The sequence below is a fragment of the Toxorhynchites rutilus genome, chromosome 1 (assembly GCF_029784135.1).
Source record: "Toxorhynchites rutilus septentrionalis strain SRP chromosome 1, ASM2978413v1, whole genome shotgun sequence".
Taxonomy (NCBI): domain Eukaryota; kingdom Metazoa; phylum Arthropoda; class Insecta; order Diptera; family Culicidae; genus Toxorhynchites; species Toxorhynchites rutilus.
In genome coordinates, this window is record NC_073744.1 from 48981376 (window position 1) to 49053464 (window position 72089).

General features: G+C 39.4%; 1 protein-coding gene and 1 pseudogene across 1 annotated transcript; both read left to right on the plus strand.

The window, feature by feature from the left end:
* The first annotated feature begins 19462 nt into the window (after window positions 1-19462).
* Window positions 19463-21335, plus strand: LOC129769242 (alpha-amylase 2-like). The gene is made up of 2 exons (XM_055771359.1): window positions 19463-21077; window positions 21135-21335. The coding sequence occupies exons 1-2, from the start codon at window positions 19599-19601 to the stop codon at window positions 21144-21146; spliced, it is 1491 nt and encodes a 496-aa protein (XP_055627334.1). The 5' UTR covers window positions 19463-19598; the 3' UTR covers window positions 21147-21335.
* A 9979-nt stretch (window positions 21336-31314) lies between these two features.
* LOC129763748 (U4 spliceosomal RNA) lies at window positions 31315-31394 on the plus strand (annotated as a pseudogene).
* The last annotated feature ends 40695 nt before the right edge of the window (window positions 31395-72089 follow it).

Genomic DNA, 72089 nt, shown 5'->3' on the forward strand with positions numbered 1-72089 from the left:
CAGCGAAAAGAGGAGAAACGAAATGCGGACACGAGAAGTTGTCTGGACAAACGGGCTGGCTTGGATGATAGAGGAAAATAGAGAGTAGTTAGAGTTGAGTTTTCTTTAAAATTGTATTTTTTCGGTTTATCGGGTTAGTATGGTATCGTAATCGTTGGGGCCCTTGCTGTCCTTCGTGGTCGTCGTCGCGCTGCTGATCACCGTTGATGCTGGAAGGAAGGAGGTGTTTTCCTGGATTCTCCGAAATCTCGATCGCCCGAAAAGCTTCGCGTGAGAACGTGGTGGTAGGTGGCCGGTGTTTTTCAGCAGGGCACCCAAGGATGGTGGGTCCGCTTGACGAAATCAGTAGGAGGTCCTCTCTCTCTCTCTCTCTCTCTCTCTCTCTCTCTCTCTCTCTACTTCTTTTACTTCACTCTACCACTCACTTTTCACTTTCACGACACTTTTGTTTTCTTAATGTTCAACTTTCCACAGCTTGTCCTTTACTCTCTTTACAATTGACTTTCTCTAACTTTTCCGTTTGTTTTTCGTTTCCTGCCTCCGGGCTAGGTGTCCGAGTCAACCCAATCTCTCCTTCTAAGTCACCTCCTTCCCTTTCCTCTCGCTCATTTCCTGCTTCCCTTTCCTTCTTCCATTTCCTCCCGGAAGGACATCTGTCAATCCTGACAGATTTTTTTTTCGCCTGATGTCAAACCACGTCGGCCTGATGTCGGGTTAGTCGGTTTACATCGATTTTTTGTCAAGGTATTTACATTTAACAACAATTAGATCAGTCACAACAAAACAAAATTTTACTTACACACTAAACAGATATTATTTGACACAGACAACATATTGTGACCGATGACTTAAAAAATGATCGGTAACACAATTTATGACATTAAATGAGACATAACAGAAAATGTCATGACTCGCATTTCTATAATATACATAGTACAGCAATATAAGATTAATATGTACCCAGCCTGTCATCGGTCGGAGCCTGCCATACGATTAATCGTAATGTTGTACAAGATGCCTGCTCTAGATTGAAGAAATCTACGAATGCTGGACCCGACAGCATTCCATCTATCGTACTGAAGATGTGTTCCAGTAGCCTCTCGCTACCGTTGAGTATTTTGTTCCACCGCTCCATCCTGAGTGGGACTTTCCCGACTGCTTGGAAAAATTCTTTTGTTATCCCTGTCTTCAAAAAAGGCTCTAGGAAGGATGTAACTAATTATAGCGGAATCGCGTGCCTTTGTGCCATCTCCAAGCTATTCGAAATCATCGTATTGGATTTTATCACCCATGCTTGCAACAATTACATCGTCGAGGAACAACATGGTTTCGTGTCTAAACGGTCGACTTCCACGAATCTTCTTCTGTACACATCATACATCGCTCGTTCACTTGAACTGCGACAGCAAATCGATGCGGTATTATCTCACTGATCGTATTATGTCGGTGAAAATTGGAGACACTATATCTTCTCCTTTTCGTGTAACGTCTGGTGTTCCGCAAGGGCATATGCACCTCGGCCCATATATTTTTCTGCTATACCTTAATAACATTAATTTTCGTCTGAAGTGCCTGAAGCTCTCCTACGCCGATGACTTCAAGTTGTTTTTCCGTGTGAATTCCATTGGAGATGCGGAGTTTCTGCAAGAGCAGCTGAATATTTTTGCTGAATGGTGCGCAACGAATAGAATGATTTTAAATCCATCCAAATGTTCGGTTATTTCGTTTTCTCGAAAGCGCATATTGATATGCTTTGAATATAGACTGCACGGTGAAATTTTGAAACGTGTGGACATTATTAAAGACCTTGGAGTTATGTTAGACTCTAAACTAACCTTTTGTGATCATATAGCTTACATCACTTCTAAAGCATCCAAAGTCCTCGGCTTTATTTTCGGTGTCGCGAAGCAATTCACAGATGTACATTGCATCAAGGCCCTATATTGTGCATTGGTTCGATCCGTTCTAGAATATGCTTGCGTTGTATGGTCACCATATTACCAAAATGGTGTACAACGTATTGAGTCGATTCAGCGAAAATTTGTAATCTGCCATGGAATGACCCATTTAATCTGCCCAGCTACGAGGATCGCTGTAGTCTCATAGGATTGGATTCATTGGGCTCTCGAAGGAATGTTACCAAAGCGCTTTTTGTATCTGATATTATTTTATCAAATATCGATTGCCCCGAATTGCTATACTTAATTAATTTTAACATTAGTCGTCGCAATTTGCGTACCCGTAACTACTTGTACCTTCCACCATCTCAAACAAATTACGGCTACAATGAACCCGTAACCAGTATGTGTCGTGTGTTCAATCTTTGTAGTTCGTCTTTTGATTATCACCTTTCCCGTTCGTCCCTCAAAGCGCTCTATTCTGCTATTCTTAAGTAGTTATAATTGTTATAGGTTTAATATTTAGTTCTATAGTTTTATTATTAGTTTTATTATTTAATAATTAATTCTCGGTCATTAGGGCAAACATGTTAAGCCTGTTGATGTTTGTAAAATAAAATAAAATAAACAATATTAGCGAGCGAAACAAAAGACAAATTAGCTTTCCGCATGCTTTGCCACATCAGGTGGCATATTATCACGTATTTGCTGAAGAACTTCTCAAGCATCATTAGCCGTGTGGATAGCGTGGTCGGGTGAATTAGTTTTGCATTTCAGCCGGCCTAGGTTCGATCCCCATTGACGTCGAATGGACTTTTTTTTGGCACAATCCCAAATGAAATGAGAAAAGAAAACAGAAAGAGATGTCTGCACGCATACATACAAACCATTTTTAAGCTTTCAATATAGCTCATTATTTGCGCATTTGACTCAACAGCACACTTAATGGCATCATTTCTGCCAAAGATGACATGTTTTCTGCCAACGCTAGTTTGGGTGTACCCTTTTCTTCTGTTTATTCAAGTATACAGAAGAAGACCAAGAGTCATCGTGTATAATTTTCAAACACAAGTCTAAATAGTTGAGATCTACATAAATATTATAAATCTATGACTACAGAAAGATATTATAAAGGGTGTGTCACATCCAATTGCATCACGGAAAAACGCTGTAGAAATTTAATTTTTAGGAATTATATCTTCTGCTTTCGCTTATAATCAGATAAGAGTGTATAGATCACGTTGGCCATGCTTCACTGTCAATTTTTCGTAAATTTGTAAAAATGTCGTCGAACGAAAAAGAGCGTCGTGAATTAATCCTGCGCACTCATTTCGAGAATCCGGAGTTGTCACATCGGGACATCGGTAAGATGCTGGGAATCGTCCAATCCACGGTCAGCAGAGTACTAAAACGATACTTCGAGAACCTAACCATCGACCGGAAGGTGAAGAACGGCAAAAATGGATGCTCCGTCAGTGAAAAAGATCACAAGCGCGTAGTTAAGCAGTTTAGACGTGATCCGAGAAGTTCGGTCCGGGATGTCGCCAATTAGCTGAATTTGTCAAGTTCATTCGTCCAGCGGACCAAGCAGCGGGAGGGCCTGCGTACATACGAGGTTCAGAAGGCTCCCAACAGCGACGAAAGGCAAAACATGGTGGGGAAGACGCGAGCCCGGAAGCTGTACACCGAAATGCTGACGAAGCCGCATTGCCTGGTAATGGAAGACGAAACCTACGTCAAAGCGGACTTTCGTCAGCTGCCGGGCCTGTTGTTCTTCTCCGCAGAGGACAAATTCAGCGTTCCGGAGGAGATTCTCAAGCAGAAACTATCCAAGTTTGCCAAAAAGTACATGGTGTGGCAAGCGCTCCCCTCGCGGAAAGCGGAGCGCCCCCTTCGTGATGACCGGCACGGTAAACGGGCAGATTCACCTTAAGGAGTGCCTACAGAAGCGCTTACTACCACTATTGAAGCAGCACGAGGGCCCGACCATCTTCTGGCCCTATAGAGAAATATTGGGCGATAATGAAGCAGGCCCTCCGGAAGAACCCAAAAGTTGTCAAATCGAAGGCGGACTTCAAGAGAAAATGGATTTCTGTTCAAAAAAAAACTACAACCTGACGTTGTACAGAACATTATGGACGGGGTAAAGAGGAAGGTGCGAGCATACGGGCTTGGGCTCGATGTATGAATAAAAAGAAAATGCCAAAAGTTGTTTAATAGTTTTTATTTTACTGTCTAAAATTTTCAAAAGGATCGGTCTACTGAGCGAATTTCTACAGCGTTTTTTCCGTGATGCAATTTGATGTGACACACCCTTTAGGTAAAAATAGCATTTTCTTATTCGTCTCCACGATGTCCGGAACACTGTTTGTAATAACTTTATAGCCCGGTGATGTATATTGAGTATTCTATGGTCATGAGTGCTCTCTTGGGAAAATTGTGTAGCTGCTGTAGTGAATTGATCTCATTGGGTGCTCAAGTTCTGCTTATGTATAGGAAAGGGAAAGGAAAATGGACACGCGCATTCGAGGAAGTGAAGCGGGTTTCTTAAGGCGGGTTTACATTAGGGAGATCTATAGCTATAGATGGATTTATTCACGTGAAAATAGGTGTAAACGGGTGAGAATAAATATGATACACTTATTCTAGGTATATATAACTAGAATAAATTCAGCATATGTAAACGCTTGTGAATTTCTCACTGGTGAGAAATCACTAAAGTTGGATGCAGTTCTACTTCAGGTGAATAAATTCACCGAAAATATGAATGTATTCATTATAGAAGTTCACGCTAGTGTAAACGGTTGATGCGATTTCTCTAAATCTCATCATTATTTTCACATGAATATATCAGTAGTCTAAACACATCCTTAGGAAGATATATATATATAGATAGCATAATATTACGATCGCGACTACTCAAACTATCATAATCTAATATGCGCGAGTATACCCTTTCGAAATTCTAAATAAGGAGCCAGTTAAATTGATTAATTGCATTTTTACATAACCGAACAACATGCTCGATATTAAAATATCCTGGACCACAATTACATAAATTTTTAGTAGTAAGACCCACACGATAAAAACGTGAATTGAGCACAAATTGATTGGACAACATACACTATAATAACTGATAAATGCCTATTATCGATAAATTGAGAATAATTCATTATACGCATCAACTCACATTGTGAACTAACGCCCGAATTTAGGCAAAAATATTGCACGTTCGTCGGGGAGGGAAGCGAGTGGTTAGTGCAATCGAAAAAAAACATATCCATTTTAATCGTAAAATTATTAACTTATTTTTTACCATGTTCACTGTTCATGTTTTGAGCAAGAAAAATGCTGAATAAATTTCCTGTCTTTTCCTGGAATATAACACAACATATGACGCAATAAAGATTTTATGCAACATGCGTTTGAAAACTCCTCATGAGTCGTTACATTTTTCGTAGATTGACCCCCCTATATAGAAATCAAAGCTATAGTCCTATGTCAAAAACAAATGGTACTCACGTATTGACAACACCGTACCGCAATTTTTATTATGAATTTACTTTTTTGGTAATGAAATTTATTATGAGGTCAATATTATATAAAGGGGGGCGAAGTCCTCATCTAACGAGGATGAGGGACCGAGGCGGCCCCGAACCACCGAGGTATTGCATCACCTCGACCGCCGACACGCGTGTCGGAAGCGGTGGTCTCTCGCAAGCAAAGCTGTGTTCAACCGATTGCCTGGTTAGTTTGAAACATAGGATCCTTTAGTTAGGTCCGACCGAGCGTTAGCGAGCGTCGTACGGCATACGCTTGCCCGGTGTATTATGTTTGCCCGGTTGATTTTTGTTTTGAAATATATCATTCATATTTCAATGTAAACATTAAAGAAGCTTCTCTGTCGGGTTGTGTTCAACTGATTTTTGTTTATTATCAGAGAATATGAATCCTTTGAAAATTATTTCTTTCCTTCTTATTCGGAATTATTAACCAATCGGGTAAACTTTTTTATGTTTCTCTAACATATTTCAATATCTCATTCTATAAATCTTCTACGTAATCCAAATGACTGGAAAATGTTTAAAACCGGATTTGAAAGTTCCTCATTTATACAAAATTGGTAATTTAATTTTAAAAAAAGTGAAACTATATATATTTTGCACAACTTCGAAAAATATAGTACGTAATGCTATTTTCTCTCGTTTTTTGCTATTCCCACGAAATATACTAGTTTCTGGATGTCAATTAATGTACGAGGTATGGTTATTAAATAACGAGACTAGTTACGAAAAAGTGTTATATTTTAAAAATTACGGTACAACGGTACGCTTCCCTTCAATATACTCCTCTTGGCTCCTCACACACCTTTCCATACGTTCTTTCCATTGTTCGAAGCAGTGCTGAAACACTTCTTTTGTGATGGCGTTCAAAAGCCGCGTCGCTTTTTCCTTCGCCTTTTCTACGTACTGAAATCGGGTATCTTTCAACACGGATTTGATCTTGGGGAGCAGAAAAACGTCGCATGGGCGAGTACGGATCTGGCGAGTACGGGGCTTGTTCGAGCACTGGAATGCTTTTATCAGCTAAAATTTGCTTCAACGACAGCGCGTTATGGGCAGGTGCGTTGTTGTTCGTGTTTTTCGTCACACATGATTTCCGACGCGCACTACAAACCACGTTCCATTCAAACCACTGCTGCTCGCAAACTACTATAGTGACAAAAACGTGTTTTCGTACGTTTATAGCAGACACTTCAAGCTACCGAACGCACTGATCGTTTCCCCCCCCCCCTCTCTAGGGTGCCCTCCAGGTGCGCAGTCTCGTTATTTAATAGCCATACCTCGTATTAATGTGGTCATTCTAAAAACGCTTGTCAGAATTATATATAAAAATACCATCTAATCAAATATAGCTGTAAATAGTACATTCGAGTAAATGTTGCATTCGGGTAAATGTTGCATTCGGGCAAATGTTCATTTGGGTATCTGTTGCATTTGGGTATTTTTTATTCGGGTATTCGGGTGATTGGAATTGAGGTGAATGTGACACAATCGACGATGACATCCTAACTATTTCGAATGCGTCTCATACGGAAAGGCTCGAGTTTTGCTTCATCATTCTAAGTACTACCTCCCGCTTCGATGAGGAGTCATCTCGAAAAACTTTGACGTATGACAACGGCTTTTATTTCTATACTGGGGTGTAAGTTAAGAGTTTCGAGAACGAGAACGTTACGCCGGAGCAACAAGATTTTGAGCATTAATACCTCCTGAACAACTGGACGAAAGCTATCTTCGTTCATTATAAAAGCGCTGATGAGTGTTGCCACAAAAGCCTGTTTGTGCTCAAAAAACGACATTGGTGCGCCGGGTTCATTAAAGATTAAAGATAAAGGCCAAAAGGGGATCCATCGGAAGAAGGCGACCTAGAAAACATCAGCATCGAAAAGGCTTGAGGCATTGAAGACTGCCGCTACACACAAACACATACAAACGCGCGCGCAACTCTTTTCATTTGAAGGTCATCGAGTCAGCATTGATTGCCGGCGGGCGTCATGCGTCAAGGAGAAGAAACCGAAAAGATGTCATCGTTGCAATGATCCGCTGGCACCGGGGAGAAGAAAACAGCTACCACTGCCGAAAAAATCAAAGTTACTACTGTGAAGAAGGTGAGCAACAAGAAGAAAGCTCCTGATACTGTCGGTATGGCTGTAGCACAGAAAAAGCCAACTTAATCATCGAAAACCGTTAAACGGAAGCCAAAACCACCGATGTCACAGAAAGAGTAGAGCGGTTCTGAGCACAGCACGAGGGATTTTGTTTTCAACAAATCAAACTCAGTTCTTCTTAGAACATTGAATTACTTTGAAGTGAAAGAGTTTATTTTGTTTTCTGTTTATAATATATTACTGCGATCAAATACATTTTGTTTTTTGGATGGGATCTGGCGTAGTGGTCTATACCTCTCACGCTAAAGGTTCAATTCTCACTCCCGAAGTCACGAACCAGCCAAAGTGTTGAAAGTCACTATAATACAGAAAAAAAAAACAAAATATTTTGTTTTGTAATTTTTTCTATCAAATACAATCAACGTAAGATAACGTCTTTCGGCAATTTATTAGGGGTACAATAAATCTTGGGAAAGACAATTCCTGCTCTGTGCTCAACGGCAAACGATGTCTACTTAACAATTTCTCAAAAGGGAGTGTTGTGAGGAAGGATGAATGAACGAAACATTTATGTAGATTGATTGGGTGCGACAGATTTTTCGTTACGTATTGTCTAAAGGAAATGATGTACAAATTAAATCGCCCTATGCAATATATTGGCTTCTGGAAAAAGTAATGCATTTTTTTCGTAGTAGCTGGCTGATCATATAATCAATCATACAATTTCGTTTTTATGCTTGTTGTAAAGGTGACATTTCACACTAAAAAAAAGTTCTTTTGCTATTTTCTGTTTGTTTCATTCAGTTGTGAGTTACAGGGTGTTTATAATGGGGGTCAATAAAGAGAAAATTCGGTACATTTTACACTTTTTCTTTCATAAAGGCTAAAATGCTGAAACTGTGAATGGTGTTCATGGTGCAGATACTGAAACAGCTAAATACGTGCAATTTAATTCTTTTATCGTAATTTATTTTTTTAAGTTTCAATTTTTTTAATCAAAAATTTTTGTGTGCAATACACTAAATTCGGACCATAACTGTCAACAACTGGACCGTTTGGAGCTAGCGATTGATCTTAAACGTCCGGAATTGGTCAACAAAATTCAACAATAACACTTTCCATTAATATGTTAAGTTTCATTCTCATAACGAGTTGGTTCACGTAACACCACTTATACAGTAACATGTCGACCCCTAGAAAACCAAGTGGTCGACCACTTTGACAATCCCTGCTCTAAAGCAACCAAGTTGGCAAGTGTGCACAACATTCCAATTCGAACAAAGTGATAACTTTATGTGATCTCCGCAAAGCACGCGTACAAAAACCAAGACAGAACTCCGCCAGTGAAGGAACAAAATAATTAGAGGTTTTTGGAACACAAAAAATAAATTGGAGGCATGCGCACTACCGCTCCAATTAAGGTTCCTTACGTTGGTTATCATTCGCGAAACGTAAGCACCACACATCATGATTTCCACTAATAAGACATCCGGATCCCAGGAGGAACCCAGTTGTTTTAATAGAATATCTCAAATTAATTACAGAAATTACCCCATACCATTCTGTCTTTCGATGCAGTTTTACGTGAGAGAAAAATTGAGGCATGTTCGACGCGAACATGCGTTCCTAAACCTCCGCTCTTCTATCCCGTGATGTGCCACCCAGACTGCCAGTGAACCTGTTCTCTGGGGATCTGACTGCCACCACGTTTGGGCTCGTTCCGTTTTGGACTGCAGGTGAAGATGTTGGAAATGATAGTGAACATATCTGTACGTAATTTAATAACTAATTTATTTAATTAGAATTAGTTGCGTAATGATTTACTGTTTCGTTCGTGTGGGGATAGTAATTTCGGTAGTGGGTCGTGTACGTTTGTGGGTAATTGCTGGTCCGTTTCATATATATTTACACTAGTGATTTATCACATGCTCTAGGGCATAGATGTACCATAGTGAACGTTTTTGCAACATTGTTAAGATCTATTTATATAGCTCGAACCGAATGAGGGTCATTTGCATTTAAAATGATACGCATGTTTCATTCAGGCATTCTTCAAGCCCAGCGCCAGACACCAGATTAATGCATCCCATAGCTGAGCATTGGTTGCAGGTACTCAATGGTGCCAATGAAATTGCACAGTGTTATTACAGGCCACATGCGATCAATTAGAAAATTTATTTCCTTCGTTAGATGTTACAATATATTTCAAAGTTTTATTGTCGCTCGTGGCGTTTCCCGAGACGCGGAGAACGCTGTAATCAGTGCTCACTACCGGCTGCACAAGGCAAGTGCACAACGGACCGCCGCAACTGATCTTTGTTCGCTGATTGAAGATGTCTCACGCTCGAATCCTATAGGATTACTGAGGGAGGATTAGCTCTAATAGAAAAACCTAGACGGGAAACGGTGCCCCTTGATGCGGATCTTTTATACTCATGCTGAATTACTCAATTCCAGAGCGAGATAAGCAGATAAGCGGGATGGAGCGCAGTATAGTATAGTGCATTTATTATTCAATGTTCAATTTTGCAGTTTGTTATGGGTTTCTGTTAGAACGGATGAACAAAAAAATATGAGAGGTTGTGTCCAAGACATGATCACATTGTTGACTTAGAACTACGCAGTTATTTTTTTTAGTCGCTTGTTAAAAATTCCGGATATTATTTTAGAATACTGCGAAATTATAGAAATAACTGTTTAGTAGAAAGGTTTGTTCGGAATAGTTTTTTTATTGTAGAACCAGTTGACGATAATTGATAGATGATTCGTTCTTGTCCTCGTAGAACAATACACAAGCTGAACGCATGTCGCGCTTTGTTTCATGACAATGCAATAAAAATTTACCTCGAACTGAAAGGAAACAACAACAATGGCAATACTTGCAAGTATCAAGTATCATGCTACATGTTATTTAGTATTGTCTCAGTGAAATCGCACCTCCAGAAATCGTTCGTACAATGAAAACCAACCAGCACCAAACAAGCGTTCAACATAGCAAGCATACAGAGCCATACATTGGCGGTTTGAAGTGACTAAGAATATAAATACATTTACTTCCTTGGTGAATGAATGAACTAAATAAATTTTGTCTGTTAATCTGAATGACCTCGAGAAGAGAGGCATTACTTCATTATGATCAAGATTAGCGCAAATGCCATCCTTGTTGAAGGCAGTTTTGCGATTGGCACGCGAACCCAAATAACTCACAACATTCCAGCACGACATTCACTATGGTTTAGCTCGATATTCCTCGAACAAGTATGTAGCGCACAACCTTAACGCCTGCTTCGCCACAGCGTCAGTTCGATGCATTGATGCAATGTCAAATGCACCAACGAAGCCCTTATGATGACGGAGAACAAGCGATGTTAAATGCATCGAATAAAGAAAATGTCTGAATATTTGCCTCAGTAGGGATCCATTATTCATACCCTAGCGCAAATATTTCTCTTCCGCTACTTCCCTCTTTGTTTATATTTATTATCGCAGCTGCATAATTTGCACCACCAAAAAATCGTCCATCATAGCATCAAAATATTAGGCGATTGTTGCATCGCGACGGGGCCAATGCGCACGGGAGTAGATGCAAATGGGGTTTCTGCGTAGCGAAAATGCTATTTGTACATACGGGTTATGAAGCACGCACGTACGCACACAAAGCCATATACCGGGCCCTACAGAACTTTTCGAGTTGTTTGGTTCACTTGTTGCATATCATCAGAGAATTATTTTGTTTTGGTTTGCGTCCCTGATATTTTCCTTTGGGAAACATTTCAGAAACGCTTAAATATATGCAATTTTCAACACATGGTCGTTTGTTTTGATAAGTATTTCTTTAACGGTGCTGCCAGAATAGTCTATACAAGGTAAGTGTCCAATCCAGATTTGGATTGACATGAGGTGAAAGGTAAAGAAAACACTAGCACACAACAAGCGAGAATTTAGGGCCACAGGGCCACAATAAAGCTATTGACGCCGCTACCATAAGAATTCATGTGTGACTTACGGAATTCCATAGATTGCAGTTATAGAAAAACATGAAAAGAATCATTTTCTAATAATTAAATTTCTTGTAAAGCAAATTGTTCCATGATGTCGTTTTTATTACACATCCATGCATGCATTACGCCTGTTAAGCTTCATTCGTTGAGGGATTATCAGTTTTCTCTAAAACATAACCATTTTAACACTTTTGGAAACATAGATATTTATAATTTTCATAGCAGATGTCTCAAAAAAAGATTTGGCATCCTTTCTATAGTGCTTTGTGAAACATTTCAAATTCGTTTCAAAATATTTCAGCACCGCCACTGACATTCGAGCAGAGTAACGAATCGAGCTGTTTTCCTCGATCTCTATAATTTCAGATTTTACTCGGTGTGATAGTGATAGTGATTGTATCGAATTCTCGGTTGGATTTCTATAATAGGGCCCATCGATGGCTTGAAGCAACTAACTATACACACATTTCTCTCCGTTTTGCGTTCTTCTCAACAGAAGCCCTTTCTGTTAATATTGCTGGTTTCGATTAGCGTAGCTATCATCTTCGGTGAAGAGAGTTGAGAGTGCTACTGGCATGCGAAATCAAATTACAAACAAAATTCCTGAACAATTGTTTTCTAAGTTAGCCGATGATTGCCTAGTTTGATGATTCCCCACACAATTGTTTAGTTCAGAACCTCAAAGGAATGGCATCAGTTTGATTGCAACGCCAGAGACATCAGCGTCTAAGTAACTTGGTTGCGCCCACAGCTCAAACTGAAACAAAGACATGTGATGACGCAAAACAAGAAATACCAAGCGATGTTCATTGCTTCGTTTCTAGAACGATGCTGAAAGTTTGCCTTAGCTAGATCCAATATTTATGCTCCAGGCAAATATTCCCCTGCGTTCTTCTTCTTCTTTTCTTTATTCACGTTACACGTTGCTCGTTATTGACGGTATGGGTAGGGAAACACACAAATGGACAAAACAAATCTATGGGAAAATGGAAATCCTTCTAGTTTTCATCAATCCAAACCGTTTACACACCAGGGGATATAGCATAAAAAACAAATCTTAGGGATTTTCTGATTCGTTTGGTATTCGTCAAAATTCGTTCGCGGCAAAAATAGTTATTAACGTTAACTTTATTTCATAAAAACTTGACCTGTTTTCTGATTTGACACCCTTAATGAAAGATGTAGTTCTACGTCAAAAAATCTAGAGAAACGAAAACTGCGATTTATTCACCTTATAAGTTTATGAAGGGTGTTTCACATCAAATTGCATCACGGAAAAAACGCTGTAGAAATTTAATTTTTAGGAATTATATCTTCAGCTTTCGCTTATAATCAGATAAGAGTGTATAGATCACGTTGGCCATGCTTCACTGTCAATTTTTCGTAAATTTGTAAAAAATGTCGTCGAACGAAAAAGAGCGTCGTGAATTAATCCTGCGCACTCATTTCGTGAATCCGGAGTTGTCACATCGGGACATCGGTAAGATGCTGGGAATCGTCCAATCCACGGTCAGCAGAGTACTAAAACGATACTTCGAGAACCTAACCATCGACCGGAAGGTGAAGAACGGCAAAAATGGATGCTCCGTCAGTGAAAAAGATCACAAGCGCGTAGTTAAGCAGTTTAGACGTGATCCGAGAAGTTCGGTCCGGGATGTCGCCAATAAGCTGAATTTGTCAAGTTCATTCGTCCAGCGGACCAAGCAGCGGGAGGACCTGCGTACATACAAGGTTCAGAAGGCTCCTAACCGCGACGAAAGGCAAAACATGGTGGGGAAGACGCGAGCCCGGAAGCTGTGCACCGAAATGCTGACGAAGCCGCATTGCCTGGTAATGGACGACGAAACCTACGTCAAAGCGGACTTTCGTCAGCTGCCGGGCCTGTTGTTCTTCTCCGCAGAGGACAAATTCAGCGTTCCGGATGAGATTCGCAAGCAGAAACTATCCAAGTTTGCCAAAAAGTACATGGTGTGGCAAGCGATCTGCTCTTGCGGAAAGCGGAGCGTTCCCTTCTTGATGACCGGCACGGTAAACGGGCAGGTTTACCTTAAGGAGTGCCTACAGAAGCGCTTACTACCACTATTGAAGCAGCACGAGGGCCCGACCATCTTCTGGCCGGATCTTGCTTCGTGCCACTATTCAATAGACGTGTTGTAGTGGTACGAAGCCAACGGGGTCACCTTCGGAAATGAACCCGCCCAACGCGCCGGAGCTTCGCCCAATAGAGAAATATTGGGATGGGGTAAAGAGGAAGGTGCGAGCATACGGGCTTGGGCTCGAAGTATGAATAAAAAGAAAATGCCAAAAGTTGTTTAATAGTTTTTATTTTACTGTCTACAATTTTCAAAAGGATCGGTCTACTGGGCGAATTTCTACAGCGTTTTTTCCGTGATGCAATTTGATGTGACACACCCTTTAGAATCAGAGTAGACATTTGTTGGCAGAAAAAGCTCATTGGTGAATAACGTGGCATTATCGGGGCAAGGACATCGCGCGCAACTGAAATTTCGAATTATGGCTCTTCCCGAATGGAACCCGGAGTTGCTATCGAGAGACACGGGAGAAATGACAGAGCTTTCGCAAACCTATGCCAATAAGTTGAAGATGAAGACTGGTTTGAGAAGTTTCAAGATACAAGTTCTACAATTTTTTTTGAATATGGGAAATACGTATTCATGGGAAATAACTAACAATATTTTCAATCATGCTTGTTTCAAATTCCGAACATCATTTTTGTCGCCGACTCAAATCCCGAACACTTTTGTCTCAAATCTTAGCTGTTGCAAGGGCTGTTGCAGCTTGTTCCCAAAGGGGAGGAATGTTAGTTTGTCTGCCATACCAACGAAACACAAATTTCTGCATAACTCGAGAATTAATCAAGCAAATGAAACCAAATTCCACATATGGAGGTTTTAGGGAGCAATAAATGTTTTTATCGTGGTTAGACATTCCTTTCTAAAGAGAAGGAGGAGAGGGTGCTGTACACCACGAGAACTAATCAAACAAATAGAATCATACTTAGCATATTTATATAGAGGTTTTAGGGATCTTAGATTTATATAGAGGTTTTAGGGATCGATAAACGTTTCTATGGCAGTTCGACACTTTTCACCCTCTCTAAAGGGGGAGTACCATACAAATGAAGCATAAATGTCTGTATAACTCAAGAATTTATCAAGGAAATGGAGCCAAATTTGGGGTACGAGAAATGTTTCTATGATGGTATGGCACCCATTCGAAAAATATAATGCCTATGTGTTCTACAATTACATATTGACAAATCCATTTGATGTTTGCGGTAACGAAGTTGATCTTCGTTCGAAAGTGGAAATGGATTTCAATGTGATAAAACGCACTCCTATATCGTCTTCTATCTATATAAATATAAACGGATCGCCGAATGTGTTGACAAGAGAAAAACTCAAGAAAAGAAATGTCCGATTTAGGGCTGTCTTCATTCTATCATATTTTCTGTGTCAAATATTTGTTCCATGTAACGGAGAAACATGTCATTTGCAAGTGGATGAAAAGTCTTGCACGAAAATTGTGTATGAAAATAATCTGATGTTATAATGTCGAAGGGGGTCTTCGTAGCCACTTGGTTACGCGTTCGCTTACCAAGCGATCGATCGTGAGTTCAAACTCAGGGCCCTCAATTGACCATTTTTGTGTTGTTGTAGAATAACTACATCCACGCAACCATCATCAGCGATGGAAATCGGTCCACGGTGGAACAAAGATCGATTCATCCATACAACTGCTTTGCTCTGCAAGAAACATCGGGCTGCTGTTCTATAAATAACCCAACAATGATCAATATCAACTGTCTCCGCTGTCCGGTCTGCTGAACAATGGAAGAACAGAAAGAATACCCTTACGCCTAAATGGCAACTACTGTGTAATTTACCATAATGTAATGGAACAGAAAACTTAACGCCTAAATGGCTACTACAAACTACTGTGTAATTTACAATTTATAGAAACATAAACATATGTACATGTACACGATTAAAAACCCGGCTCTGTTACAGCTAAAATGCAAATGAGCCTTATAAATAAATAAATGGGATGAAAAAAAAGACGGGTGGGTAATGTCGGTGACATAACCGGAGTGACGTAGGACTATACAACGGGGACAGCTTTTGCTAAATATATATTTTAAATATATTGTTTTATTTTCTTCTCCTACGTGAATACCTACCTATCTACCTGAAAAATGGATTAGTTTACTGTTTACTCTTTATGAACATGTTGGGGGTTCTGAAAAGAACCTTTGGTGTTGTGTTTTTGCGTTTTTTTTACAAACTTGATTCTTGATTTTTTTCTGAAGGCTTTGTACTTATTAAATGTTCAACGTCGGGCATCTTTCGGCGTATACACATATCGTACAATCAAAATGATGGCTGTGATAGGGAATGCATAGGTGGTCATCAGCTCGTTCACTATCATATATTTCACTATTGAGCACATTACCGTACCTTAAGCTGTGGTTTCGGAGACGAATGAATTGTAAGATTTGTAGTCTCCGCAAACAAAGTAAATAAAAATGAAAAAGAACTGAGGTTTTGGAGACGAACTCTACGATCTGTCGAGAAATAAACGAGCTATAAGCGTTCTGAAAAACCAACAGTAAATACAGGGACGGATGACCTTCGGATTAAAGCCCTTTAAAATAAGAACAGAGCAGCAGGAAATACATAGCTCATCGTGTTGCTCCTTAGTTATTTCTCTATGCAATGCATATGTAACGTCACAGCTTTCACAGTTGGAAAATTTCTTCCCATCCAGCTTGTGACATATTGTACAGTAAATTACATTCAATGGCACGTCGCATTACCACCACTCAGTGTCGGATTGGAGGTAATTTCAATGTGGGGTCATAATTTGGACCCCGAACTCTATGTTTACAAAAATGTCCGACTAAATATGTCGCATTACAGGTCCGTCCAATTAGCTAAATGTCGAGATAAGTGTAAATTACTGTACTTTCAATCTAAATAGAAGCAATTTAAGAATTGGGAGAAAATCAATAAGCTCAGAACAACTGCCAAATTCACATACTCATCATATCCTGGCAAACAAATTATGAAAAAATCAATTTTTGTTTTATTATTATTTTGAATATTGTTTTAGAAAGCATTGAACTGTATTTCCTAAACTCTTTTTTGGAAGGTTTAATGGCCCTGAAAAGCGCCTTGTTTTATGGAATGGTTCCAATTTAGAAAACTTAGTACTCGTAGTTTTGAAAAAAAACCATTTCGAACGCCCTCGATGCCGCCTAGTTCTGGATTTGCCACCAAGGCAGTTTGTATAAAGAACAAACTTTTTTCTTCTGCTACCTGCTGCCGTTTTGCGATTGCGTTTGCCGCTCACCACTCGCTGCAACTGCCTGTTGTCTGGATGTGTTCTGTTCTGAATGCGGGCTTTCTTATCGTCGCGAGCAGCTTTACCAGCCAACTCGATCACTTCGGCGGCCGAAACTATATAACGCCGGCTAGGTGGACTGGTGCACTGGTACTAACGCGCTCGGCCTAGCTACCCTTGCGGGGAACTCCAGATCAACACGGTTCGAGCGGGATTTTGCCTTTCCCTTCACTTTTCCTCCTTTACCATGTCCAGACATGGCTGCTTGGGTTGGTTTGTTGATGTGTTGTGATGCGAACCGATGTGGTGTACGGTTTGGATGAGAATGATCGTTACGGCAGCGGAGCGGGGATTTTTAAGCTGACTGGCTGGCTCGAGAATTACTCATGTGTGAGACTGCGACCAATGTTTCGTTCATTTTTTTTGACGTAGGACTACGTCTAACCGGAAGATATAGGGGGTGAAATGAAAATCTAGGCACTGAACAAGTTGGAAAAAATGCATGATTTGGAACGCTTAAAACTCGAGCATTTCTCAGTAGATCGCAAAGGTTTTTGCATCAATTGATAGGAAATATATCTACGCATCTATCATAACGAATAACATTTCATTTTTCTTGAGATAAATAATTCATAATTTCATAATTTCAAAAAAGAGTTTACGAAATACAGTTCAATACATTCTAAAATAATATCCAAAATAATAATAAAACACAAATTGATTTTTTTATAATTTGTTTGCCAGGATATGATGAGTATGTGAATTTGGCAGTTGTTCTGAGCTTATTGATGGTTGGGGACTTTCCCGATTATTCAATTTTCACCAATTCCTAAATTGCTTCTAGATTGAAAGTACAGTCATTTATATTTAGCTCGACATTGAGCTAATTGGATGGATCTGTAATGTGTCATTTTTGTAAACATAGAGTTCGGGGTCCAAATTATGACTTCACATTGAAAGTCGACACTGTACCACTGTCATCGGAAATGTTCAATTACAGGTTTAAATCGCCTCAAATGCGACACTGAGTGTTTCTCCGGCACATCGCATTAAATGTAATTTACTGAACAACATGTCACAAGCTGGATGGGAAGAAATTTTCCAACTGTGAAAGCTGTGGCGAGTGGCAAACGCAATAGCTAAACAGGAAGGTTTAACCGAACAAGATGGGGATATCGAGTGATTAAACAGTAAACTAATCCATTTTTCAGGTAGATAGGTAGGTATTCACGTAGGAGAAGAAAATAAAACAATATATTTAAAATATATATTTAACAAAAGCTGTCCCCTTTGTATAGTCCTACGTCACTCCGGTTATGTCCCCGACATTACCCACCCGTCTTTTTCTTTTTCCTTTCCAATCGTGTTTCATTCTACTTCGCTGCTGCTCTGGTTGCCCGTTTTGGTCGGTACGATTTGAGGAGCACAAAATGGACCAATCAAAAATGGGCACATAGTGCATTTTGACAATGCTTGATATTTCACAATTATTCAATTATTTATCTCAAGAAAAATGATATGTTATTCGTTATGATAGATGCGTAGATATATTTCCTATCAATTGATGCAAAAACCTTTGCGATCTATTGAGAAATGCTCGAGTTATAAGCGTTCCAAATCTTGCATTTTTTCCTACTTGTTCAGTGCCTAGATTTCCATTTCACCCCCTATATCTTCCGGTTAGACGTAGTCCTACGTCAAAAATATAATGTCGAATTGTGGTAGAAATACTGAAATTTTATAGTAATAAATTATTTTAAAGGGTAGATTAGAAGAATCAATGAACAGTTCGACGATTGGACCCATGAACTTGTGCTTAGTAAGAAAACGTGTATGTGATAACGGAAAATAAATTTTGGGTGGGACGAAGTTTGCCTGGTCAGCCAGTAGAGTGAATAACAATGGACGCTAGACGCAGTGGTTCACACCCAACAAAAGAAAAAAAAATACCACAACGAACTGCAACATAATTTTCTCGTATTGTAGACCTTTTCCGAAAAACGGTATGAAACATTGATCTGAAAAACGTTTTCAACCGTGGTATTGGTTGAGAAACTTAAGTTACTTAAAATTCCCAATTGGTGTGGAAAACTCATATTTCTTCCAATCCAAACGGAATACAAACATTTCGAATCAAAAATACATGTTGTTCAAATCTGCATTTTAGGACGATTTCATTTGGAATTGCACTATGGACCCACTGCAATGTGCTATTCCAATTAAGACAACGGTTGCCCTGGATCCCCTTTCGTTCAAATAGTCATTCTAAATTAAAATTTTCCCTGTTCGTCTTCAACCACAGCCATCGCATCACATCAATATTATTTCAACTGTTCAGACGGTATACGACAACGACCTTGAAAGGTCAGATACACTCTCGATCAAAACTGTAGGAAGCTGCGGCGCAGTTGATATGCGCTTTGTTTATCACTTTCTCGATAGTATTTGCACTGCAAATGGGCCGAGACATATCCCAAGAGTAACAACAACCACGCCCACACACTGCGTCCGAGAAGACTGATAATAAACGGAAAGCTTTGCGAGTTGTTGAGTATTGAACCTCGATTCGAGCAGTCGATGAAAAACAGTGGCACGACGCGCAGGAACATAACCAAACGCGTTGATCACGAATAGCAGCGCATATTATTTTTGTCAGTTTCAAAAATGATTGGCACTTTTGCTATTTTCGTTGCGGCACTGATGACTGTTGTGACTGGTCAGTTCAACACGAATCAGTGGACCGATCGCAGTGGAATTGTTCATTTGTTCGAGTGGAAGTGGAATGATATTGCCGAGGAATGTGAACAATTTCTGGCGCCTAAAGGCTACGCCGGAGTTCAAGTTTCTCCACCGACGGAAAATTCTATTGTGACTGACCCACGGCGACCATGGTGGGAACGATACCAACCGATCTCGTACAAATTGCAAACGAGATCGGGGTCGGAGCAGGAATTTGGCAATTTGGTGCGTCGGTGTAACAAGGTGGGAGTTAGAATCTATGTTGATCTGGTTATCAATCATATGGCTGCCGTGACGACGAACGGAGGCACCGGCGGTTCGACGGGCAATGCAGGAGCTATGACCTTCCCTGGTGTTCCGTACGAAACGAAGGATTTCCACGAACCGTGTACGATCAACGATTATAACAACGCCCAGGAGGTACGCAACTGTCAACTTGTCGGACTACCAGACCTCAATCAGCGGCAACAGTGGGTTCGAGAGAGAATCGTCGATCTTATGGATAAATTTATAGATCACGGAATAGCAGGATTCCGTGTGGATGCTGTGAAGCATATGTGGCCCGAGGACTTGAAAGTTATATACAACAGTATAAAGAACCTCAACACAACACACGGGTTTAAGCCTGGTTCGAGAGCATTCATTACACAGGAAGTAATCGATATGGGAGGGGAGGGAATTTCCAAATATGAGTATACCGATCTGGGAACGGTAACAGAATTTCGCTTTTCAGCTGAAATAGGTCGAGCATTTCGTGGTGGTAACAAACTGAAATGGATGCGGAATTGGGGTCCCGATTGGGGATTTCTCCCGTCCAACCTGTCTATGGTCTTCGTCGACAATCACGATAACCAACGTGGACATGGACCGGGCGGAACTGACGTACTCACTTACAAAAGCTCCCGAAATTATAAAATGGCAACAGCCTTTATGCTCGCGCATCCTTATGGCAATCCCCGTCTAATGAGTTCGTTTGCATTCGACCACTCAGATCAAGGGCCACCACAGGACGCTAAGGGGAATATAATTTCCCCTAAATTTAACAAGGATGGATCCTGCTCGAATGGATGGGTTTGCGAGCATCGGTGGCGACAGATCTATAATATGATTGGTTTCCGAAATGCCGTTGCAGGAACTGATCTGAACAGTTGGTGGGATAATGGTAATCAACAAATCGCATTCTGCCGTGGGAGAAAAGGATTTGTTGCGTTCAATCTGGAGACTAGCGATTTGGATCAAGAACTGTTGACATGTTTACCGGCTGGAACGTACTGTGACGTAATATCTGGTAGTTTGCGCGGTGGGTCTTGTACTGGCAAACGCATCGTGGTTAAATCGACTGGCTATGCAAACATCCAAATTCCGGCTCAGGGTGCGGATGGCGTTCTAGCGATACATGTCAATGTAAGTTAACAATTAATTTGTTCGAAACAATTCTTTACATTTTCATATTTGTTCCAGGCCAAACTATAATCGTTTGAGGATTGTGAGGTTTGACTTCAAGAGAAAGAATGGCGCATAGTTCACATACTTTATGCAGACAGATCAGTCATTCGTCAGCATAACATGCATCATGAACCCGTTCCAAAATAACGTGTTACTGATACCTGTATATTAGAAGAAGAAAATTTTAATAAAAATAATATAACAGGCTCGACTCAAGTTTTGCTAGCAAGATTCATGAAAGAAAATGTCACACTTCCAATATTACATTTGATTTGTATTTGATTCGTGTTTCACTATTATGTCAGCATCTTTGGGTTCTTATACATACAACTAATAACTGATGAAGAGAATCGTCGAAAGCCATCAGCGCCTTCCGTTTATTTTCCCCTCCTCATTTTACGCTTAAACTGCGCTGCCAGCTCGCACCAGATTTCCTCATTCGTATATTCCGCTTGAAGTGTGATCGAACTCAAGAACATGCAACAGTAAGGCTAAATCATACTTCCATGAGAGATTTATCTAAATACGTTGTATCTAAAAAAAATGTAGTGCATGTTCATATTCCAAAATTCTGGATACTCTTCCATATCCGCGTGTGTATGTGTGTGAAATCAACATTAGGCATGAATGTCCGCTTCTTGTGTTATACTTGCTAACTCGCTCGCGATTGTGGCTCGATTCCAATTCATTTTCGTTTTCGTAGGATTTAAACTTCTTCAGTTCACTCGCCACTAGCCCCGACAAGGGCCCTTGTGGAAAAAAAAACTCTACTCCATCCTCCCCCTTCATCTGTCTGTGAAGGGCAATCCACTCCCGCTCGACGCTCGCCGGCAACGATGTTTCGTCAATGATCACCAAACGAGAAGTGCATACCAATCCGTATCATCAGAATTCGCTCACTGTGAAAATAGATATTTACGTATAGTTGATTCACTTGGCACATTACGATGTTGCAATAATTCACCTCCTCTATGTTTGGCTGTTGGCTTCAAACACTCTTTTGTTAGATTTACGTCAGTTCGTCGCCATTTTCGTGTGATACCATTTTACTCAAATAGCGTAATGTTAATATCATCTGATCAATTTACCTTCTTCCAGAAATCATTTGTCCAATAAATGTGATCATCTTGATTGTTGTGGTTTCTTGGGTGCCACTCGGCCCATAAACCTTGTTTATGAAGTCGATTTCGCACTATTTGAGGTACCACATGGATGATAAATTTCAGTCTCTATTTGTTTTGAAATTTTAGATGCTGATAAACCTCGATTTTGATCTGCTTTTGATACGACAGTCCTGATATTTTGAGAAGTTGTCTTTGATGGACGTCCTGATCGCGTTGCAGATATTATTTTTTTTTTGAACTCTTCCAGCCCTCATATAATTGCTTAGCCGGACGATGCCAGCAATTTGACGGTAGCTTTTGTTGGAGGCATGGTATTCTATTGACATAGGACTACGTCTAACCGGAAGATATAGGGAGTAAAATGAAAATCTAGGCTCCGAAAATGTGGGAAAAATGAAAGGTTTCGAATGCTTATAACTTTGAATGCTTATAATTCACAATGAATAACATTTAAATTTTCTTGAGATAAACTAATAATTGTGAAATGTCAAGCATTGTCCAAACGCACTAAGTTCCTCGTTTTGATAGGTCCAATTTGTGCTCGTCAAATGGTTACGACCAAAAGGAGTCCCACGTCTCCTCGGTAATGTGACCGACATTATCCTCCCGTCTTTTCATTAAACGGTTTTATTTAGCTTGCCATGTAACATGTATGTTTGTATGTTTGCATGTTTGTAACATGTTTGCCTGTAGCGCTGGACCACATTAATAGAAATTTGACCTCTCTTTCCGTTGAGCGATTGATCTGAAATTTTGAATCTCATGTTTTCCAAACCTTAAAAGCAGTTTCTTACAGTTCATTATACTGGCTTTCGAAATATTTGGCCAAATGTTTTATAAAAATGTGTTTTTTCATGTTTTTTTAATGAAATTGAAACAAACCGAAGAGTAGAGCTTTTTTATCGATGCGGGTATAATGGACATGTAGTGGGAGGAATAAGGACAGGTCAGTAGTATACAAAGCGTAGAAATTTATCGCTCGCGAGAGGAATAATTTCGCTCTCTCTCAGTGTTTGTGCGTCCAGTAACTGAAATAGATCCAAAAGAGAAAGCAATATAAAAAAGAATTCAATATTTTTCCCTTCACTTTCCATCATGCATTGGATGTGATTATGGATGTAACTGTCCATTTCAACCCCACCAATGCAATTATCTCAATAATTTAAATTTACCACTTACGAATGAATTTACTTTTCCCTACATACCTCATATCGCTTCTCTGTCAACTCACAAACCGAAATATAACCATCAGCGAATTAGATTTTGCAATTAAACCACTCAAAATGCTTAATATCGAAGGCGCAAAAATAACATCCACACGCGGAATCATGTTTGATTTTCGGTTTTTGTTTCCCTATTCCACTTTTGATCAGTATTCATTGTCATAGGATGGTTTAAATAGCACAGAATAGCATGTACAAGGGGTTCCCATCAACAGAAATTTGAGATTCATAATGCAACTATACAAATCAACTACTTGTCCATCATACCCCCACTGTCCGTGGTACCCGTGGTTCCAAAAAAAAAAATCCAAAATGGCCGCCACCACAATATGGCGATATATAAATATATATATATATATATATATATATATATATATATATATATATATATATATATATATACATATATATATATATATATTGTTCTGCCATATACATTATTTCTAGTGAATAGTTTCGCTGTTCAATAATAAAATACTAATGTATTGATAGTGTGTTATGTGATAGTGTGCTGGGTCCCGTTCATGCTTTTTGGAAAACGCCTAGTACATTTTCCATCTGTCATGCATGGTGATAAAAGATTTAGATCACCACGTAGGCTATGAACCATATTTGTGGTAACAATATCGAACAGTCACCCATATTTTGGAATCCGATCGACCTCATTTCATTCGTGCTATAAAATGTGGCAATCTTGCCTTGGCACATAATAAACATCAAAATAATTTATCCGTGTTCATATTCGCAATTTATTAATATACTATCTATCAGATCAGCAGACACGAAAGCAATTCTAAATTGCTAAAATTTGATTGAAAATCATTACTCGAAGTTGTTTGAATACTTAGAAAACAGTCCTAACTTAAAATTTCTTCTATAAATCTCTTTGAATTTCCGCCAAAACTTTATCCATAATATTAAATCATTATCAGAAACAATTTGTGAATGAGGTTTCCTATTACAGAACACAAATTAGGGACTATCTTCCTTTTTTCCGTAGAGTCCTTGGTGGATCACACCATTGAGAGAGATGGCGGATCCTTCGACTGAAGAAGGGCTGGATTTTGCTGAAGGAGGGCTAGATTTTGCTAGATTATTGGTACAACTCAAGACATTGTCCTGACTGCGTCAATTCATCAAACGACACACATAATAATCGCACTCTCTTGTTTGATTCGTCTCCTCCAACCACATGTTTAAAAATATTAATTCAAAATGAGTAATGATGTTTATAATGATTGAAGTAACTGTAGCGCATTAGATCTACACACGTGTCCTCCAGCGGTTTTTTTTATCAGGATTGACCACAATAGCGAGACTGTTACTACGCATTCCGAGCATGTGTGTGTTCAGAATAATTTCAATAATTCATTGTGCTCATCCAAAAAGGTTTCCAGCTCGCCGGCGATGCATCTAGCTTCAGTCGAATTGAGGTTAGTTGCGTATGTATGGGGTGAAAGCTCGATGAAGAGGACGAAGTGGCATCTGGAATTTAACAATGTAAATAAATTCGTCCTGTTTTTGATATTGTTTGTATAAAAATACAAATTTCGTGATTAAAAATAGGAGATAGGCGTGAAAATTGGTTATATAAACCAAACGATTTTCAAACCAAATTTATGCAAAAAATACAAAAAAAAAAGATTCAGAAAAAAACTCTAGCATAGGCTCACCCAAATTGGTATTAAATATACAGTAATCGATATCCTAGCAGTATCATATATAGTTTACGACCTATTCTCATGCTGACCAAGTTTTTTGAGTATGATTTCATTAAAATCGGTCGAGCCGTTTCAGAGGAGTTCGACCACGAACATCGTGACACGAGAATTTTATATATAATATATATAATATATATAAATATTTTATATATATATATATATATATATATATATATATATATATATATATATATATATATATATATATATATATATATATATATATATGTATATATATATATATGTATATATATATATATATATATATATATATATATATATATATATATATATATATATATATATATATATATATATATATATATATATATATATTTGAGGCTGTCAAAAAAGAAAAGTCCTGCGGTATGTTTTTTGAATTTTCATTTGTTCATAAAATTAGTTACAATCATCTATTTTAAGTCAACGAGATGCCAACTTCATAATACCCCTGTTATAGAAGCTCGCTTCCTTATTGGCAAAAAAACTCGGATAGCCGATTTTCACAGGCCTCTTTTGTGGCTAACTTCTGACTACCTAGCTCGTTCGCCATGGACAAAAACAGGTAGTAGTCACTTGGTGCAAGGTCCGGACTATACGGCGGATGCAAAAGAACCTCCCATCCGAGCTCCCGGAGCTTCTGGCGCGTCACCAAAGAAGTGTGTGGCCTGGCGTTGTCCTGATGGAAGACAATACGGCCTCTGTTTATCAAAGATGGCCTCTTCTTCATGAGTGCTACCTTCAAGCGGTCCAGTTGTTGGCAGTACAGGTCCGAATTGAGCGTTTGGCCATAGGGAAGCAGCTCATAATAGATTATTCCTTGACAATCCCACCAAACACACAGCAGAACCTTCTTGGCCGTTAATGAGGGCTTGGCCACCGTCTGAGCCGCTTCAGAGGGCTTCGACCACGACCGTTTGCGCTTCACATTGTCGTAAGTGACCCACTTTTCATCGCCAGTCACCATCCGCTTCAGAAACGGGTCGATTCTGTTGCGATTCAGAAGCGATTCACATGCGTCGATACGGTCAAAGATGTTTTTTTTGCGTCAACGTGTGTGGCACCCATACATCGAGCTTCTTTGTGAATCCAAGCTTCTTCAAATGGTTAATAACGGTTTGATGACTTTTCCCCAGCTCTTGTCCGATGCTACGGCTGCTACTATGCCGGTTTTTCTCGGCTAATTCAGCGATTTTGTCGCAATTTTCGACGACAGGCCTTCCGGAGCGTGGCGCATCTTCGACGACCTCTACACCAGAACGAAAACGTTGAAACCATCGTTGTGCGGTGGAAATGGAAACTGTATCGGGTCCATAAACTGCACAAATTTTATTGGCAGCTTGAGATGCATTTTTGCCTTTGTCATAGTAGTAGTGTAAAATATGTCGGATTTTGGCTTTATTTTGCTCCATATTTGCGACACTATAACTCACGAACGACTTAACCAAACAAAACACTGTCAAGGACTTTATTATAGCGCAAAAATACCTTTCCAACAAGATATAGTATGACTCGATACAATGAATGCAACTAGAACTACGCGCTTACAACGACACCTCGCGGAAATACCGCAGGACTTTTTTGACAGCCTATATATAATTTTTTTTTTTAAAAACCCCCATATGGGTATCAAATGAAAGGGCTTGGCCAGTAGGACACAGTCATATATGAAAATACAAATCCAAAATGGCGGATTACAAATTTTCTCAAGACAAACCCAATTAAAATGGATATCAAATGAAGGGGCTTGATCAGTAGATCAAATCTATTTGTGGAACATTCGAATCCAAGATGGCAGCAGCAACAAAATAGTCAATCACTATTTTAAACGGATTCTTTCAACTTGACCTGTTTGTATGTATGTTTGTATGTTTGTAGGGTTGTCCCACTTACACAAAACAAAACCGTGGGACACGTTGGATTTCCGTTATCCATAATTAATAGTTCATCATATGCCCCACGATTTTATTTTAGTCTCATCAATGCCCTAAATTAAAGGAAGAGGTTATCACTACTAACTGCTACTTGCCTAATTATTTTCTAGCTTTTAGTACATTATCTGTATTATTATTATATTTTATCCCAATGAAACCGTTAAACTCAAAAAGTTTTTTTTTATTTATTATTAGTTTACAGATACCCTGAAAAATTAGTGGATTTTTGGTCAAAATAACGCCAACTTTTCCCGACTCATGTCCAATCATTGTTCGTTAGACGCGCTACTCTTTCGTATTAATCTTGCCGACAACAATCTTTGTGTTTGTGGCCAAGGTTACCACGACATCGAGCACGTTGTTTGGTCGTATGAGCTGTATCTTGTCGCCAGATCGAACTTAGAAGACACCCTTCGGGCCCGAGGAAGGCAGCCCATGGTGCCGTTGAGAGTCGTGTTGGCTCTGCCTTGATTACATGTTCCAAATATATGTATTCCTTAAAGCTATCGATCTTCGTGTGTCCTTATACCCTTAGTTTTTCCTTTTCCTTTTCTATTGTGAGAGATCGGATCCCTTCTTAAGAATAACATGAAATGTAAATACATATTAGATATAAGATAGGTTTAAGAATTGAGTGTGATGAGTGTGATTGAGAGTGTGAGTGTGATCATTGTCAACATATCCTCATATCCCCTCCTTTTCCTGAAGAAAATATGTCGCCCTTCTAAACTCGAGTCGACCGCGAGTAATCGGTTTCCTATATTATTAAAATTAGAATTAAGGAAAAATGTATATATACTAGTAACAATACAGTAAGGAGTTCGGCTCCTTTAAACCTATGTAACTAAGCCTGTAAAAATAAACGATTTAAATAAGAAAAAAAAACGCCAACTTTGATCACGCAGCCGTCCAACCGAAAAAATAACAACTGTATGCAATGTTTACGTTCTTCAGAGTGACAGGAACATCGTAATACTCAACAAAATGGTACTAAGCAAAATTGAATGTAAAGGTCATATAACAAACAGACAAAACGATCATCAAAAATTCATTATAAGTCGAAAATTAAGTCGAATAACATTTCATTTTTCTTGAGATAAATAACTGAATAATTGTGAAATATCAAGCATTGTCAAAATGCACTATGTGCCCATTTTTGATTGGTCCATTTTGTGCTCCTCAAATCGTACCGACCAAAACGGGCAACCAGAGCAGCAACGAAATAGAATGAAGCACGATTGGAAAGGAAAAAGAAAAAAATGAACGAAACATTGCTTGCAGTCTCACACATGCGTAATTCTCGAGCCAGCCAGTCAGCTTGAAAATCCCCGCTCCGCTGCCGTAACGATCATTCTTTGTGTGGACACCGACTGGACAACATCGTTGCTGGACGAGCTGGACGGCGAGGGATCGAGTGCCTTTTTCAAGGCAAGAGAGCGGAGGTGGTAGCGCTGGAGTAGAGTAGTAGAGTAGAGTAGAGTTTTCAAAGGGCCTTTCTCAAGGCTAGAGACGAATGAACTGCAAAAGTTTAAAGTCTCTATAATACAAGACCTTCCTTCCTTCCGTAACGATCATTGTCATTCAAACCGTACACCACATCGGTTCGCATCACAACACATCAACAAACCAACCCAAGCAGCCATGTCTGGACATGGTAAAGGAGGAAAAGTGAAGGGAAAGGCAAAATCCCGCTCGAACCGTGTTGATCTGGAGTTCCCCGCAAGGATAGCTAGGCCGAGCGCGTTAGTACCAGTGCACCAGTCCACCTAGCCGGCGTTATATAGTTTCGGCCGCCGAAGTGATCGAGTTAGCTGGCAAAGCTGCTCGCGACGATAAGAAAACCCGCATTCGGAACAAAACACATTCGGTTCGGTGGACATCAAGACAACAGGCAGTTGCAGCGAGTGGCGAGTGGCAAACGCAATCGCAAAACGGCATCAGGTAGCAGAAGAAAAATGTTTGTTCTTTATACAAACTGCTTTGGTGGCAAATCCAGAACAAGGCGGCATCGAGGGCGTTCGAAATGGTTTTTTTCAAAACCACGAGTACTAATTTTTCTAAATTGGAACCATTCCATAAAACAAGGCGCTTTTCAGGGCCATTAAACCTTTCAAAAAAGAGTTTAGGAAATACAGTTCAATGCTTTCTAAAACATTATCCAAAATAATAATAAAACATAAATTGATTTTTTCATAATTTGTTTGCCAGGATCTGATGAGTATGTGAATTTGTCAGTTGTTCTGAGCTTATTGATAGTTGGGGACTTTCCTGATTATTCAATTTTCACCAATTCTCAAATTGTTTCCAGATTGAAAGTACAGAAATTTACAATTAGTTCGACATTTAGCTAATTGGACGGACATGTAATGCGACTTATTTAGTTGGACTTTTTTGTAAACATAGAGATCCAAATTATGACCCCACATTGAAAGTCGACACTGTACCACTGTCATCGCAAATGTTCAATTACAGGTTAAAATCGCCTCCAATGCGACACTGAGTGGCGCTTCGGCACGTCGCATTGAATGTAATTTACTGTACAACATGTCACAAAGCTGGATGGGAAGAAATTTTCCAACTGTGAAAGCTGTGGCGAGTGGCAACAAATCGCTAAACAGGTAGGTTTAGCCGAACAAGATGGGAATATCGAGTGATAACAAAACAATAAACTCTTTAGATTGAAGATAATTTTGTGATCCTGAAAAGGACCCTTTTTAGCCTGCATGTGAATCCAACGAGCGAACAAATCGTAATGAATGTATTTTTATGCCATCGCTCCCTTTTAACGCTCATTCGTTCGTCTCGTTGGACTCGCCCCTCAAGCTGAGTCTGCCGATTTGTCTCTATCCTGTGAGTGTGTACCGCTAGAGTATAAAACACGCGGACCCCAAAAAAATATCTTATTTTCTTTCAAACCGTAAACCCGTGTGGTTGTACGGCATCGGCATCGTGGACGTAACAAAGGAGGACAAGTTAAAGGAAAGGCAAAGTCTCACTCGAACCGTGCAGGTCTCCAGTTCCCTGTTGGTCGCATTCACTGATTGCTCCGCAAGGGTAACTAGGCCGAACGGATTGGTGCCGGAGCACCAGTATACCTAACAGCGATTATAGAGTTTCGTCCGTCGGAGTGCTCGAGTTGGCTTGCAAAGCTGCTCACGACAATCAGAAAACCCGCATCAAGAACAGAGCAGCTTCGGTTCGGCGCTCATCAAGGCAACAATTAGTTTCAGTGAGTGGCAAAGTGTTTCTCCGGCACGTCGCATTAAATGTAATTTACTGAACAACATGTCACAAGCTGGATGGGAAGAAATTTTCCAACTGTGAAAGCTGTGGCGAGTGGCAAACGCAATAGCTAAACAGGAAGGTTTAACCGAACAAGATGGGAATATCGAGTGATAACAAAAACACAACACCAAAGGTTCTTTTCAGAACCATCAACATATTCATAAAGAGTGAACAGTGAACTAATCCATTTTTCAGGTAGATAGGTAGATATTCACGTAGGAGATGAAAATGAAACAATATATTTAAAATATATATTTAACAATAGCTGTCCCCTTTGTATAGTCCTACGTCACTCCGGTTATGTCCCCGACATTACCCACCCGTTTTTTTTTCAACCTCCTCTCCTAGCTACCCATCAAATCCTTGCGACATTTTTTACGTATGACCACGTTTTTCATTTCTATACTGGGGTGTGAGTTCAATGTTTCAAAAACGCGTTACGCCGGAGCGATGTTTCCCTAATAATGACTTCAAAACCCTGGAGCCTGGGGAAATCAGCATTGCAAAATAGATGCAAGCTGCGGGATTTTTTATCACCCGCTTGCATTTTTGCAAACCGGGATGTGTTTTCCCAATACAGATTCCGAAACCAAGCAGTAGGGAAAAACGGCATTGCAGATACGTTCAAGTCCTCCATTCATTTTTACACTACGGAATTCGTTTTGCTAACACGGTCTACAAAAGCGGGTACAAATGCAACGCTTTGACTCGGTTATTCAAGACTGCATTAGAAGATATCCCTTCATGTCGCCAGCTCCCTGAACTTCTACGCATTCCGTTTTATGATTAGGCAAAATGTTGATAACTATCACCATAATTCATGAAATTACCTAAATTGGGATTTGATTGTAATTGAATTCGTAAATTGTTTCATTCATTCGCTAGTTTAATCAATACACACAAAAGATAGCTCTGCGCAGAGGCGATATCGTACCCAATGAGGAACATCCGAGGTGTGATTTTTGCTAATTGAAAAAAAAAAATCCATGATTACTAAGCCAACGGCAGTCCTACGTCAACCTTGTGGTTATATCATAGGTATAACCCATTCATAGATTTTTTTATTATCCGATAGTTAGTTTGATAAAAAAACTCGAGCAAATATCTTGTAAATCTATCAGGAATTGACGCTGGACTGGACAATTTCTGTGATGCGGCAGATTTGTCATTTTTCAAATTACACTTTCAATATGTTCCAGAAAGACGTAATCCTGCAATACCAGCTCCCAAAGATACTTATTGTAAAAATAGAAAATAGTAAGAAATTCGACCAGAAAGTAGTCACATTCTGTAATACATCTGGAAACAACCTTTATATATTTTTATTTTCTTATTTTGTAACTGTCAGTCTCAGTCAATCATTGCTTTCCTGCCAAAAAGCTCAACGTTGGGCCCTAGGGACCGAGACTGGGCTCGACGTGTTAATTCCCCCACACTGTTTTAAAAAGTTCGAAGAGAATCGGGTCAATTGTTGTACGGTTAATTTGGGGTGGAATTGCTCCATCATCCTTATTGGGAAGCACTGCGCTAGCGAACATATCAAAATAGAGACGCAAACTGCTGAAAATGTGTGAGTTGAAATCCGCGGCCAATTTCGACTGTTTCCGGAACTACGCGATGCAGGTGTGTATACGTTGATTCGAATGATGGACTAGCAAACCAACAGAAAAGATAGAAAGCACCGGAGCCTCAGAGCCTCTGGAGTCTCGGATTCTAACCCGCAGGTGCATCTGTGTTAGCGGGTTGTCGTGTTTTGCATTCGCTTGTGGTGATGTTTCTCCACCGTATCCAATTCTATTGAATTGATCTCTTTTGACAGTTTGAATCTGGTGGTTTGTGCCCAGCACTTCAATCCACGAGATTTTGCCTGAAATTGAAGCTATTTTAATGAGACACAACTAAATAAAATACTCCACTCGGGAGCGATGTTCCAATGTTGGCCTTCAGCGCGATTCGTTTCACCAGAAGGTTGAAGTGATCGAGTGGGTTTTCATGATTTTTTTAAATTCAGAGCACCGAGTACTGGACGATTTGCATAACTGTGTCCGACTGTTGAGTCACCAAGTGATGACAGCTTTGATGGCGGCATTCCAATCCAGGTCATGTTCAAATTCGCTATTGTGTTCCGGCACAGTTTGTTACAATGTTGCGCAGCTAAGACAAACCATTTTTCTCCTGGACGAAAATTTTCCATAATGAAACTGTCGAAGTTGTCTCGACCGAAGCAGAAATAATTTTCTGCCGCTTCCTAGGATCATATGGTAACCAACAAAGAATCCGCGGGTGTTCTTACTTTGCAATGAAGCCTCGCGCTGTGACAGCCTCGGTTCATTTGAATAAAATTATGAGTCGTTCGAACTGTAATTATTCGCATATGCAAATTTATGCAACGCATTAGATCAATATAAACGATCCACGGAGGCTCATTTTTCCTGTGCTATCGTCTAAGGGCAGTTCGTTTCACCAATTGACAAGTCTGACCCCGGCGTCGGAGCTTATTTCTCCTTAGCGCACATATCTCCGACTTCCATATCGGTGCAACATTGTTATTTTCGTACTCCCGCGGAATGATGCTGATATGCGCTGGACCAAATATTGCAGCTTCTTCCTCAATTCCTGTGGGCCCCTGATATGAAGCGCGATGAGGAGAGGAATCTAATGGAATTTCGATGTTTGAATTTCCATTTCACCATCATTTCAAGGAACACATTTGCTGCTGCTGCTGCTGCGCGTAATCCGCGCGAATGTCGTTGCTCTCGGTGCTTGTTTGAATGTAACCAGGCTACCAATTAGGAATTAGCGGACGAAACGGAGCAAATTGCAATCGACGGAAGTGGGAAAGAATTATACTAATGAACCGCGAAGGAACATTCCTGGAGTGTAATAATTGCTGGAACGAACCTAGCGAAAAAAGGGTAGAAGTTATTTGTGTTTCCTATCCACAAATTTCAGAGAAAGAAAAACAATAATGCGATGCGGTGTATTCAAACAGCGTTTGCACTCTTAGTTGTAATGTGATTGAAAACAATAATTAAAAATGTATAGAAGAATGTGCCCGAGAAACGACATTACGATCCCATAGTCTGCATATGGTTTAAAATGATGAAAATTGGAAGCATTTCCATTACTCCATACAGTTGTTCTGTCCATTTGTGTGCTTTACCGAACAGAGCTGTCAATAACGGGCAATTTATGCAACCGCTAGAATAGAAACAACGAAGGGGGATAGCGAAAAGAGAATATTTGGGAAGTAAACTCCACCCTTGCATAGTAAGTAAGCTGTCGCTAGCGTATAAGTATTGCATCTCCTCTGAGGAAAATTCTCACAATCTTTCTGTTCTAACAAACAACAAAGGTCGCTTATTCTGCTCGTTTCGTGTTTTATATTTCCCCTCGAGCTGTGAACGCTGGCGAATATTTCACTTGAAGTGCATCTGGCATTGCAATCAACACAACCATCCGAGCCATGGCAAAGCAGGCGGAAAAAGAGAAGAGTGCAAATGACTATAGGTCGCTTCTAGCCATCAGTGTTTGGCTTTGTGTTTGTTGATTGTTTTCGTTGCGCGAAACTTAGAACGTGTTCATTTCCTGTACATGTGAATATCACACCTTCGATACTTTTAGTTGCCATTCGTATTTGCTCTCGTGCGCATAGGCTCTGTTCTGATGCAACAAGTTCCTAGCTTTGTTGACGGTTTTGACCGAGAGTCGAGAAACAATTTTTCATAAACGGTCTTTCTCGCGATGTTTCTTTTTTTATCGCTGCAGCTGTGTGCATCTGTTAGACCTGTGTTTGAGGCTTGTTGAATGACGATGCACGGGAAATGTCTCTTGTTAAATACTCAGTGCAATGCGTGCATTGATATAAAAAAATTGCGACATATGTGTAATTAGTGCATTGTTCTCGCAATGGCAAGAAAGAATCGTTGCTTCTCAAAATGATTCTAAAAAATCAGCAAGCCATTAAACCTTTTCAGGGTCCCCGGAATTTTTTTACTAAAGAGTTATTTATGAAATTTCGACGTATTCGCAATTTCATAAATGATAAATGATAAGCGTTATCTAAACGTCCTAACTGCCACATTTTGATTGGTCTGATTTACGGTTTCCCCAACATATACTTCAAAATCAATGAGCCTGGAGGAATCTGCTTTGCAAATACATACAAGTTGGGAGATTTTTTGTTCCCATCGAAGTATGTTCCCTAACACAGCCATCAACACCAAGCTGCCTTACATTACGTGGCGTTTGATCAAATACTTTACTTACACAGTAAATATGTTGAATTCAATTGAATTTCAAAATTGTTTCATTCAAACAATAATTTAATCAATACAAACAACGGTTGTCCCACGTCTACCTTGTGGTTATCTCATAGATATAATCCATTCATTTTGACCTAGGACTACGTCTTTGATTTCTATATAGGAGGGTCACACTACGAAAAATATAACGTTTATTAAGAGTTTTAAAATAAATATTACGCAGAATCGTGAACAATTTAACAAACAAAAGAGGTATGTTTGCGAACGGATGTGAGGGTAAACCATGTTTTATGCATTCTTTCTTGCAACTTCATTCCCATGAATGTTGTAGTTAACACAAAATTGTGTGCAATAATTCGTTCTATCAAACACATTACCAAGATCTTTTTCGAATGTCAACGTGTTGAAGTAATCAGATGCAAGATTTCATGTATCAGTCAAATTTCATGCAAAATTTCATCAAAACAACGAGGAAAGTGTCACCCACAGAGTGATCGTTCGTTAATTGGGCCGGAAAATCAATACTGGACTGCAAAACAGCAAAAGCAATACATCAAATTGAAGATTACATCTATTGTTGATACATAACTGCTTTGCAGCCCAGTTAACGTACGCCCTGTTAAAGATAAGTCCAGTTGAAGATAATCCAACTAGCGAGTGACTTCTGTATATGACGGAGTGACGAACATCTTAAGCGAGTGTCTTCCGGGTTGCGGCAACGTGGGCAATTGTACAGCGAAAAATGTTATCAATACGGGTGGCAGCGACTATCATGCGAGGATTTATTGAGATCGGCATTACATCGCATCACAAAAATGAAACGAAATGAAATATTAATAATCTTCATGACTTATATTCATAACTCATAACTCAAACATAACAATGACTCAATTCCTTCTATGATTGAGCAGTATAACCAATACGACTTGATTACGATACCCTGCAAACGAACATTATTTCACAGAAAAAGCTACAACTCTCGATAATAATAAGACTAATAAAAAGAATAAGACAGTGGAAAGAAATCACAATTCCATAGCCAATACCATTAAAAATAAAGCAACTTCATGATTTCATTCGTATTTTACCTCAAAATATCACGAAATTGTAAGTATTTCCAACTTGTTTTTTGTTTGTTCCCTATAAACTTCATATTAAATGTAGGGTAGGGTGGGGCTAGTTGGTCATTTTTGAATAAATTTGGTTATAACTTTGCAGTACGAAGTTTTGTGTTAAAATGTTATGTACCATAATGAAGTTTACCTTTTACCCTTTCAATGAAAAATAACCAGAGAATCAATTATTTGACATTTTTCTTTTATTTATCGTCTTTATATTTCAGAATAAATTGACCAACTAACCCCACACACGGCGGGGTAAATTGGTCAGTAATAGGCATGTTATTTTTGATTAAATAATAAGCGTTTTTCCATTAGAAGTTTCCTTCATTATAAATTAATTAATTAAATCAAAACAAAGTAAAATACAAAGAAATTTTGAAGACATTATGAAATATGTGTAGACATTTCAGTATGATAGCGTACGTGGATTTTTAAAAGATAATATTTCCATGAAATTCTAACTATTAGCCAAATCAAAAAAATAGGGCTTTAGTCTCAGCGAACGAAGCGGTCTGAATACATATTGTCTCTAGAATACATTAGTTCATTTGCGCTTGCAAATTCGAATGATTGTGACACTCAATTTCTATTATTTTGGCCCTACTATACAATAGATTAACCTAGATCTTTCAAACAACCACTTCACAAATCGAAGGTTTTCCGGTTACATACTTTTTCTACAATTAGTTTCATGGATATGGTTTAAGTTACAATCAAAATTTCTAAGCTGAAATAAACAAATAGAGTTATCACAGTTCCGTTTTTTTGTGAAGAGCTTTCCTCCGATATTATGGTGAGGACATTTTCTCGTACCATGTCAAGGCTTTTGAAAAAAAATCACCTGGCATCCCTGCGACGCACAACCGCTTGCATTTGTTTTGATGACATTTGTACCGTTTGCCCCAAAGTATATAGAAATAGCCTCCAGGTATGCTACATTACTCAATGCATTATTGTGAATTCTGATATTCAATGTTAGTGTTTATTATATTTAATGAAAATTTTACAGCAAAAAATATAAATATGACAATTATATTGCAAGTGGTTTGTGTGGTGGTTATCTCGTTTCAAATACATTGGGTTTAGCAGTAAAACATATGCTTTCTATATTTGTTTATAGCTTGCGTAATGAAACACGGCATACATGGAAATTTTATATGCGTTGCTCTCAAACGAGCAATTTGTGTGACCAACTAGCCCCTCTATATATGAAAAAGAATATTCATGAAAATTCAATAAAACTAATTTTCAAAGCGATTCCCATTAACACTTGAAGCTAATACGTACAATAAACCTTTGTTTTACGTTTGAGCCGATTTTTTTCATGGTTATTAACCAGTTTTAGAACATATTTTATAATGCGCAAACCGTGAATGATTTTTGGCAAAATCGGAACCATGTTCGTATTTTTTAACCTACTTAATAAAAAGTTTTTCCAATTTGCTTATTTTATTTTGTATCAGCAATTCACTATTTTTTGGACCCTCAGATTCCAAGATATCGTCACTGATCAATTCACCCCTATGCCCAACAAGACCCGCCCTACCCCAATCAATGACGATATTTTTTTTATTTACCGATTCACATATACTTCATCTACCATTCCACCCTGTTATGTGTCACACTGATATTCATTAATAATTTTCAGTTAGACAGTTGAACTACCTGTCAGAAGCTTATTTTCCTTTCTTGTTCGTTACAAACCGTTCGACGCTCATAACTGCAATATAACAAAATATAAATATAACAATCGGCCCTTTCCAGGGCTACTATTTGGAGTAGATTTCTGAACGATGAAAAGAATTACATTAAAAAAAAAACAACTGTTCTGAACAACAGTCCTACGTCAAAATTCCGTCCGTGCCCCTCTAGTGTCCAACACTTCTACTTTTTTCTTGTGTATATTTTTATTGTTTTCGCAATCATTGTAGCTAAAATCAGTCATAGATTCTAGAATCTATAACTTCACAAAACCCATCATTTGGGGTTTCAAACTTCATGATTTTCGAAAACAAGCTTATTTGTGATGAATTCAAGTCTTTATGACCTCATAGACCGAACCCGGATTTGTTCCGGATTAGGTTTCCTAGAGAAGTGACACAAATTTCAGCATTATTCGAGAAATAATCAATCAAATGAAACGAAATTTGGCATGTGAAGGTTTTAGGGTGCATAAATGTGTTTACGGTGGTTAGACACTCCACCCCTCTCTCTAAGGGGGAGCTGCCATACAAATGAAAGACAAATTTCTGCATAACTCGATAACTAATCAAGCAAATGGAGCCAAAAGGAATGTCGGTGATTGGCACTAAAGTGGCGGAAATAGGCCGACGAAAAATAAGCGAAGATAAAAAAAAAAAAAAAAAAAAATGGAGCCAAATTTGGCATGTGAAGGTTCTGGGGTACACGAACAGTTTCTATGGAGAATAGACACTCACTGTCTGACAAATGAAGCATACATTACTGCATAATTCAAGAACTAATCAAGCAAACGGAACCAAATTTGGCATCTGGAGGTTTTAGGGTGCAATAAATGATTCTATTATGATTAAATACTCCTTCTGCCATACAAATGAAACACAAATTTCTGCATGAATCGAGAACTAATCAAGCAAATGGAACCAAATTTGGCATGTAAAGGTTTTTGGGGGCAAGAAACGTTTCTATGGTGGTTTGAAACTCTTCCCCTCTCTCTATGGGGGCTACCATACAAATGAAGCATAAATGTTTTCCTAACTCAAGAACTTATCAAACAAACAGAACCAAATTCGGCATGTGGAGGTTTTAGGGGACAAGAAACGTTTCTATGATGTATGACACCGCTCCCTTCTCTGGAATGGAGAGGGGGGTTCCACAAAAATAATACACATATTCCAACCAAACATGACGATTGAAAATTTTCGGAAAACTTTGAAGGAAAATGGGAAAATTCGAAAAATTCAATTCTCATGTGTTCTACAATTACATTTTGACAAGCGTTGTTAGTCCATTTGATGTTTGCGGTAACGAAATTGATCTTCGTTCGGAAGTGGAAATGAATTTTAGTGGGATAAAATGCACTCCTATATCGTCTTCTATCTATATAAATAAAAATGGATCGCTTATTTTAGGCGGGACGAAGTTTGCCAGGGCAGCTAGTTTCTTATAAATCAGTCAACCGGAAACATCGTATGAGCCATGGTCATGAGAAATATAATAATGAGCCGTCATATCTAAATCCCTAAGGTTTCAATCGGCACCGAAATTAACAAGAAAAGCCGCCAAGCGCGAATTCTCACGTGTCACTTTACTGAACTGACCCAGTTCGGACCAATAAATTCCTGCCAGCATTCTACAGCGTCACCGCAGCGCAATCGTACTCACTTTTTCCCGCTCTAATTTGACGAAAGGCACGCGGGTGACCGACATTTGTTTCGTTTTCCCTATTGCATTGGTCCCATCGAACATGCTTCCATCATCATGATTCCATTGATCACATCAGTGGCGGCGGAAGGCGGCTTACACACATCTCATCTGCCCACCACCACCGGGACCGCTGCAAGTAACGATGATCTGTAGATGATCTGCAATGATTTTACTACCCTTTTCCATATTCGCCACCGACTGTAGCCACACAAAAAGACTACAAGCCCAACGATAAACCAACATCATGCGGAGAGTTACGCGAACGAGCAAAAAACTTGCGCCAATCAAACAGACTAACAAGAAAAGTGAAGTGAGTCAATAAAATAGAATTGAATATTTATATCCGCAGGGGATCCCACGAAGAAGGAATTGCGAATATAACTATTGTACAGATGAAAAAAGAGATCTTTCTTCCTATGGTTCAAAATCGTCATCAAATCTGCTGATCGGCGGCAGTTTGGGCTGGGAAACTCGCGAAGTGCACCCGATAAACGACACATTGCACAGTGGGACTTCGCCTTGGATACTGGTACCGAATTCGATCGAATCATTGAGCGAACTTCTTTGCCATAGAAACGGTCCGAAAGATTCATATCTAACAGATGCCAGTTGAGATTGTTGCGTTGGCCAGCTCTAATTCCTTCGAAAATATTCCGTTGTGCAGCACATCTTCCACCCAGAAAGTAACACAGAAAAACTGCAATATGTCAGTCTAACTGGGTAGATCAACTCAGCTAACCGGGAGGCATAGGATGATGCTCACTTTTGTTTGTGGTTTCCTTTTTTTCCCATCGATGAAATTAAAATTACGTTTTTATACAAAATCACTGATCGGTCTCCAAATGGTCACAAGATAGTGCAGGCAACTGGAGAGGAAGAGCCCAAGCGCAAATGCATCATATTAAGAGGATTATCGGAGGAAAAACTAGGCTTGCGCTTTCTCCGCCGAGATCGGCACAGGAAAGCTGGAGAAAATCCGTCAATATTTTACAGAAAGATGCAAAAAAGTGTAATCATTCGAGGTGCCCACGGGGAGGGGTTAAAAATTAGCATAAAGTCACCTGTCAACTGGTTTATATCGACAAATGCCCGCTGACTTGGCAATCTTTTTCATGTCTATTGGGAAACAGCTGGTGGTTTACAATATAATGGCCAAGGTTCTCGGGGCTCTCAATCGCTTCGCCAACGGCACTTGAATATGGCCAATTGAAGATGACATGTTGTGCGCTCATTCCGATAACGTGCCGATAGTGGGGCGGCGGAATCGGACGTCTGTGTGGCCTGAATGGGTCGGCAAATTTGCTGGATGGACTCTTGCAGCCATATCAGGCTGCAATCGGGAGGCAGCGCACCTTTCGGAGATGCTAGCGTATCGATATGGGAGCTGAATCTGGGTTTGTGGGGTTGTAGTAGATTACGCTTCCACTGGAATCCTGTCCAGTGTGGCAGTGAAGTGACCGATTCATTGGCCGAGATAAAAGATTACAAACCACTGATAGTACTTTAGATGAGCTTGAAGCCAGGGGAGATTTTTTGTTTTGTTCGAAGTCATGTTACTGATAGCTGTCACCTGTCCTGAATTCATCAAACATACACCGAATAGTATTATTTGTAAATTCGGTCATCAAAAGTTTCAGTATTGGGGCATTGGTGGAATATACAGGATACATGGCGAATTTTTGCAGTAAGCGACATGTTTATACCAGTCAGTGGTATATGAGCGGAATGTTTAGTGGTTCATTTTGACGTAGGACTACGTCTTACATTAAGGGTGCCAAATCAGAAAACGTTATTATGAAATAAAGTTAACGTTAATAACTATTTTTGCTGCGAACGGATTTTCACGATTTGCATACCAATCGAATCGGAAATTTTCTAAGATTTGTTTGATATGCTATACATTACAATCCCATAGTCTGTATATGGTTTAAATTGATGAAAACTGGAAGCATTCCCATTTCCCCACACATTTTTTCTGTCCATTTGTGTGCTTTCTCGAACAGAGCTGAAGCTAGAATAGAAATAACGAAGGGGGATAGCGAAAAAAGAATATTTAGGAAGTAAACTCCACCCTTGCACAGTAAGTAAGCTGTCGCTAGCGAATATTTCACTTGAAGTGCATCTGGCATTGCAATTAACACAACCATCCGAGCTATGGTAAAGCAGGCGAAAAAAGAGAAGAGTGCAAATGATTATAGGTCGCTTCTAGCCATCAGTGTTTGGCTTTGTGTTTGTTGATTGTTTTCGTTGCGCGAAACTTAGAACTTGTTCATTTCCTGTACATGTGAATATCACACCTTCGATACTTTTAGTTGCCATTCGTATTTGCTCTCGTGTGCATCGGCTCTGTTCTGATACAAGCGCTCCTAGCTTTGTTGACGGTTTTAACCGAGAGTTGAGAAACGATTTTTCATAAACGGTCATTCTCGCGATGTTTCATTTTTATCGCTACAATTGTGTACATCTGTTAGACGAGTGGTTGAGGCTTTTTGAATGGCGATGTACAGAAGATGCCTCTCGTCAAATACTCAGTGCAATGCGTGCTTTGATATAAAGAAACAAATTGCCACATATGACCAATTAGTGTATTGTTCTCGCAAAGGCAATAAAGAATCATTGCTTCTCGAAATGATTCTACAAAACCACGCAAGCCATTAAACATTTTCAGGGTCCTCGAATCTTTCTACTGAAGAGTTATTTATGAAATTTAACGTATAAATTGTGCTCCCGTGGCCGAGTGGTTAGCGTCATAACTAACATGCCGGGTGTTCGGGTTCGATTCCCGTTCTGGTCGGGGGAATTTTTCGTCAAAGAAATTTCCTCCGACTTGCACTGTGATCACGCGTATTCTAGAGCTTGCCACTCAGAATGCATTCAAGGCGTGTTATTTGGCATAGAAATCTCAACTAAGTACTAATAAAAATGACGCAAGTAATACTACGTTGAGACGGCGAAGTTCCTCTAGGAACGTTAGTGCCATTGAAGAAGAAGAAGAAGAAGAAGAACGTATAAATTAATAATGAAATTTAACGTAAAATAATATTCGAAATGATAAACCAACAAATTTCAAAAAATAAAAGATTACGTAGTCCTACGTACTAAGAGGTCGTGTCTTGGAAACAACCCCTCGAATTTTTTTCGTAACATATGAGAATTGAAATCATATCATTCAAAATAATTGTCTCCCTTTTCGATGGAACTGCCGCATGCACGTTTTACCATGTTTCGATGTCATCACCTCCATGATCATAGCATTCAGCGACCTAAGTATGGTGTGAGGCGTTCTATTGGTATCCCGGTCGACGATGTCCCCCACAAAATAATCCAAAAGATTGATATCGGGACTGCTAGGGGGTCAAATTTCCTTCTCCCAAAACTCCGAAAAAATTTCAGCAAGTCCTTACTGGGTTCCTTGGTATTATGAGCAGGTACTCCGTCTTTTTGAAAGATGAAATAACGGTCTACGGCAACCTTCTTCGTCAACAACATCCTGCAGAACCTTCAAGTATACATCGGCTGTTACCTTTAGTGCTTAATCGAAGAAATACGGGGGCATTACATCCCCCTCGCTGGAGACAACGCTCAGAACCATCACATGGGTCACATGGATCACATGGGAAACTTCGTTGACATGACGATAGGAACCTGACTACGATCTGATGCAAGCCACCTGTCATTCTTTCGATTCACCTTTTGATCCCGATTGAAGTTTTTTCATCATAGAAAAATATTACAGGTTTAGAATGATGAGGAAGCTTCAACCGACTCAGGAGTTTTTTAGCTTTCTCCGATCGTCGGGATTTGGTCGCAGCGTTCATGAATTGACTTCTGCGTAGCGCATGCGACTTATAGCCAAGGTTTTTGGCCATTACTCTTCAGATTGAGAAGTCCCAACACCCGATTTCCCGAGCCACGGATCTCATTGATCTCGCTGGATTCTTTTGACATAGGACTATGTCTTTGATTTCTATATAGGGGGATCACTCTACGAAAAATGTAACGATTTATTAAGAGTTTTCAAACGAATATTACTAAAAATGGTTATTGCGACATATGTTGTGTGATATATCATTAGACAGGAAATTTAACCAGAACTTTTTTTGCTTGAAACATGAACAGTGAATATAGTGAAAAAAGTTAACAATTTGACGATTTAATTGGGTATGTTTTCTTTCGATTGCACTATCCGCTCGCTTCCTCCCCGACGCAACGAGCAATCTTTTCGCCTAAATTCGGGCGTTAGCTCATAATGTGAGTTGATGCGTAAATTGTTTGGTTATGTAGAAATGCAATAAATGAATTTAAATGGCTGCTGATTCAGAAGATCGTAAATCAGATTATGATAGCTTGAGTAGTCTTTATTACGTCGTTATTACAAACAATATTCCGGACAACGTGGTAACGAAGGAGATAATACTATTTTTACCTATAATATATTTTTGTAATCATAGATTGATTTGACTCAGGCTTATATTTATGTAGGTCTTAACTATTTAGACTTGTGTTTAAAAATGATACATGATGACTCTTTGTCTTCTTCTGCATGGTTGAAAAAACAGAAGAAAAGGGTAGTAATGGCTTTAATGGTATTTTTGTATACATTTTTGAACAGAATGTAGTACCGAATTCTACCACGTTATGTCATCTAACCCATTTGAAGGATACAAGCACATACAGGAAACAGGGAGAAAATTTGGTACATTTTACACTTTTTATTTTATAAATGTGAAAATGCAAGCCAGGCCGCTGAAACTGTGATTGATGTTTATGGTGCCGATACCACAACAGTAAAATACGTATAATTTAGTTTATTTAAAAAAAAAATGTAATTTTTTTTTAATTTCAAATATTTTTTTTTCAGTGCAATACACTAAATTATGATCTCTCATTTCAACAAATGGACCGTTTGAAGCGAGCGATCGACCAAAAACTTTCAAAATTAGTCAACAGAGGTGTTGTGTTCCATCAGCACAACGCAAGGCCACACAATTCCGAGAGCTTGATTAGGATGTTTTAATGCATCCACCATATAGTTCGGACTTGGCACCAAACGATTATAACCTTTTTCTCGTATAGGAAAATTTCCAGAGTGGAAAGAAATTGGGATTAATAGAAGATTGTTAAAATCTATTGCGATGGTTTTTCGCTAATGAGGACCAAGATATCTTTGATAGAGACATTATGTAGCCATTTGTATAATGTCAACAAATTTTACAACAAAACGGTGCATATTTGACCCAAATCGGACAATCCGAAGCATATTAAAAATAGTTTTGAATTTCATCCAAAAATAATAGATTACTTTTTCCCCAACCTAAAGTTATTCAAAATATTGGACATCGCTAGCCACTACCCTTTTCCATCATTTTGGCAATTAACGGATTTCATCACGAAAGAAACGTTCATCTTTTGAAGCCAAGAATGAATCCAGCCAATGTTTGATACCCTGTTCTGAAGTAAAGCGAGTTCCACTCGAAGTATTCTGCATCAATCGAGTCTGGCTATAAGGCAGGTGTTTCGTTGAGAGTAAAACGGAGTAAAGCCGAAATAACTGTTTTTTCACGATAAATCTTTAGTGTGTGCGTAATTGGGAAAGAGTCCCTCATTTTTCAGCGCTATGATATTAATATATACGAACTCGCCTCTCGCTTGAGTAAATGCTGTGCCAGTGTGTGTACGGCATGTATGGCTTTTCCGGAGTGTTGATTTTCTTGATTTTCGGGCGAGGGGTAAGGGAGGGAGATGAAAGAAATGAGCGCCATTGTGGCAGCCATTTGTGGCTAGCTCCCACGTCCACACCCACCTTAAGCTCATTTTGAGTAATGTATGAGGATGTCAAAAAATTGGTCCAATATTTATTTCAATCTAATATATAGAACAAAGGTATCAACCGAAACTTTGTTCCATATATTATACAACAACGAATTACGTACACTGAGAGAAATAATTAGTAAATATAACGAATTTTTTGGTAAATACTACCAATCTATAGTCATTTTCGACCGTACTAATAAACACATATGTCAAGCAGAACCATGATTCGGAAGCCCAATATCGGCTACATTTTCTCGCCGAAAATGCACGTATTAGAAATATATCCTTATTATACCTCCGTATTGCCTTATGGGAACAATGAAAATGGTTAATACGCGCTTTTCTCACCAATTTTCAGATATGACAATATCCAAGCTTACTAATGTTATCGAGTAAAATATACTAATCTCTGGTAGGGATGCGGGTTTGTTGACAATATGTACAAAAAATTTGTACATTCTACTAATTTTGCATTACCAAATGTATTTAGTAGTTTTCGACCGAGGATTTTTCTAAGGGTATACAGGCATACACGTTCATAATTTTCAATCGATTATCCAAATAATATTCAAGCCAAAGAAAATGTTTGATGCATGTTTGGTGTTTAGTGTTTGGTTATTTTTAGTTTTCAATCAGTTCAAATTGTTTCGACCAAGCTGCGCCATGTTGTAGTGTGTATCTCGTTCTACCCTTATTCATTAAAGCCACGACTACCACGACTTTCCGGATTCAATGAATTGATGCCAAGTTACCCAATTATCACGGTGTTTTTGATGCAAACATAGAATTAAATGATTCTGAAGTATTTCATTGCCTTTCTGACTGTGCATTTGTGTTGATGAAAAGCTATCTGAGACAAGCCTTTTTGAAAATATTTCCCTAAAACCATCATACTGCCGCCTGCAAAGTTACGAATTAGAATTTATTGTAATTCATGTGAAATTGTCGTTAGTTTTGTAAAGGAGTGAAAGTTTTTCCATATGGTTCTATAATTTTGAAACACTGGAATTTTAGTTTTTTGAATATTTCGCGCCTGGCCACAATAATAAAGTTCAAATGGTCAGGCTTATAAATGAAGATAATTATTATATCCTACATTATATACTTCAATTCAACCTACTTCTTACATATCTCGGGAAACTCAGAAAAAAGGAGTGGTTCTATAGTTATGAAACGCAGTGTATAGGTTTGTTCTGTCTCCAAATACACTCAGCGAAACAAAAATAGCACCACCTAGTTTTTTTTCGTTTTAAAAGCTGTCGGATTGACCACAATTTCTATGATTCTTTCCAACATGATTAAAAAAGCATTAGGGTTTAATCCACGGTAAATTTAGTTTATTTTGTAGGACCGTTTACATTTTAGCCACTGAAAGCTAAAAAAAAGTATGCGAAATAAAAATAGCACCATTTCTTTTCATTGCAAGAACCAAATTTAATTTCTCAAATTACATCAAGTAGGCGTGTTTACTAATGTGTATATGAGCCATTGTTTCGAATAACTTCAATCACTCGTGATTTCGTGGACAAAATCAGCTTCTCAATGGTATTCTGATCGATTTGCTGCCAACGCTTTCGAATTCGACATTTGAGCATGTTTACGTTGTCAACTTGCTTGCCATTCTCGTGAACATGGCGAGGTTTTCGATGGGGTTCAAATCCGGAGAACAGGCTGGTTAATCAAGAACTTCAATATTTTTATCAGTAAACGACGCTTTTGTCAGTTTTGAGTTCTGGATTGCAGCATTGTCTTGCTAGAAAACAAAATCAGGACCCATCAATGCCTCATCATGTTCAATCAAACTTATCTCCAGCATTTCTGCGTAATCTTCAGACTTCATTTTTGTCGTTATCCACGCCAATGGAAGTTTTCCTTTGAAGGAAAATGCACCCCAAACCATTAGTGATCCTCCACCAAAGTTCCTGCTCATCTTAACATCCGGAGCTTTGCGCAAATCATACCAGTAGTACTGCCAGCCATCTGGTCCATCAAGGTTGAACTTTTTTTTTATCCGAAAAGAGCACGCTGTTCCATTGCTCGGTCCAGGAAATGTAATTCGTAGCGAATTCGAAGCTATTCAATTCATGGCGTTCCGTCAAGTTGGGTTTTCGGAGCCTTTTACGCCACTCATAGTTTTCACTACTGGACAAAACATGTTGAATGCGACGTGTAGTAACTGGAAGCTCCAATTCCGCACAGATTTGAGATGTTATTCTTTTCTGGTTCAGTGCAATTCTACGAATTCTCCGTATATCCATCGCCGAGAGCTTACTCAACGCGGTCACCTTTGTCACCGTTTTTCAAGAAATATCCTACAGCCGTGTGTGCCCGATGAATCTTTCCTCCGATTTCTCTATTAGAGAGGCCGGCATCGTTGTAGGCTTTGATTTTCACCTTTTCCTCGAACGTAAGATGCTTTGATCGACCCATGATGTCTGAAGGGCGAACACGAAATTATTGCGACACATTCAACAGGGCATAACTTTTTCATCATTGGGTAAAAATCAACCAAATTTTGCACACTTTCTCATTGATGTGTATTGTCTACATGCTGTCAAACTCGAAGTCGTGTTTTTCGATTCAACGAAAATGGAGGTAAACCAACGCGAGTCGAGAGAACAAATTCTTTCCAAACACCTGGAATTTCCTGACCTGTCGCACCGGCAGTTGGGAAAAATGTTGAATATTCACCATTCAACCGTCTCCAGAGTGTTGAAGCGGTTCCAGGAGCGGTTGACGTTGGACCACGGCAAAGGAACTGGAAGAAAAGCGAGACCGGAGAACAAAAAGACGGAGGGAAAGGTGAAGTGGATGATTAAAGCAAATCGCAACGTCTCAAGCCGTGATTTGACTAAAAAGATCGGCATGTCGCAGAGCTACGTCCAGAATGCAAAGAAAAGAGCTGGACTACATACATACAAGGTACAGAACTTCCCAAACTGCGATGAGCGGCAACAATCGACGGCTAAAACTCGGGCACGGAAGCTCTACGAGAAGATGCTGACAAAATATAGCTGCTGTGTGATGGACGACGAAACGTATATAAAAGCCGATTTCAAGCAAATTCCGGGGTTGGAGTTTTTCAACGGCAAGAGCAGTTCGATGTGGACGACAAATTTAAGAAGAAGAAAATGTCGAAGTTCACCTCCAAATATCTCGTTTGGAAGGCCATCTGCTCTTGCGGACTGAGGAGTGAGCCTTTCGTGACAAAGGGCACAGTAAATGGCGAGATCTACAAATCTGAGTGCCTCGAGAAGCGCCTTTTGCCGTTCTTGCAGCAGCACGATGAAGCTCCGCTATTTTGGTCAGATTTGGCATCATGCCACTATTCTAAAAGTGTCCTGGAGTGGTATGAGGCCAATTCTGTCCATTTTGTTCCAAAGGACACCCGCCAAACTGTCCGGAGCTGCGCCCGGTGGAGCAGTACTGGGCAATAATGAAGCGGGAACTTCGGAAGAGCAAGAAGACAGTCAAAGACGAGAAGGACATGTTAAGAAAATGGAAAAAAACTGAGAAACTAGTACCCGATGACACTGTAAAGACTTTGATGGAGGGCATCAAGCGAAAATGCGTTCAATTTCACACTCAAGGCTCCATCGATTAACTTTTCTTTTGATTTTTGAAGTAAATATATGTATAAAACTACCCTAAAATTTTGGTTTGATTCTAAACATTATAAGAAAATTGGCATGACATTTTCGGTGTCGCAATAATTTCGTGTTCGCCCTTTAAATGACATAGGAAAACTTTGATCTCATTACCAAACGAACCCACTTTGAACACAACTTCGACTATTTTGAAAACCATAACAAACACCTGTCAAATGAGGACCAGGGTGAATTTATCACAGGGTGGTGCTAATTATATTTCGCATTGTTTTTTTTGGAAATGTTGGAATTAAATGTAAACAGTGCACAGAATAACCATCATAATGTTGACAAAAGATGATAAACAGGACAAAAGTAAGCTGTGATGCAAAATCAGATATTTATACAGGGAATTTGAAATCGCCAAAAAACGCAGTGGTGCTATTTTTATTTCGCTCAGTGTATTTCAGAGTAATTCAATGAATTTCGATTGCTGAAGAATTGATAAGTGGGATGGCAAAACCATGCGATTTCAGATTTTTGTTCTGTCCTGCGCAATTGTCGAGCCACAAAATTACGTTCTTGGAATCATAAGTTGAGAAAAACATGTAAAAAACCTGACAATGCGGGAATTGTTTCGTTCCACATGAATGCTCCAACATTTGATCATTATCAGGTGTGTGGGGAAAGAACACCAACAAAGTAGCCAAGTTTCCGTCAAGATTGCGAATAAACGTTCAACAAACATATTGTTCGTATAAATTGAGGTAATGCATTTTTCAACTGAATTAAAATAACAAAGGTTCAGAGTCATGATTATTCAGCTAAAACTAAGAAAAACTCGCATTTCCCAACACTGAGAGTTTTGATGGTTACGTCAACCATGCATATTAGGGCAGTTCAGTCTAAAATTCTACCTATTACAGTCACGCGACACTTAATGGATACAGTTTGTGTGAGGATAGCTCACAACCATATCCAATAACTTCAACAATTTTCTCTTGTCTGACACCCCAAGGTGACACCTTGAGATACATGGAAATGGTGCACTCAAGATACCTGCTCTGGAATGTACTTTGGCCCCTACTGCCCCGGATAACAAGGTGTAAAATAAGCAAAGTTAATTTGTTTGCCTTATTTGGTGTTTATTTGTACACTTTCAATATTAACTGCTCCATATTCAGGGTGCATTTTTCTCCTCGAGGGACCTCCTATTCCAGTGGCAGTGTGGTTGCGACGAATGTAACGATTTTTCTCATTTGCCAACAAGCCAACAACCACGAACCTGCCGGTGGCTGTGGAGGAGAAAATTGTACCTTTCTGCCACTGCACCGAACTATCGAACGGTTCACAGGTTCTCTCCGAGCACTGGTTGCCGACACAGGAGCCTTCTGGTAGTGATATACGGACAAATGATACTCTGTACCATGTAGTGTTGAGGTATTCCACCCGGAGGAGGTTGCTAAATTGGATGACGATGTGGAAACATTCTCGCAAATTGTTTTCGCACCCGTTATCGGCTGCCCCAAATTGATGCTGAATTCAATGAGAGAAAGTAGATTGGCGTAATGGGTCATATGGAATTGATGTGCTAGATTCGTTAGCCCCATGACAAACAACTTTTCGAAAGAAGGTTCAGTCTAATAACAGTTCCAATTTAGCATCGAGTTAGACTATCGACATATTTCCCCAATTGTAGGATTCTCGTTCATCTAGAGGTGAAGATTTTCATTGAAACATATTTTGATTTGGCAGTCTTCATAACGTTTTGCTTTCCCAGCAGAAAACGCATCATTTCTGATTGATACTGTTTTGATTGTTTATACAGCATAAGAGGTTATAATCATATACTCCCAACGTTTGCTACCTTTGTTTTTTCCCTCGATGATTTATACAAACAATACAATATCTAGCTCACTAAATAACCTATTGGATGGTCGGAAAAGGCTGATAAGTATACTGCAAAGTAATTTTGTAATGATCGCCTTCAGCACGGGGCGGCTTCTCTCTTTGTTCAAATATACTTCAAATATGCTCCTTCTTCCTACTATGAGGGCGATCAGTAGAAAATGGTGATGCGCGGGTCGGACCAGCTACTAATTTGCTAGACGACCCTCTTCTTATACGCCAATTGTACGAGCCGAACCCCATCAATCAATACACTTCAGGAGAGTGTTAATTGTATGTTTATTTTCCACAAAAGAGCCATTCATATCTCCCTTGTTTGGTGTATAATATCTTCTGAGATGATTTGGGGTTACGATATATTGCTCCGGGCAACTCGAAAACAAAACTTTACTGCACTAATAAGATTTATGTAAGCTTCGCCCTTTCGAGGTTCAAACGCATCGCGTGATACGATGAGTTTAGATTATATCGCATCGGGATGCGAAGATTGGTTTGAGAAAAAGTTTCAAGCCTAATGTATTCTTTCTTTCTTCCCAATTGAGATAATTTGGTGACCTTTCATGAGTACCTTGAATGAGTCGAATGGTTCGGTATATTCACCATATTAGAACCATTATTTCCAAAAGGGGTATTACACATTCTGTCAGATATATACCGGGAATTAGTAATTTGAAATCTTCCCGCTGAACATTTTTGACGTAGGATTACGTCTTTCGGGAACATATGGGGGTACAAATTAAAAAAAAGAAAATCGATCGCATCGTGAAAAATGTCCAATTTCAAACGCTTATTGCTCTGTCATTTCATGATGGAATGATGAGATTTTTGCATCAAACGATTTCGGCACTCTATAACAATTTTTCACCTTGAATAAAATAATATATATTATGTAACTAACTATCGAACAATTGAAAAATCTCAACCCCTATACTAACGGAAATACCCATTTCTGATTGGTCGAAATTGACGACATATGCGGCGGGTCCCTAACAGAGACATCAAAACCAAGCTGCCTGTGGGAAATCGACATTGAAAATACATGAAAGTAGCGGGAACTTTTGTTCCTACCGAAATGTGTTCCCTAACAGAGACATCAAAACCAAGGTGTCCGGGATAAATCGGCATTGCAAATAAATGCAAGTCGGGGGCATTTTTATATTGTAAGTAAGGTGAGTGATAGGATTAATTCTAGCCAATGAAATTTAAATTTGGAACTTGAAGTTGGTTGCTTAGTGAAATTTCATATCAATGACCGATCGTGTATTGTGAAAAATTTAGTACAAGTGTAAGTGTAAAATTGTATATGGTAGCATTTGTGTTAAAATGACTTGAAATATGAAACGATTTATTGCAATTTTCATAAATAAAAACCTAGGTGTGTTCCCGCTCAAGAACGGATCGTTTGGTTTAAGCTGTCTGTTTTGTTGTGTTCATTGTCACCAAAGGAAAGTTTATACGGCGAGAAAGATTGGAAAAGTGAAGAAATAGTATAAAAAGTGATTTCCCATATGCAAATGTAAATGTAGTATTTCTAGTAAATAAATGAGTAGTTTTTAAATATTAAAAAGTCACATAAGGTTGTGTCCGAGACACGACCGCATAGTTGACGTAGGATTACGTTAGGCTATCTGTCGCATGCTGATTTTAGATGTTTGAAAAAATATATTGCTAAACTCTTTGATAATAATCTGATGGCCCTAAAAGGGCCGTTTGGTTTGGTTGTTGGGTATTTTTTGTTCATTTCACCAGTGTTACAATCGAGCTTTCGGTATCAGTGATAGAAAGTTGTTTCAGCTCCGATGCTCGTTTACGAGATTGGCGCTCATATTGCGTGAACATATATTCCGACATATTTACTCGCGTAAAACTTTATGGAGCAACAAAAACAACAATTCACTTCTGTTATTTTATTGGCAGCGGTAGCTTTTTCGGAGCCGCTGCTGCTTATTTCTGTTTTTATTTTGGTGGTTTTCGTTGACACCATCACGTCGAGCTAAACGGCGAATAGCAAGTTTGATACACTGGATATTGTCATGTAGAACCTTGCGATACGCTTCGATCCTCCTTTGCCTTCCTTGCCGCATGAAGTCATGTTGGTTGATGTTGATCTGATGTGACCACACTTAAAACACTAAAAACATATATGTTTACCGATCTGAGCGTCGAACAAAATGAGAGATCTGACTGAGCAGCAGCATCAGCAGAAAGAGCGAACATGCCTGAAACTTTCTGCTCATGATGTTTGCTGTTGCCATCAGTACTGGACCGATGCGGGACACAGCTCGATTGTTGATGTTAGGCCTCGATGTTTACCTACATATAGTATTAGGTGTTGTTAGTCCAATTAAAATTCGCATTGGGTTGAATAGACACTCAGAAAGTAAAAATTATAAAAGAAAATTACCTTTCCATTTTAAATATGTTTTTTCTATAATAAAGTAACATTGATGAGGAAAATTGACAATTGTGTTCGGTATTGGTAATTATTTTATACTACATTTTCTCTTTATTTCATCCATACATAACACAGGAGGCATCTCGTCTAGGATCACAGAGGTTTTCATCATATCCCGTTCCACTTCGGTATCTTTTATCTGATACGCACCATCCAACGACTGTTTACTATCCTTCTGTCATCATCACTCGGTAAACACTGGTGGAGTGAACAAACAATACCCAACAACCAAACAAAACGGCCCTTTTCAGGGCCACCGAATCATTATCAAAGATTATAACGATGTAATTACTCAAACATGTCCAAAAACAACAGATAGCCTAACGGAATCCTACGTCAACTATGCGGTCGTGTATCGGACACAACCCTCCTGTAACTTTTTTATATTTTTTAAAGTTGGTACTCTATCCTCTCCTTTTCTTCCTTCGCGAGCAATCGGTTCTCTTCTTACTAACAATAGAATAAGTTGAAATGTAAATACATAGTAGTTATTAGATAGGTTTAAGAGTTGAGTGTGATGTGTGTGAGTGAGAGTGTGAGCGTGAACATTGTCAACATATCCTTATATCCTATCCTATTCCTGATAAAAATATGTCACCCTTCTAAACTCGAGTCTACCGCGAGTAATCGGTTTCTACCTTATTAACAATAGAATTAAGGAAAATTGTTCATAGATATATAGATATAATTAATATGTTTATTTAATAATTCAGTTCCATTAAACTTATGTAATTGAGCCTGTAAAAATAAACGAATTAATAAAAAAAAAGTTGGTCCTGCTGTTAGTGGTCTTAATGTCACATAAAGGATGACCACCGTTCAACTGTTGAAAACATCGATGAAATAAAAGGAATGGTACTAAGAAGCCACTATTTAGGTGTGAGAGTGAATTAGATATCTCTCACGAGACTGTTCGTCATATTTTGTTTGATGTTTTGGGCGTGAGAAAAGTCGCAGCACGACTAGTGCCCAGCGAGCTTAATTTTCTTTCAAAATTTCAAAGCAATTAAGAGGTTGAAGCCATGCTTGAATGATCAAGATCTGATCTCACGTTCATTCAACGCATAATGTCTATTTTCTATTCCCATATTTTTATACCGCTTCGTGACACCCGTTTTGGCAGCATCGAACAACTAAAGCCAAATTTGCTACGTGAAATGAAGGAAATTTCAGTGTTTCGATGTTCGTGGTCGAACTCTTCCGAAACTGCTCGATGGATTCTTATGAAACTATACACAAAAAACTGTGGGCATGAGAATAGTCGTAAACTATGTACGATACCGCTAGGATACCGATTGGGGTGGCTCTATGTAGAAAAAATAAAAATATATTTTTTTGTTTTTTTTTCTTAAATTTGGTTTAAAAAAATATGTATCACCTCAAATCCCCTACTTTTAATCCAGATTTTAGTATTTTTTTATAAACAATATTCAATTAATTTAAACGTCGTTCGCTTTGAGAATATATTTATCTACGTTGTCGAATGACAGATAGCGCTACGACCGCTTCATCGAAGCTTTACCCATACATGTGCACGTAATCTCGATTCGTCAAAGGCCATGCGTATAGCCGACGAGTCGGAAGTCTTCCTGAATGAGCACAATAAATTATTGAAAATCTTCACATCACACATGCTCGGATTGTAAGGTGCCAATCACGCTATTGTCATTAATACTGATGAAACACCGGCTGGAGAGCACGTGTGTAGATCCAATGCCTATGTTGTTGATGACATTGCTGGAATTATGGTAGGCGGCTGCACTACGATGCGTGAAATTGTGATTCCAAGAAGAAACAATAATCTGGAGTTCATCGTCTACACACAACGTTCAAAGGACGCTCACCATCTTCTACTCCAATACCATAACGTTCCTAACGTTCACTTTCTCAACGTAGTATTTCTTGCGTCATTTTTATTAGTACGTAGTTGAGATTTCTATGCCAAGCAACACGCCTTGAATGTATTCTGAGTGACAAGCTCTAGAATATATGTGAATACAGTGTAAATCAGAATTAAACATTAAACAACGTGTTCCCGCCACAGGTACATTCATTATGAACATCATTACACATTTTGATTTATTATCTGTAAATATATGGTTAAAGAAGAAGTAACATAAGATTAAGCTCGATAGATTTTTATGTGTATTATATGATGATTCGACGTGGTCAGGACAACGCCATTCTACGATGTCATGAGCTGCGCCAACAATTCACGGTCGACATGTACGCGAAAGTATAGAGCGAACGACTACGATTTTTACCAAAATTCAACTACGATACAATCAACAAAAGCGACTTAAGGAAGAATGAATTCAATTGCGAGACCCTAGCATGAGCTACGCTGACACAGTATTTGTTATTGTCAGGCCAAAACGCAATACATTGTCATGACAGTACAGTGCGTGTGTTCAAACAAAAAATGAAATCAGGTCGGATTCGATCCTACACATTGCAGGATGTGTTGAATGGCATAAGCGAGGATTACCTCATACACACATTTTTAGTTTAATTAGTCAACAAAATAGGCTCTGAGGAAATCGAAAGTGTAATTTCCTCAGGAGTTTTCAGGTATTCTGAAATCCGATCAAATCAGAATTATACAAACGGATCGCAATTTTGCGTTCTGTAATCCGTTTAATTCAAGTCCAATCGAGTTTTGCAAATGTGGCAACCTTCCCATACAACTCGACATAGATGACATTGACAACTTTCAGGAGACCAAACGTGTTAGATACGTTAATGAAATACATTGAATCAAGAAACATCATATACACTTTCGTTCAAATAGTTTCATTTGTTTTATTTTATTGACCACATTCGATTAATGTCATAGATCGTTAAAACATTCAAACACACTCACACTTACATAAGTTATGTTTCATTTAACAATCAAAATATTTCGTAGAAATAGTTTATATGGCAGAACAACGTTTGCCAGGTCAGCTAGTTTGTTTATATTATTATTATAATTTATATCATAGTACATATTCGGAATTTCCACTGTTTTCCTGTTATAATTCTCAGACAAAATTTATCATTTTCGCATTTATGACAGCTGTCATTATTCTCAAAGTTAAATAATCATTTTCGTATATATGTTTGAGAGAAATTTGACATCTTCAGAAACGCCTCAAGATTCTCGATTATTGAATACCAGGTATGCGAGTTGAAATTATTCGGTTGCTGTTTCAGGTGTTGCTAGCAGGGTTGCATGCATTCCTTCGATTTATATATAAGTAATTTTTTCATTCGATGTTTAACTTCAAAAATATGTTAGTATTTCGTTCCGAATAAAAAATACGAAAAAAATTAAATACATTCGCTTTCTTTTTTTATTCATTTGAAGAAAAAAGCGGTCGAAGCACATCGTTTGCTTGTGGAAGCTTATGGTGAATATGCTTCATCAGTGAGAACATGTGAGAGATGGGTACGGCAATTAGAAAGTCTTAAGGACAATGACCATCCTGGTACAACGAAAAGGTTTGAAGGCATGGAACTGCCACACAAATCAAACGAAAGACAAATGGAGGATCGCAAAACAATTTATAAAATGCTCCTTCAACGGCACCAAAGAAAGTCGGTTTTGCATCGGATAGTCACTGATGACGAAAAATGGATTTATTTCGAGAACCCTCAGCGAAAAAAAGTCATCGCTCTCACCTGGTGAACTGGTCAATCCACTGCAAAGCCAAATCGTTTCGGCCAAAAGACAATGCTTTGTGTGTGGGGAGACCAGGAGGGTACAGTGTACCATGAGCCACTGAAATCGAGAGAAACGGTGAATACAGATCGCTACCGGCAACAAATGATGAATTTAAACTTTGCATTGACGGAAAAAAATGCCGGAATGGGCCCTAAGACAAGGTAAAGTGATATGACAGTATAAAAACGTACCGGCACACACCGCTAAAGCCGTGACGGATGCAATAAAAACCTTTAACTGGGAAGTATTATCGTTCCTGCCGTATTCTCCAGACCTGGCTCCGTCAGATTATCACCTTTTGTTGGAAATGAATCTATAATTTGCCTAAATGATGGACGAAATGTGTAGAATCAAACACGGATTACTTCGAATAAAAATGTTTTTAGGTTTTTCTGAAAATTATTTGATTTATTCATCGAAAAAACTGGACAATTTAAGCTCGCACACCTCGTATTTTCTATTTTCGGCAGCGTATTTGTGATAGTAAGCTAAAACATATTGTTATGTTCTAAAGACACATTTTCTAGTAAGTTTAGTTCTCTAAATGATCACGCAAAATCTAATGTAATATTTAAAATGAATGTTTGTGCTAAAAATCTGTAGGGCCATACCACGAAAAAAAAGTTGAGAAAGCGCATGGATATCGAACTACAAGACAAAATGCTCAGAATTGAGGTTAAGTATAAAGCGTAAAGGAAAATGTGGTTGAAAATATCTCACAAGCTCTTGTGCGCCCGTGAAAATTGTCCTATATTATTATACATGACTTGCCACAAAGCTAAATCCGTAACAAACTTTCGAACTTTGAACAAATCTGGAAACGCCCCCGACTTAAATACCATAGAAAACATTTGGGAAACCCTACAAATGAGAGACTCAATCGACGATGTTCAAAACGTGCAAGACATTCAGGAATATACCCTAGAAAGGACTTTTCAAAAATCCCATTATTTATCGATTTATGCGATATCTATCTGACACAAACTGGTGTACACGATATCTCAAGTTATACTCAATGGATTTGTTCCAAATTAGGTGTGAATAAATCTTCATACATCTTTCCATCGCATGAATCGAAAAAAAAAATTAAATTGTCTTTCAAACAAAATCGTTATAAAAACGTGCTAAAAACTATTTTTATTTTCAAACGGCCGTCATTTGTCATTTGTCTTTTTGACTCTTTCGAAGTTCATACCATAGCGGCATCTTTACAGATTCAGAATCGGTTCGTTTTTTTTGTATCAGATAACCAGAACAGCTAGAATCGTCCACGCCATGGAACTATTTTTTCCAAGCGTCACACCCAACAGCGTTTAGCGTACATGAAATTTGGAAAATCGAAATTTTTTTTGGATGCCAAATGACTTCAAAATGCATAAAAGGTCGAGAAATTTTTGGCCGAAAATGAATCTTCTGGGACATAGCCCGAGTGTCAATGAAGGTATGGAAAACAAATTAATCATCCAATTTAAAGAACCGATCATATAAATTTTGTTTATTGACCCAAAAAAATGGGTGGGTTATATCTATGATATAACCGCAAAGTTGACGTGGGACTATCTTAGCTTGTTTGTATCGATTAAATTTTTGATGGAATGAAACAATTTCCGGATTCAATTGAATTCAATATGTTCTTCTTCTTCTTTAGGAGCATTGTACCACTGCGACCATTAGTTTGATCTATTGTAGTGCACTCCAGTATGCTATGTATGCAGTGTCAGTTCGTTCCATCACTCAGGGAATAAGTGATAGTCGCACCAGGACTTTGCATATCCCCCCACGAAGGTATGACTTCCTTTATGAAGTTCCTTACCTGTTTTGGTTCAGCAGACCAAATCTCGTTAGGCATAAGAATGCCCTTTCCAAGAATTTGCAGTCTTCGCTGAATTAGTGTACTGCATTGACACAGTAAATGTTCCGAAGTCTCAGCTTCGAAATTGCAGAAACGACAGTTACCTGCTCGGACAGTGTCCGGTCAATAGACCGGTTAATCTACTCAAATCTGCCTTATTCAAGCTGAGTAGGTTGCGTGTTATTCTGTTACAAGGTGTAATGAATAATTTGGATTGTCTTGGCGTTGATAGAGCCCTCCAGTTGGATTCAATCATTGATATTTCCCAGGGTTTGAGCTTCGATTTCATGCATGATGTAGATAATTCACAAAATGGCTCAGGCCCGACGAATTTAGTTGAAGATCCTAATCTTGCTAAGAGATCGGCTTTTTCATTACCTTCTATACCGCAGTGACCAGGCACCCAGTATAGGTTAACTTCGTTAGTAGCAGCTAGTTGTTTTAAGGATAAAATACATTCCCAAACTAGCCTTGTCTGACATGTGAATGCTTTTACTGCATTAAGAGCTGCTTGGCTATCTGAGAATATACAGATATTGGCATACCTGTATTTTCTAGTCAAACAAATATTTGTACATGTTAGAATAGCTTGTATTTCTGCTTGAAAAACTGTAGGCCACTGTCCCATTGGGATTGACATGTCGATTCCTGGTCCAGTAATACCAGCTCCCGTAGATTTACCGAGTTCAGATCCATCGGTATAAAACAAGAGTGATCCTGGACGAGTTTTACTTTTATTTATTTATTCAGTCTTCGCCAAGAAATTGTCGGACAGACTAAAATTCAATTATTGAATCCTTATAACAAACACATTTCTGGACATATCGAATTCAAACAAATGATACACTTCATTGAACCGTTGGCAACAAACATCCAAGGGATTATTCTGTCCGTATAGAGTACGATGTGCTGCTTGCCGGAAGAAAACAAATTGTCTGGTTGTTCTACCTGGAGCGTTGATTCGAAGCTTGCCCAAAAATTCAGCACAGTCAAGATTGTTGTTAAGAAGGTCGAAAATCAGCAGTCTCTGGAGAAATTCTCGTCGTTTTTGCAGTGTCGGTAAGTGAATCAGTGCGCAGCGTTCTTCATATGTGGTCAGATGTTGGTCGTTGCGCCAGGGGAGATGACGAAGAGCATATCGGATAAAACATTTCTGCACACGTTCCAGACGAGCGATGTGAACAGCGTGGTATGGGGCCCAAACAGTAACACCGTATTCCAATATACTGCGTACGAGCGACACATACAATGATTTGAGGCAATAGACATCTCTAAATGCCTGAGTGTGGCGTCTAATGAACCCAAGAACGGTGAAAGCCTTAGCGGTGACCATTGCAATATGCTGCGTAAATTTTAGCTTGTTGTCGAGCACGATACCCAGGTCTTTGACGGCTGCAACTCTTTCCACTTCGGTCGACCCCATCGTATATTCAAATGTGATTGGTGAGCAAAGTCGCGAAAATGTTATCGCATGACATTTCCTAATATTCACCTCCATGCCATTTATTGAGCACCATCCCAGCAGAGTATCTACATCCATTTGAAGAGCACAGCAGTCCATACTTGATGTTACTACACGAAACAATTTCAGATCGTCTGCATACATCAACTTAGGCGATTTGAGAACAGCGCAAATATCGTGAATAAAGAGTACGAAGAGCAGAGGACCCAAGTGACTGCCCTGCGGCACGCCAGAGGTGACAGAAAAGGGCGATGAAACTGACGAGCCAATCCGTACGTGTGCACTACGATCAGTCAGATACGAATTAATCCAATTGGTTAGCCAAAGTGGAAACCCGTATCGCTTCAGTTTTTCCACAGCAAGGGCGTGAGAAACGCGGTCGAAAGCTTTCGAAAAGTCCACGTCAACCTGCTGCCTTTTCTCAATTTTGTCAATCAGCAGAGAAACGTAGCTCATGAGATTCGATGTAGTAGACCGTTTTTTGACAAACCCATGTTGTTCGTTTGCGATGATGTGGCGGACAGATGGGTATATGAGATCCAGCAGCATACTTTCAAAAACTTTCGGCATGCAGCTCAGAATCGATATTCCTCTGTAATTTTGCACATCGTGGACGTCACCTGATTTATGAATAGGGATTATTGATACAGTTTTCCATAATGCGGGAAACTGCCCTTCTCTCAGCGAACGGTTGAAAAGCAAAGTAGACGGCAAAGCCAACGAGGAGCTGCATGCCTTGATGAAAGAAGGTTGCAACTTATCCGGTCCGGCTCCTTTCGAGGCTTCGAGACAGCTCAGCTTCCTGTAGACGTCCTCTTCGGTGAATGAAATAAGCCGCAAGTTCAGGTCATATGACTGCAGATTGCTCAAGTACCGTTCAGACAAAGGTGGTGAGTTATTACTTAACACACTTCGAAAGAAGGACGAGAATAAGTTAGCTGAGTCAACTGATGATGACGATGTACTGCCTTTGTAGAAAACGTTCTGAGGAATTCCATTGGACGATAAATGTAGTTTGATGTGTCTCCAAAGCTGTTGTGGTTTGGTCCTGACGTCACTCTGCACACGGCTTATGTAAGATCTAAAGCATGCTTGGTTCAAAGAGTTGAATTGGCGCTCTAATTCCCGCACAACAGTCTTTTGATCATCGCCTCTCAGTTGGACATACCGCTTTCGTGCCTTCCTAAGTCGATTTCGAAGATTCCCCAAATCTCTGTTCCACCACGGTTGTTTACCCTTCGGTTGAACAAACCTTTTGCGCAAAGGTACGTTCCCATGAATGATTCCATCCAGCTTTCGATGAATCCGGCTAACAGCTTCATCTATTGTGCCCACTGTGAGAATCTCGCTCCAATCAATCGACGAAATTTTAGCGTTCAAATCAACGAAGTTACATTGCCTGAAGTCGTAATATTGCTCCTCATAACTATCCACACGTGTCATATTCAAAACGGTTAGCTTGACAATAAAAGGCTTATGGTGGCGATCTATTTTCATCAACGGCATGGGGGGTTCGAAAATTTCACAGCACATTATGTCATTGATAAAAACCAAGTCTAACATTACCCATTGTCATTCGTCAGTTGATTTACTTGCTGTAACCCGGCTGAAAGAATCGATTCCACCAGAGTAGTCTCCTGTTCAGATGATGCATTGGTTGGTATGAAACTTCCGATATCCTCATCGAAGCCCCAGTGTAGCAGTGGCAAATTATAATCATCCAACACCAGTATCCTGTCTCTATCTGGGTGATCACCAACACCAGTATCTATCTCATCTGTTTTGTTCAATTTCAGTTCGCAGCTCAGTGAGAGCTTTGTTGTGCATATCGTGAGAAGCCTCAATGGCTTTATTAGTAGATGAAATGGCCTGACGAAATGTGGCATTTTTCATCATTTTCGTGCAAGCATTACATAGCCAGAATATCTGGGCACAGTTTTTTATTGTTTCACGAGTAGCAACAGACAATTTTACGCATTTCAAGTGGAAGGTTGAATTACGAAAGCCGTCACAAGTAATCTTCTCCACTTCATTTATCTCCAAAGCACAAGAGTGGCAAACTGAGGTGCTAGCCATTGTTTGTGTTCCACTGGGCGATAACTTTTTAGATCTCAAATAAATAGATTCGATATCTGGTAGGCAATCAAACTCGAGGTGATTTCGATGTAGCGATGATTTGTTGATTCGTTGACACAAAAATCGTTGTACAGGATAGTCAAAAACAGTAAAAAAAACAAGAATTAGCACAAGACAAACAAGAGAACGATTGATTTGTTTACGTTTACAATTATCCCCAATTATATTATAGTTTTGGGACCACCTTCTTCCCATTCGTTGCGATTGAATTCAATCACTTTGAAGGGAACACTGAAGTTAGTCTTTGTTTCCATCCAGTCTCCATTCATGCTTACTAATAGTGTTCAGTTGAAAATCTTTCAGGATTTGTAAATGCCCTGTGAGATCTCCTTCTAGAAAATGTTTTATACGTTTCAGCCTAAAAGCACCGTTTTCCGCTTCAAGTTGCACATATTGGTGCAATGATAGAAGGTATAAAAGAGCATCTAGGGCTTTGGAAGGTGCGCTAGGCATTGCTCCAGTTATTGATAAGCATGCCAGACGTTGTAGTTTATCGAGCTTTTTCTGAGCTGATATTTGTGTAGTAGTGTAGGCCACCACACTAGCGAAGCATATGTTAGTCTGGGTCTCACAATTGCCGAGTAAATCCAGTGGCTCATTCTCGGTTTTAGTCCCCACTTTTTCCCGAATATACTACTACAACTCCAGAGAGCAGTCTGGGCTTTAGATATTGCATACTCCAGTTGGTCGTTCCAATTTAGTTTTTGGTCAAGCATGACACCTAAATATTTGGTTCGTTTTGAAAGCTCCAATTGTACACCTCCCAATCTAAGAGGTGGCATCTTATAGTTTCTTTTTCTGGTAAATGGAATTATGACTGTTTTTGAAGGATTAACACTAAGTCCATCCAAGTTGCACCATTTGAGTGTGTAGTTCAGGGCTGTTTGCATTCTATTGGGAATAGTATACTCACATTTACCCCTCACTAAGATGATTATGTCATCAGCAAAACCAATGACTTCGTATCCTAAATTAGCTAGGTTATTAAGAAGATCGTCGACAACTAGGGACCACAACAGAGGAGACAGAACTCCTCCTTGAGGGCAACCTCTAGTTGGTTTCGTTGTTAGAGTAGATCCTCCTAATCTAGCTGTTATTAGTCGGTTGGTTAGCATGGCTTGTATCCAGTTGGAGATGCACATATCAAAACTACATTTTTTCATAGCTTTATTTATAGAGTTGTAGGATGCATTGTCAAATACTCCCTCAATATCAAGAAAAGCTGTAAGTGAGATTTATTTAGCATCAAAAGACTTCTCTATTTTTGAAATTAACGTGTGAAGCGCTGTTTCAGTTGATTTATTTGCTTGGTAGGCAAATTGAAATTTGCTCAATGGTCTCCTGTTCAAATATGATGATTTGATATGGAGATCAATGACCTTTTCCATCATTTTTAAGATGACAGACAATTAGTCTAACAATTGGTCTATACGCTTTGGGAGTCGTCCTGTCACGTTTGCCAGCCTTGGGAATAAATATAACCCGAACTCCTTGCCATTTACTACGAATGTAGCTTAATACCATACTAGCTCTAAACATCTCCGTTAGAAGAGGGACAGTGATATCCTTGCTTTTTTGTAACAGCACCGGATAAATCCCGTCTGGTCCTGGAGATTTAAAGGGCTTCAAGGAATCCACTGTCCATTCAACCCTTGACTTCGTGAAGACCGCTCTAGCCAATTCATTAGCTCTATTCTCGTCTCTGATTAGACTAGATTGAGCTGTGTTGAAGACCTGTGCGTGTCCGGAAGTCAATTGGATTGAGCCTGGGAAGTGTGTTTCCATCATGATACTGAGTGTTTCCTGGGAATCGGTTGTATATTGACCATTTCCTTTTTTCTACCAAGTCCGTTGATCCTAAGAAAGGGTTTTATGAAGTCTTGCTACAACAGGTAAACTTTCTACTTGTTCACATGTGAACTTCCAATCCCTTCTCTTAGATTTACGGATTTCTTTGTTATATTCTGTTAGAATGTTTTTGTAATCTTTCCAATCAGAGGTAATTTTTGCTTTGTTGAAAAGTTGAAAAGACAATTTTCTAAGCCTTTCAAGTTTTTTGTACCACCAAGATGCATCCTTACTTGAAGTTTTTTGCTTCAGTGAACAGTTTTCTTCGAAGGTGGATTTAATATTGGTTTCAAATTCTGATGAAACTATTTCAAGCTGTTCAGTGGAAGAAATACTTTCCACTGATATCAAAATTTTCTCCTGAAGTTTGGAATGATAACTATCCCAATTTGTTTTTCTTGGATCTCTGAATTGTTCAATTAAAAGATCACCAGAATTATAATTAAACATTATATGTTTATGATCAGATAGAGATTCATTTGACACATGCCAATTTTTTATCTCATCTGATAGTTTAGAACTGCAGAGTGTTAGATTAAGAACTTCTTTTCTAATAGAGTTAACAAATGTTTCCTTGGTTACAAATGTTAATATAATTTGACATTAAATATTCAAGCAAACATTCACCTCTAACATTGATGTCGCTACAGCCCCAGACCGTATGGTGGGCATTGGCGTCACATCCTATGATGAATTGTTTGTTATTTAATTTACAATGTTGTATCAGCATAGCAACTTCAAATGGAGGAACTTCAACGTTGTCTCCTGGGAAATAAGCCGAAGCGACGAAGATAACGGTTTTACCTCGGGTCGTTGGAACCTCCAATTGTATTGCCACGATGTCACGGTTCATAAATTCTGTGATCGGTACATACCTAATGTTATGATTCAATGATTCAATATGTTCGCTTTGTGAGTTAAAAGATTGAAGAAATGCCATGTAAGGTCAATTCATGCATTGTGATAGGTTATGTTCTTCGTTACAAGTAAATTTAATGACAGTCCTTTTACGTTTAGTATGATGCCTAGGACAAAATATGTGAACGGAAGAATTATCAAGCGATTATTTTATTTTACATTTCCCTCTGAAGTTTGCATCTCTCAAATGTACGTACTTCTCGAGGCACGAATTTGCTTGATTTGATGCACTTCAGGCACTCAATTTCGATTTTGACATATACGTCAAACGCATATTGTTTAATCAATAGGCGTTATCGCAGCAAATGGTTATCAACATTTTGCCTAATCATGAAATGGTATGCGAAGAAATTCAGTGAGCAGAAGATATTAAGGCATATCCTTCAATGCAATCTTGAATATCCGAGCCAAAGCGTTGTGTTCGTACTCGCTTTTGTAATCCGTGTTAGGAAAACACTTTTCGGAGTGCAAAAAAACATGCAGAAGTACCTCTGGTTTGCACGAATCAAAAACTTTTGCTTCTATTTTTTATATTATAGAGGCTTTAAACTTGAAAGTTCATTCTAGTGTCTACACGATTCCTAAGGTTCCTAAGTTTAGGAGACCATGTTAGAGAAACATGCAGTCTGTGTTAGGCGAACACATTTCAGTCGGAACAAAAATGCCACTGGCTTGCATGTATTTGTAATGCCGATTTGACCCAGGTACCTTGTTTTTGAAGTCTGTGTTAGGGAACGCATTTCTGTGAGGACAAAAGTGCCCCTACTTTCATGTATTTGCAATGCCGATTTCCCCAAGGCTGCTTGGTTTTGATGGCTGTGTTGGGAAAATCGTAAATCGGGCCAATCAAAACGAGGCAGCTAGGGCGTTTAGATAACGCCTAACATTTTACATTTTTTATCTATTGAAAATTAACATTTAATTAATTGCGATAGATGCGTAGAAATATTCCCTATCAGTTGATGCAAACATTTTTCCGATCAAGTAAGAAATGTTTGAGTTATAAACATTCGGAATCTTTCATTTTTTCCTGTTTCTGTTTTTAGGTTTTCTTTTCACCCCGCATATATTCCGGTTAGACGTAGTCCCACGTCAAAAAGGACCTGTGCCAATTTTCAGCTCAATCGGACATGATTCAGGGGTGCCTCAAAATGCCTCGGTTTTTGAAACTCGATTATAAAATTTTTCCCATACATCCATTGCCACCCTAACGCACATATTCTTGTGATTTGAGTCTAATGATGAGATCGCTTGTACTGGGAAAAATATTAGTGGGGAACAGTTGTAATCAGGGTCCGAAATCTTCGAAGATGAAAAATGAAAAATTCCTCCGACTCTCCTCTCAGTCGCTTCGTTTCGACTAGGACTGTTTTGTCATTCGCCGTCAACATGATATGAATTGACTAGAAAATGAATTAACGTAATTGACGTGACTTCTTCTTCTTCTTAAATGGCACCAACGTTCCTAGAGGAACTTCGCCGTCTCAACGTAATATTACTTGCGTCATTTTTACTAGTACTTAGTTGAGATTTCTATGCCAAATAACACGCCTTGAATGCATTCTGAGTGGCAAGCTCTAGAATACGCGTGACCACAGTGCAAATCGAAGGAAAGTTCTTTTACGAAAAATTCCCCCGACCAGAATGGGAATCGAACCCGAACCCCCGTCATGTTAGGTTTTGACGCTAACCACTCGGCCACGGGAGCACAATTGACGTGACTAATGAATACAAATCTGCCTCTTCATTCAACCTGACTTCAATCCACACTTCTACTCCCCCTGACACGAATTACCCGCGTACACAATCTTATTTTAACGTAAAGTGAACGAAAACTTGAATTCTAACGCAAAAAAGTAGTTACACCATTAATGGACGGTTAGCTCACCTGTAGTATATGTGTATGTCAAACCACTTTGAACTCAAACATCGATCCATGCATATGTGATACATGAGAGAGAGAAACGAATTCATTGACGGGGAAGAATAAAATGATATAGTCGAGTCGTAGAGTGAGATAGCAACTGAACACCCGAATGACTGTTGAGTCATGTTGTTGGGGAAACTGCTGGAAGAAGCCAAAACTCATTTCCAATTGAATACGAAGCCAAACTTCTTCATAGTCCCATGACTACCTCAGTTGAGTATGATTTTGCCGAGCACTGCGTGTGAGTATCATCATCACTCCTTGCAATCCTCATGCACCCCATGCATCCATTGTCGATGTTCATCAACCTGCAGAGAATACTTAACATCATAAATAGTGCAAGCGAGCCACGAGGCATGTCGAAAATGCACAGTACAACTTTACGGCAACAACTTAATTCATTGCCTATAAATCACGACGCATGTTTCAAACAGCGATCGTCATTAGCAGAGCCATCCGGGTCGCATTTTGCAGGTGGTAACTATTTTATTGTTATTCGCTCGTTTTCTTCGGGGCAAATTTGCGCGTCGATCGATCGACCGGCGGCAGTAAAAGTATACCGACAGACAGTTCCCTTCAATCAGCCACACTAACGGAAAATCGAATATTTTCAACTTGTTGGCTTGGAAAAGCTTTCAAAAAGCAATAAAATGAAGTGTGTCAATATATCAACCCGATCGCAGCCGCCGCCGCCGCGTATCCGAATCACACTCTAGCCGGCGGTGGAACGTAACGCCAGGTGGTGAAGGAATCCATAGAATCTAATCTGGTGCAACTTTCGTCCGCTGGCTCCGTAGAAAACCATGGAGAGATTAACTCGTCCAAGAAGCAGCGGGTGATGTGCCATTAATGGCAAAATATTAGGAGTGGTTGCCAGTTCTGCTCGAAAAAAAAATTAATTAGTCACAATTTCTGAAACGCAGTATTTGTGAAATTTCGAATGAAACAAGAACTAACGATTTTAATTTTCATTGATTGCTATCTGTCTTCAATATCACCGAAGAAAAATCCTCACAATGCGAACAAAGCTGACAACCCGGACCATAATCCATGCCAAGCACAGAATGTAAATTTTATTATTCCGCAACATTTGCATATTTAGCGTGCAATAAAGTGCAGATCATTGTATTTAAAGTGATTCCTGGCCTAGTTTGCCCTGGAGGCACCCGCCGGGTAAAAATACCGGAGCCTCGCTGCGGAAAATAAAATTCCGTTCCAGTTCATCTTCTTCACGCCTTCACGGAAACGCTCTTCTGCTTCCATCAGCTGAGAGGTGAAAATCTGAATGGGCCCCACGTGAATGCCATCGGGTCCAAGTCTCGATGGGCCAGATTAGCTGCTACCGGGTCCCGCTGGATTGATGTCGGGATTGAGATAATCGGCTCGAGGATGATCTGCCTTCCCTGATACCCTCACGCCAGACAATAACATTTATATTCTTGCACCAACCAGCGATGTGTGCTGATGGTTAGATACGTTCTGACGGAACACAGAAGGGCTCACAATCCTATGGCCCAACTATGTTCCTTGCAGTCACGATGCCAGGCACGCGCTTCATTTCGCCGGGGAAAATTTATGCAAAGCAATTTCTGGGAACTACCGTTGTTTGGTATGGTGAAAAGATTGCACAGGGCTTCCGTTGACCTGCTCAGCCGCGATCGTGCCTGATCGGGGCTACATTTTCATGTTTGTTTGCTGATGCTAGCTGATAACGAAATGGGTGAATAACTGTGCGCCTATTCAAAGCTGTCACTCGATTTCGCGACATATGAAGCTATCTAGCAGCGATTGCACCCCCATACATATGGGATAAGTGCTTCATAATTCAACATCTTTGCACAATTTGCCACAGCGGAGGAGCTTATCGTAGATTCCCGTGAGGTGCCCGTATCACTCTTTTTATGAGCATAATGCAGAAAATATAAGATATATGATGTTTCATTTGTATTCTAGAGGAAACGAACAAGACATTTCTCCTAGACTTTGTCTGAATGAAAATATATGTTTTAGATGGATCACATTCCGGTACAAAATGGTATTCGTACTATTTTTAGTGCCAAACATATGAGCCCTACGCCGCACAGTGGTCCCTCGCAAATTCTAGGTGGCATCAAATAGAAAAATGAATGAAAATGCCTTGAAATTTGGTGTACGGGGGTTTTCGAAGGTGCTGAATCTATTTTTGAGTCATTTTGTTTATCAAGCAAGGGCTGGGGGAGGGGGTAAAATTTGAAATTTTCGGAAAAAACACATGTGGGGTGACTAAATATATGTTTTCAAACTTACTGAAAATGTTTTCAATATTCTTTTTACCCAAAACCCAAGGGGAGGGGTTACTATTTAAAAAAAAAATCGGAAAACACGCGTGGGGTATCAAAATATTTTTGGCATTTTTTCGCAAAGTGGTCCCCTAACGAAGACATTTTGTTATAAAAAACTTTGGAGGTATTTGGAGAATTTTTTGTAGGTCTACTTTTGTATAAATTCAACCATCACCATCACATTATTTTTTAATGTATTTTGTAGCATTTGCATCAAACACTACGTTGCCCCGTCGTTATCGCAACGAAAATCGTTACGTACACTGTTTCCATATGTGATACTAGATGCCTTGAAGGTTATAGAACAAAACTATGTAGACCATTCATTCGGTCAGGCATTGTTGTTCATTTTTCTATTTAATGTAAACTGACCAGACGTCGTTACGCGTTACACGTTACGTTCCGCGAAACGTCCCGCATTTGGCAAAAGGAACGAAAATGTCCCGCGATATCAATATATCTCAGTATTACAATTTTATCATGTTGATTTTCTTAAATGGATGAACCTAGAAATAAAACTTTTATTTGTCAGACTGTTCAAGAGCGCTTCCAATGCATTCAACGATTAATACGTTGAGCTGGTTTCATCACACCGACCAGGGCTCTGCATAGTCATAGTCAACTGAGGATAGTCTGCTGACTATCTGACTGACTATATCCATAGTCAGTCGGTAATGACTTTTGGCTTCTTCACGCAGTTTCTCCGCCAAAACGATTAAACAGTCAGTCGGGCGTTTAGTCGCTATCTTCCTCTACCGACTCGACTATATCATTCCATTCTTCCCAGTAAAATTGTCCTCATTGCATTTTGAAGTGACTTCCCCCAAAACGAATTCGTTCCTCTCTCTCTTTCCCATACATGTTTGCATGCATCGATGTTTGAGTTCAGCGTGGTTCGAAATACGCTACAGGTGAGCTAGATTATTTTGTGTCGTACGCGAAAATTACTCACACGTATAAAAAAGCGTGCAGTGTGTGTGGGCGCTATTTTGCACGCTATTTACTAATACTAACGCGAGGACCCTTATAACGGGCGTTAAATAAAAAATGAGAATTTTTTCAATCACATCTTAAAAAAATTTTTTTTTTCGTCGATTTCAGTATTTTTTATTAATAACATAATGTATTTTTTTTTAGACGGCGCCAGTGGTTGTATGGTTAGCGTAACAGCCTCACAATCCGATCGGCCTGGGTTCAATCCCAGCTGGCGTCGTTGGGATTTTCTGAGGCGAAAAATCTCTGGTTACGTCTTCCTTCGGAGCGGAAGTAAAAGAAGTTGGCCCGGCTCATGAGTTGTTGAGTCTGATAGGTAGGAACAGGTGGAGTCGCCTCCCTGATGTCGGTGATTGGCACTAAAGTGGCGGAAATAGGCCGACGAAAAATAAGCGAAGATAAAAAAAAAAAATAATGTATTTTCTTCAAAAAAATGTCAGTGAATGTTTGAGTAAGGGCCGTGGTCTGCTGTTCGACGCAACTTTATCGCGATGCTCTCACAAGAACGTTGTACGGCACTTACGTCCATTTTCCGGATAAAATTCCGGATTCTTATAGTCAGTTGCTTCGTGTCCTTGGCCCTCCAATTGTTTTTATACACTAGGGTACTGAGTGAGCCAAAGAAATACTCTATTGGGCGGCACTGGGGCAAGTTTGTTGGATTACGATCTCTCGGCACGAAAGGTATCTTTTTCTCCTCAAGTTACGCCAGCGTCTTCTTGGCGTAATGGGAAGACGCTTTGTCCGGCCAGAAGACGTACTTCCCATCCGCGTGATGCTCGTTCAGGAACGGCAGCAGGATTTTATCGAGGCACTCTTCTCGATAGATTTGTTGGTTGATTGCCAGACCGCTCGGCTTAAACCAAGGCTTTGAAATGCCCCGGTCGGAAATGGCGATATACAACATAACCTTTTTTTCAAACTTGTGCTTGAACTTGTATTTCACTTCAGGCGGTGTGGATGACTTGTCGCTGGAGTAGTAATTATCATTTCCTGGTATATGCGTTTTGGACAGCGGAAAATAGCTTTCGTCGTCCAGAACGAAAGACGTCTCGCGGTATTTTTTGGTCATCCACCGACACTGTGATTTAACCGTCTCAATCTGCTCCTCCGTGTACTCCGGCGACCTCGTCTTCTTCCTGCAGACGATTCCTTCCATCTAAAGGGTCCGATGGATCAATACGTTGGAGCAGCCATATTTCCGACCGGCGTCACGCAGGCTGGTTGCGTCCTTGTTGTCAAACAGCTTCTTTAACGATGTCTTCCTCTGCTTCGTCTTGTCGTCACCGGACGACCACTTCCGACCTTCCGCTCTACGTTCAGGGAACCCAGGATACGATATACCGTACGGACAGGTACATTTTCTTCCTTAAAATGTGCCACCATGAACTTTTTTCCTTGCTGGAAATGCGTTTCGTAGAACCGTACAATGCGTTCGCGGAGCACGTGCTGTTTCGACGCCATCTTTGCTTTGACTAAATTCAAACTAGCAAAACCAAACACGCCTACTGTTTCTAGGGAGCCCAAAGAGCAATTTTCATGGAGAAAGAAAATTTTACGCTTTTTATTTGAGTTACTGAAAGGTATTGAAAAAATTCTCATTTTTTATTTAACACCCGTTAGAATACTTGATAAATGTCTAAGCTCGTTGGTTTGAGTTCACGATGGGTAAACAATAAACCGTCCATTGATGGGGTAACTTCTTTTTTGCATTAGAAACCATGCTTTCGTTTCTCTTTATATGGACGTAGAAATAAGATTGCGTACGCGGGTATACATTTCGTTCCTAGAGGAGTCGAAATGTGGATTGAAGTCAGTTGAATGAAGAGGCAGATTTGTATCCATTAGTCGAGTCAGTCAAAATAACCACTGACTGAACTAGTTCACCAGTCATCCTTGCTAGTCAACGCTAGTCGATTCCTTTTCTAGTCAAGTCACTTTTTGTTGTGGGCGACTGCCGAAGCA

Bases quoted from the DNA above. Each gene is read 5' to 3' on its own strand.
- LOC129769242 (XM_055771359.1), top strand. From the start codon at position 19,599: ATGATTGGCACTTTTGCTATTTTCGTTGCGGCACTGATGACTGTTGTG.